Below are 72,089 nucleotides of genomic sequence, written 5' to 3' on the forward strand. Positions count from 1 at the left end.
ATATATGCATAGAGTCACTGACAAACCATTTAGGACACACAAAAAATTCTACCACCTCAACAATTTTTTTCTGCTGTCTTTTTATAGTCAGCGTGTTTCCCATTTCATCTCTCTAAAAGCCCCTACTTTGTTTTCTATTTCTATAGTTTTGATTTTTAGGCGATATTTTCATGTGGAATTAAACAATGTGTTGTCATTTTCTTTAAGTCATTTAATAGTTATGTGACATCTCAATTAATTATAATTTGTCTTTTTAAAATAATAAATTATGCTAAATACCTTTTCATACGGTTCCTTGTCATTCATGTGCATTATTTGGTATTGTTTTTGTTTAGATATTTTGACAAAATTATTTCATGTACTCTTATTTGAGTATTTTTATACAATCCTATATTGGAATCTTTCCTCAAAAACATAATCTTTAAATGTTATATTTTTGTTTTTTGATTTTGGTTTCATTCTGTTTAAAATTTCATGTGCAAATCAAAATGATTTCATGCCTACAAAAGACTATTTTTTTTATTCCTTTTATGAATCAAGCTTTATTGTTATATCTCAAAATTACTTAACCTAGTTTAAGATTACAATTACTTTTAGAAAGAATTGCAGCCTTAAATTTTACATTTAGGCTTAACTAAGTTCACTAACTGTTAATAGCATAGAATAACATAAAAATACAGATCACATTGTGAATAAAATTGAAAGAACCTGTGGGCAGAATAGTCTGTTTTGTCCTAAATTCCAAGCCTCAGAGAAGACAGACAGTGAAAGTGTGGCTTAAAAACAAAGCTAGAATCAGGATGAAAATAATGATGGAGATCAAAATGTGTTCACAATAGGAATAATCAAAAAGCTTTTCCCTTCACTCACAAAATGAAAAAGAATGCTTGCCTGGCATGGAGTGTATCAGCCAGGAGGTTGGCAAAGCTATACAGAAAAGGCTTGCATAATGTGATGAGTTCTCTCAGGACAATTTTTGATTTCTCAAAAACGGCCTTATTCAACCTATAGATGACACAGTCAAAACAGAGTCCTACTGAATTGGGATGATATTTGACTTATCATGTCACATTTTGATGCAACAGAATACAGAGAAATCTGAAAATAGTATAATTTTATTTTGTGGATTCCTAACATGCTAGTCAAGAAGGGTTATATCACAAATTCTACTTCTTTCAGTCAAAGTCTCTCCCCACAATTTCTGCAGTCTACTTTAGACATTCAGATTTCATTAGGACAATACCTTCCATTGATTTGTCTCATTCCTGGTTAGCAGCCCCTTGACCCATACATATCCATAGCCTAATAGTAAACTTTCAAATTAAAATGATGATGCTTGTTTACAACGTGAGAACTGCAAACTTCCCTGTAGATAATGGAGGTAGGGTAGGTTTTCTACAGTGAATTGCATATTTCCTGCCAACTGATTGTCTCAATCATTTCCTTGCCCCAGCGGAATCTTCTCCTTACTGAGGTTACAGTTACATCCCTGCTTCTGCAATGAATAAAATGCAACATCAAAATCATTCTAGACCCTGATCAGTGTCCCTTTACCTTGAAGCTAAGTGTTTTCTGAGTTCTAACAGTTTTCCTTGAGCATAGGAGCAGAAGTAGAGCAAAGGTGTACTTCCCCACCCTTGAGTCACCCCTCACTGTTTTAATGCATACACAGTTTGCTCTAGATTCCCAGTTCCTCTTCTTGTTCTAAGTGTTTCAGGTAGAGTACTTCCATTCAGTGGTTGGTTCAGGTGTGGCATGCTAAGACAATCCAAGTCATACTGAAAGAGTTTGTCCCTCTCAGGGAAGCATGTTCTGTCATTTCTACTGGATACATATATTTGCAGCCATGTGAACATCATTCATGGAATGATATCAGAGAAGGGAGTCAGCATAGCAGACGACAGACACAAAAGAGAACATCTATGTGTTCTAGGATACTGTTCACATTTTCATCAAGTTCTACCTGAACTAGCTTATGCCTGAGTCTTTCATTAAGAGCAAACAATGGATTAGTATAAAGTAATTTTAGACTTCTGTCATTTGCTCTAGAACATAGAAAAACTAGAGTTAGTGGTATAAAATATTAGCTATCCTGAAGCTATCCTGTCCACATACACTGGAATTTCTTAGGAATTGCCATTTGAGAGAAGATTACAGAATGTATACACTTTATGCATAATAATATGTATTTTTTCTGTTTCATATTCTGATCCAACTGAATATCATATAGTAAACATTTATGACAAATTATTGTGATAATCATTTTGAAGTATTATACTTTGATATTCTTTTTTACTCAATGTCAGATAATTAAATTTCAAATAATGAAGAGTATGCTCTATTTCATGGGTAACAATGTACTTAAAATGGCAAAATATGTTGTACTCAATTGGTTAATTAGGTGATTATTTTTTGTTAAGCATTATTTTGTACATTATCTTCTGATCTTTCCACATGTGCAGATAAATCTTTGTTGGTTCTTTTATTTTTCTACCTTCTTTATGCAGTTTTGTGAGAAGTAAAAAGGTGAGATCAGTGAGAAGTTTATAATATATTCAACCTTATCTCCTGTAATACTTGGAAAAACAGTGGAATATATTAAAGTAACAGTCAAACAAACAACAAAGATTGTCAATTTCTTGAACTGTCAATGAACCCATTCTGTATTTGAATGCACTAGCAGGATAAGTAGTTAGCAAAATTACTATATTCCATAAATAAACTTGGAATCTGGTCTTCACAATGGTCTCCTACTGTACTCAAATTATGCCAGCAGCTATGCATTTGTCAAATATCTTCTGATCTAACATCCCTCCCTAGTCTCCTACTCAGAAACGATATTTGGCATTTCAATCTGGTCATACTTATGTATCTCAAGACAAACTTTTGGCAAATTCCGTAGTTACTGGAATTCATTTAAGAATGCTACTCTTTGCTTACATGTGTGTGTTCACTGTGTTTCTCAATGAATTTAGAATATATAGCTCATTTCTTTGTAATGAATCCCCTTAATTTATTTGTACTTCTTTAAGGTTTCCTCAGGCATTTCATATTATGTTTGGGTTCAGATTAAATTATGAAAAATGTGAAGAATGATACATATTTTTGAAAATTGAAGTATTAGATCCATAAAATTGAAATTAAATGAATTCTTTGAAAGTGTGCTTTCTAATATGGTAAGAATGAAAAAATATGTACATGTAGAAATGTTGGTAAGATGATATATATATATATATATATATATACATACATACATACATGATATTTATATATAATACATTTAATAAGGAATAAACTCAATAGAAATAAAATAGCATAAGCTTGTCAAGCTTATAATAAACTTTAAAAAATCATCTAGGTCAACAATGGGCTTGATATTTCATTTTAAGCTAGTTTGAAATTTTTATGCAGAGTTAACATCTAAATACTGTGATAGCAAAACTGAATATTGCAGTATATATTAATAAATCCATCAACTGTTCATGACTAGCTCTTTTATTGGTAAGGAGATAATGGTATGTCTTAACTGTTACTCACTTTAGCAGCAAGTTTTTGACTATTTATAAAAATACAGTAGTTACCTCAAGAATGAAAATGAGATCCTTAACAGAGTTTCACTGCATTAAGGACTGATAAAATCCTCCCGCAGGCTCTCACACTGGGAAGGCTACTCAGCCAGAAGGTTTTAAATTACTAAAGACAAATCTACTCCTACAAAATATTTCCTGAGAGAAATGGCTTCCAATTCTGAATACAGCCAAGCTGAATATAAGCACATTCTACCGACAGACTTCTGGTTCTGCAGTATGCCAGGCTCTGCTTAATAAATAATTCTGATTCATAGGCATTAAAAATAAAGTTTATTCATGGCTATGTAATGGATGTATTGCAATGACCAGTTTTACACAGGCAATATTTCATTTGCCCCAGTCAGAAGAGCGGGTTCTTCATGGGAAGTGCCTTTCTGCCTTTTGACTTTTGAATCTGAAATATCATTTTTCCTCATTACATGTTGCTGCCTTTATTGAAGAGAAATATGCTGAAATAAAATGGATAGGGCCATATTTATCAGTGACACGAAGCACTCAGAGTGAGAGGAAGATTCAGACTACTCACATGTAAGTATTAATAAACTGTAACTATAAATTCTATTAGACATATAAACGGGTAACATGTATAAAGAGAGAGAAGCATATTGTATCCACACAACTCTGTGTGTTCTACTCTCTCATTCCGCTCTTTAGTATTTTTCTGTTTTATTATTAAATATTTGATGCATATAAAATGATTTATGTAAAATATCTATAGGTATAAAATGTACTGAAATACTTTTCAGTATATCTGCCACCCACTGTAAAAAATGTGTTTCTAAATTCTTTGTTTCTCTGCATAAAAAATATTTTCTTCATTTTCATAGGCATCAATCATGAAATTGTATTATTTCTTTCTGGAAATGATTTATATACAAATGTGCAGGTATTTTAAATTATGTTGTGCAATTTTGTAGTTTTGCTATGTACTTGTTTTTTAATTTTTATGCATACACAAAATGTATTTATATGTAATTATACATGATTTTATTAAAATTAATTTCACAATCAATATAGTCATCCTAGGGCTCAATCAGGATGGATGCAGCAGTGCCCTACATCTTCATACCCATCTTTGTTACATACCACTTGTCAGTGTATCACTCAAAACAAATAATCTTGATTTTACTAGAATACTTTCTATTCACACAATAATGAATTTTAAAGTTATTAATGGTATTACACATGCATCCAAGATGAATTTTTAGGTCTTTAGATAGATTCATATTATCCTTTATGAAATAATGTGAAATGTCTCCAAAATATCCCTACAAGTTATATTTATGCTAGTTCTAAAGGAAGAAAGATCCTTTGATTGTTACTCAATTACTTCATATAGACAGACATTTATATTTCAATATCTTATTGAATCATAATATATTAATTTGAACCATCCAGATTGTGTGATGTTGATCCTCCATTCTTTTGCATCTTTTGTGTCCTATCTTCTGTGAAATTCCTGTTTATCTTTTACAGTTTTGTATTTGTAAATTTGTCTTTTCCTAATTTCTTCATGAGAATTGATCTTTCTTTTATATACTAATACATTATCAGATTTATTTGCGTGACTATATTTTCTTAGTTTATGGTTGTATTTTTCCTTTAGTTTTTAATACATGACTGTAGCTCCAGCTCTCGGAGATTTCTTGGTAAGAACAGGGATTGCAAGGTACACTCACTGCTGCCAAACTATGGAACAGACAGACCGAATAACAAAAATAATAGCCTACTGTGTGAATGGCTTCAATTATTTTTGTAACTTCTAAACATGTTTGTTATCTTCCATGGGTTAAGAAATATCTAACAGGTTAGAGACATATCTGGGCGGGTCTGTATAGGTCATGATTCCATGACCTTGGGGGATGAATCCGGTTCCCAGTTCTTTTGTCTCTGAAACAGTGCCCCTGTTCTTCTTCTTGATCATGATGTAGTGAGCAGACACATTCTATCATTCCCTTCTCACCATGGTATTCTTCCTTAATACTCTGCACATCTCGCTGGTTGCACACAACAGGATAAGAAGGGAGAAGATATTCTGGGTGATGACCTTGAAGCTGAGAAAAAAATAAATGAATCTGGGATAAAATATATGCTGTGCTTCATGAAAGGTGCCTACAAGGCACACATTTGAAAAATGAGACCAGAAGCAACAAAATGAGAATAGGTGTGGACATTTAATGCAAGAAACCAGAGAAAACAATTATATGAACTCTTAAAAGAGAGCTCTTTCATAAAGAAATGCCTACTTGTAACAAAGAATTCAAAATTATGTCAGAATATTTGGACTTGGTCCTGTTAGTCTGTTTGAATCTCTCTTGAGAACTTAGATTTGAAAGTAACCTACAGAAAACTAGCTGACTTCTTGACCCTCTGATAATAGAACACGATTCTTCTGATAGAGGTAAGGGAGAACTCGCAAGATGCATGCCAAGAAGCTCAGTGGCGAATATATGATGTAATCCAGAAGTGATGGCCATCAGTGATGATTATATAGTTCAGAGTGACAGAAGCCAGGTGGAATCTTCTTATCTGAAAGAAGACTGACATATTTCATATAATAGACAGCTGGATGGATCATCATCACCTTAACACAGAGATTGTGGCCTCTATCCGGTCCAATTCAGTCCACTTTGTTGGCCTTTTCAAATGACAGTTAGATAACAGTGAGATCACAATTGACAACAATAAACTAACAAAGTATTTGTACCAATCTCAGATGTTCTGTCATGCCTTTTATTTTTACTAGTACAGGGAGCACACCCTCTGGCCCTTGGTAAGTAGCTATTGATTTGACAAAGCTTTTTCTGCAACCCTCCTTAGGACAGCAGGTTTTAAGGAATTCACCTTTAGTTGGCAAATTTGGAAGTATTCTCGCACTGTCTTTCCTCTAGGCTATGCTAATTCTCCTGCTATCTGTCATAATGTATTCCAAGGCATTTACTCTTTAATGTGGATATAAACCCTCTGGAGATCTTGTTAAAATGAAGATTTTGATTCAGGATTTCTGGAGTAGGATCAGAGACTTAAACTTTCTAGCAGGTTGCCTGATGATAGTGACACTGTTTAACAGAGTTATAGACAGAAATCTTGTTCATCTTGACAAGCATAGGAATATCACAGTGGTTGTATGCATTACTGATATTATGCAAATTGAACTTCTGGAGCAAAACCTAATGTAACCTACATGTATTCATAAGACAACTGAGTTCCAGAAAGTGAAACATAAACTTTGTGAAAATCCTGTCATCATAACGTGTTTCTATTTTAGTGGTTCAAAGACTTTCCCATCTTTTCTAAAACAAAGGTAAAATTGGTACTGCACTTTGCATCATAAGAAGATCTACAGTGTTTGGTGGCTCTCTTGGAGTTTTAGACTCATAATATGACTTTAGAAATACTGCTGTCACTTACTTATCAAGGTTCCTGGAAGCTTGCTAGCTTTAAGTGGGACCTGAAATAAGAAAAGACTGAACAAGCCCTTAGGACAAGTTTTCCTGCATCTTGGTCCATGACTCATCATGATGCAGGATGTGCCTTCATTAAAAATGATTTATGGAGATATCTGCTCTGTTTTCTTAGATGAGCCTCTCAGAAAAGATTCCTACAGTTTTTGGAGTAAGGTCTATGTAAATTCTAATTTCTTTTGAAAATTAATTTCATAAAATATCTTGGCTTTGGGAGCAGATTGCCTATAGGATTGATTTACTCCTTGTGTATAGGATTAATAAAATGCACTGAGTCTGGAAGATACATAAGCAGAGCTATAATTCATTTTATGATGAATACGGTATACTCAAGATTAACCCTGAGCATGTCTATAATGAACTTAAATTTATAGAACAAACCATACATATCTGTAGCTTTGATGTCTGTACCTCAACATATAGCTAGGTGCTTGTCACAATTTTCATTGAAAACTGAGAAAATGATTTGAGCATAGTCCATCTATCAATTGCTCCAGTGGAATTTGTTGATGCGACCAACAATAGCTATCAGATTACAGATCCATCTGTGGATATCTCTGAATGACAGGTGAAAGGAAAGGAAAGTTTCTAATTGTTTTTATTTTTTAATTATTATTATTATTATTATTATTATTATTTTTTTTTTTTTTGTACTGGGGATTGAATTCACAACCTTGCGCTTGCCAGGCAGATGCTTATACCACTGAGCTAAATCTCTAGCTGTTTCCAATTGTTTTGAACACTGTAGTTGTTCTATTTTACACACAGAGAGAAATATACAGATCAAGAATCCATTCTGGTTTTCTTTACAAAGCTGAGCATGTTTTCTAGTTAACAATCACGGGAAAAAGACTTTCATGGCCAAGAAGAGACCAAAACCCAGGAAGAATAATCCATCTATTTTCACATACTATATCTTGACAAAGGTTTATCAGTGGTCCAAGTCTGATGACAAACCCTTCCAATGAGCTATATGAAATGAAACAGGACAGAATAAGTTTTAGATCTCTTATGAGCTGGTATACTTGGCCAATGTTTTGCAAAAGCAGAATTGCTAACTGATTTCTCATCCATAATAGAAGTACACTGTGAACACTTGAAGGATTGAAGTATATAGGCATAAGAACCCAAGGAGTGTCTTGTGCATGGGATACACAACCAACAGCCAGAATATAATTGTTTAGAAACCATATAGTCAAGCAAAATTCATCCCATTTACTATCACTTCTAGTGATCTTTGTGTAAAATTTGTGTTTTGTTTCCTTTTCATGCTAGATTCTACATGATTCAGTTACTTGAGTACCACAGAAGTAATACTTCAGCCTATAATATGCTTTTGTGACTTCAAGCAATTGTATATAAAATTGAAAACTTTCTATGCTAATTGCTATACTTTATCATTTTTCTGTTTATATTTTATGATTATACCTTGATGTCAATATCATGTCAATCATTAATGTATTCATTGAGTTTAGAGTATATGCTTTTATTATAACAGTAACTAAATAAATTCATAACAGCATGAGTAACTTCTGTAGAAAAAAAATACAAAAATATGTATTAAATGTAGGCATTTAATCCCCTAGAAAAACAAGCATTTGATTGAGGTTAGAATGCACATGAAAGGAGTACAGTTGAAGAGAAATTCAGACTACTCTGAAAGAACAAGAATAAAAATTAAAGAATTTAGAAAGTTAGAAAAAATAAAGGACAGTTTAGGTAAAGGACAAAGAATAGAAAATACTTTTTTGATTACTTGTACTCAAGTCAATGATATGTAAGTGGTGATTTCTTTAATAAATTTTAAGTTTCAATGTGCTAATTAAATTTTCTATACACACACTTACATTATTCCACATTGATATAAAATTAGTATCAAAAATAGGAGCAGCAATGGTTAGGACACATTTTTTTCCCTCTTCTCTAAATAGACTGAGAGCTTAAATAGCTCTATTGTAATGCAAATAAGTTTATTATTATAATTTTAAATGGATATTTTCAAAAGCTGTTATTGCCTGTCAGTAATGTTTATGATTATCCCAAATGCTTTAATGGGTCTCCTGGGATACAGAAATGTGAGGGCAAATAAACAGCTTTCAGAACAGACCTTAAAGGAGGCAAATAAAATACTTTAGTAGCTCATTTTAGATAGTTTGTATAGTTTTCTTCCATCCTCTTCTCTAATCTTTGCATATTTGGGTAAGAGAATTATTAAATCTAATTTAAGACCCTATTTTGAGTCAGAATTATGGAATATGTTAATACTTACTATTAGTGTGTTAGTTGATAGTTATTAATCTCATAAATGAGGAAATTCACCTCATACATGCAGAATGTATGTGGATTTCCAAAATAGCTTTTAAAATTAGAGATGAAATTTCTTGGCTAGCAGTAGCTCATATAAAATATAAGGAAATTTAATAATTGAGTTAAATATAATAGAGGCATAAAAGTCATTTGTGTTCTTTTAAAAAGTATTTTAAAGATTCTTTAATATAATGTACTTTTGTTCACAATCACGCTGACAAAGAACCTGTGTATATGAATGAACTACTTTAAAAATGTGTTATTAGGCCCAAGGGACAAAATATGAAATAGGTAGAATAGTAATTATTTATACTTATACTGTAATTTATATACCAGGAATCACTCTACTCTTGCAGTAAACTTGGGACATCATTTTATTTTACATTCATATAAGAAATATATTTTAATATGATAGTTCCAATTATCATAATTTATTTCAATAATAAACATCTGATCTTATTTCCAGTATTTTGTTTTATCACTTGTAAATATTTAGGTGTCACTTTTTTATTTATTAATTTGAATTCTGAATTTTATGTACTAATAAACTATCTACTAGTAATCTTATTAGTACGACTAGTACTTTTATGGGTTAAATTTATTACATAAAACAATAAGCACGTATCCACTAATTTATACATAAAAATAGAACATTAAAAGAGTCAAAATGCAAAAAAAGGGTCACAATGTAAATTCTTATACTAAAGTGAATAATATTATACATCAAGCTGAATTATCTTTCTCTATGATGATTTTCAAAATGCATACCTACCAGAAAGAGATAGTGACTAAATGTAAATATTGAAACTCAGAGTCAGGCATTAAAGTAGACATTTTTGTGGTGACAAAAGATGAATTTACATGATATGGTTATAGACAAGTCAATTTTTCTTGAGATGTCTTTTCAGCCATGTGATATAAGACACATGCTGTTTTTATCTCCAATTATACTTTTATTATTAATTTCTAATATGACTTCTTTGTTTCATGGAATGATCCTTTGTTTAACGGAAGAATAATTCCTATTCTTTTAGGTTTTTAAGATTGTTTGTAGCCTAAAATGTGGTCTGTCCTACTGACTGTTCCATGTGAATTTGAGAAGAACATGTAATCTGTTGTTGAAAAGGTCTATAAATGTTACTTATACACTGTTGACTAATGGTATTGTTGATTTTTAACTAGCTTTATTCTAACTAGCTTTATTCCTGTACAATCACTCATTTTAATAGGGTTGTGTTAAAAGTTTCCCATTTTAATAGTGGATTCATCTATTTCTGCTAACAGTTTGCCCGTTTTTGCCTCCCATATTTTGACATTCTACTGACTGAACAAACGATCATTTTTATCTTCCTAATGAACTAAATCTTTTATGACAATGTATCACTTCCATAAGTTACTTTGCTCTAAAGTAATTAATGTAACCATTTGTACTTGCTTATTATTAATGTTGCATGATAAAACTTTCTCTGTTCATCTGCTTTATTTAAAGCAGATTTCATGGAGTTCACATACAGCAATACCTTGGTTTACAAAAAATTTTGTTTGTGCACAATTTGGTTCACAAACATAAATAATTGGCAAAATTCTGCTTCCATTTGCAAGTTAGATGCATGACCATGATAGTCTTCTCCACATAAACACACATGCAGACATCTTTCTCAAAATCACAAAGCAAATTAAATTCACAAACCAAGATACTACTGTAGTTTTTTTTTGTTTGTTTGTTCATTGATCCATTTGGACAATCTCCATTTTTATTGATTTATATTAGATTATCTATTTTAATACTTTGTTGATACAGTTTGAATAATATCAAGAGCAATGAAGAATCTGGATTTGTTGCTTTCATTTTTTGTTCATGTTTTTGTCTTCCATAAATGTTCTGCCTTTTATGGTTTCCAGCTTTATATTTTATTCCACTTTTTCTTTACTTAGTCTTATCATTCTTAAAATATGCTTCTTTGTTATATTTTATTAAGTTGCTGAAAAATATACAATATATATTTACAACTAAGCCAAGTCCATGATTAAGCAATATAATGACACTTTATAGACAATGAACACACCCTCTTCCACCCCTTGTATTATTATTCCTACCCATTGAACTTTTACAGAAGCATACTTAACTAGCTTATGTGCACATTTGTCTGGCTGGAGATATATCTATATCTATATCTATATCTATATCTATATCTATATCTATATCTATATCTATATCTGTATCTATATATCTATATCTATATCTATTTATCTATCTATCTATATCTATCTATATATATATATATATATATATATATCTCACAAATATGGTTAAGTTTGCTTGCCTGTTGGGCCTAGAGGATGTCCCAATAGCTGATAAAACATTACTGGATAGATGTTTGAGAGTGTTCCCAGAAGAGCTTTTCATTTTGATGTGTAACCTGAGTGAAGATCACTTTCTTCATTCCTTCTAGATATCATTCAATTTGTTTAGGGTTCTAATTTTTAAAAATAGACAGATGAAGGACAAATTTATTCTGTCTTCTTAACCCAAAATATTCACCTTTTCCTGAATATTCTGGCCTCTTTTGTTTCTTGCTCCTTGGATTGTATGACTTGTAGCACTACCTGCTTCCCCTCAGCTGATTCTCAGGTCTTGGCCAAGCTCTGAGAATTTTACATAGCTTCCATGGTTCTCAGATCCTAGATATGTATTAAATTGTATCACTGGCTTTCCTGGTTCTTTGGGTTTCAGAAAGCATATTGTTGAAGTCCTTGGCCTTCCTAATCTCAGAAGTCAGTTTCCATAAAAATGTCCTTTTATGTTTCATTCTATATATCCAATTGGTTCCATTTTTCTAACAGAACTCTGATTAATATATTAGATTTGCAGAAGCACATGTGAGTGAGTATATTGTTGCTATAATTATTTTGAATAAACTATTTCTTCAGGTCAATTAAGAAAAATATTATTTTCCTTTCATTTATTCTTTTCTTTTGCTTTTCCTGTTTTGTTTCTTCATCCCTGTAGATCCAAGTTTCTGACATGCCATTTTTTTCATCTAGAAAATTTTTAACATTTTTTTCATGACAATACTACTAGTGAAAATTTACTTCTATTTTTTAATAAAGTTTTTATTTTTTCTTCACATTTGAAGAAAAATTCTACAAGTTACAGAATTTTGTCTTCATGATAATTTTCCCGCAGTTTCAAACATTTGATTCCTCTCTGTTCTTTTTTCTAAATTTTATTTAAAAGAGAAAAAAACAAAACAAAACAAAGCGGTGTAAGGGTACAAGTATTACAGAACTACAAAAAAAAAGTAAGAAATCACCAGTAAATAGATTGCACGTTATCATCTTAGAGATAGTTGCTCAAGTCACAGTATCAAAGCATACAAAGTGGACATTCAAACAGTGAGACTGGAAACAGTTGTGTTCAATGATCCAACCAAAAACATTAATATGGTCAGCTATTTAACACCCCTAAACACACCTGCAGCTGTACCCTTTAGAGCACTTTTTTTCCCTCTTATTTTTACAACAAAATTTATACATTTTGGGTTTTATTATTCCTTAGTTCTTGTTACTTGTGTTTTTTTGGAAGAGAATAAAGTCAAATATGGCAAAACAAAGCTGTCAGCCAAAACCAAGAATAGACATAGCACATGATGTAAAAACAAAGTCTACTCTGTTCTTGATTGGATGGTTACTGATAATTCAAAAGTAATTCTTGTTTTTTTTTTTCCTATAGTTAATGTATTCTTCTCCCATAGTTCTTTTGAAAAATTATTTTATCTTTTATTTTTTTGAAATGTGGAGTAATACGACTGGGCATAATTTGTTTTTGTTTTGTTTTTTAGCATTTACCCCACATGTTCTCTGACATTCCTAAATCTGTTGTGGTTTGATGCTTCTCATTCAAAGAAAATACTTACTCACTATTGCTTTAAACATTGTTTTTATTTTTCTTCTCGCTTGATACTTCCCTTAAATATGTGTTATAACTTTTCTAGTTATCATATAGCTTTTGAATATTCTGTGTGATCAATTTATTTGTTTTATTTTCTGTTGGCTTTTCAATTTTCGAAGTTTTTTTAAAAGACATAATTTTTTCCCTTAGCTGTGTCCAGTCAGATCATGAGCCCATCATAAGCTTTCCTGATTCCTTTAATGGTTTTCATCTTTTTTAAGTGCCTCCTTAGAACTTTCCTTACTTCGCTTAACATTGTCCCTTTGTTCTTCAATGTGTACTACATTATTCCATTATATTTGCATCTAACTCTACCTGTAGCATTTGTTGAGTTTTTCAGCGTGTTCTTTTGCTTTGTATTATGTATTTGTAAATTTCATTTAAAAAGCAAACATAATATACAGGGTAAACTGAAGTTTTATAAACAGACCTTGTGCAACGTAATAAAATGTAGAGGATAGAGATGCATTCTTAGGTCTTCTGATTAAGTCTCAGTTTTGGTGAGACTGTGACCCTGCACTATAAAACGATCTATCTCCTTAGGTAAAATATCACGGCTGCAAAGGGCTGCAGTTTTTAATGCTTTCTTCCTTCTCCTACATGGAAGGCTAGAGGGGCTCAACCTCAGTACTTTCTCTCTATGGGATGAATTTGACTCTGAATAAAGCCAGGATGGCTGTGGTAAAATGTTTTCTATCTGACAAAGTATTTTCTTTAACTTTCTTAAAGTTTTACATTTTCTTATAGTCTTACTGGAGTTAATACTGTTTTTTTTTTTATTTTGAACAATCTAATATTTTATAAATTAAATTCAGTAAGTCCTTACTGCTGAAGTCAAGAAAATATTTTTATATTTATCTTATATTTAGGCACCCACATAATATACTCTTTGACTCATTTTACATAAGCAGAGCTTATCTGATCTGTCCCGCAGATCGGTGGATTGGTCAGTGGGCCTCGCCTGGAGAAGGGACCAGGATGAAGGACAAGGCAAGAGAAAAGAGAGATGGAGACAGGACGAGATTCTAATGGAGTCTCATTTATTCTTAAAATGGCTACAACTTATATAGGGTGGAGGCGGGCCCATGGGTCAGGAAGAGGGCATGGAGTGTTATCTGATAGGTCATTGTCATATCTGGATATACAACTTAAGCAGGAGAGGATTATGGGTAAATTAGGCAGACATGAGGATCATGGGAAACATAGGCTGAAGCGGAAGTTACTTACCTCATGCTTACCTCATTGTAGGCAAGGGGAGGATCATGGGAAATGTAGGCTGACACACAACATGCCCTCAGGTGGGAGGGGCAGGGCAGCAGTTGCCATTCTGAGCCGCTCACTACACTTATCTTCATTGAACTTTATAGTAAACAAATGTGAAATTATTTTATTTTGTATATTTCCAGTATAATATATTTGAATGTCTTACATAAAATAAAATAATGTATTTTCACATTTTATGCTACAGATTTTTAAAGTATTTTGGGTAGTTTGTTATCCAAAAATATATAAGTATATTTATAGTCTAATATTTTAGTCTTCAGGAAATTAATAATTATTACTAACATCATGATATGTGATGATTCACACTCATTTGCTAATATTGTGCATTTTTTATTTAATGAAGGTAAATCAAACAGACCAGAAAATTCTCAAAAACCATACTTAGGAAGTAACAGAATTAAAGTTATAACACAATTCTGAAATCAAAATTGTAGCTTTTAACTTCTAGAAAATATACTTAACCATAATTTTACAATAATTCTTTTTTATTATATTTCTTAAGTAAGGAAATATGTTAAGACTGGTATCATACAACAGGACTTTACATATTCATTTATGACATGTTAAAACCTAAGTTTCCTTTAATGTTAATAAATCTAAGAACCATATAACTGAATGAATCCTAACCCATCTGAATTTCTCAGGATTGTATATTTTTTTCATTTTCTTCATCTTGACAAGGGATATGAGAAACTGAACAAATGTCGAATTTCTTCTCAACATTGCACCCTTTTGAAGCCACCCTGTTTAAAGTAGTAATTTCTAAAGGACATCCACATATAGTAGTTTCTTTTCAGTTAATATTTAATTACTTTAAGAAACTTCTAGAGTACTACTTCCTTGTAAAAAGATTAGAAAAATCACATATATCAAGAAGACAATATAGAATAGCATAATAGAGTCAAGATGGGTTTTTTTGGGCTGTAGATTTAGCTCAGCAGCATAAGCACCTGCCTTGCAAGGGTGTGGTTGTGAGTTTGATCCCCAGTACCCATAAAAAAATGGGTTTTTTATTGTATGCTCACGAGAAAAAAACAAATTTTTTTTAGCAAATGGGAAAGGAAATATTTTCTAATGTGTGATATACTACACATATGCATTTATGTAAATTTTAATGAAAATATCAAATCACACTATATCAGTCCATCAATTTGTAGGTAATTCTGGATATATTTTTGTTTATATGTATACCTAAGTATATTTAAACCTACACAAGCTCAAAACCTCTTAGGAAATTCTCTTGAAATAGATGAAATATTAAAGTAAATAACAGTTTCAAATAATTGTCGAACATTTTAGCAAGATATATATTTTAAGTGCCAAAAATTAGAGAAATATTAAAAAAACTAAGAGAAATTTTAACATATGGTTACAAATGTTATTCTTTCTTACAACTTTATTTTACTTTGGAGGAGAAAAAAGAAAAATAGTTAGAAGCTAGTCATACCACTCAGGAACCATGGACTTAGGGAAATTCTCAAAAGTATCTATTTATCCAGAGGAAAAACTTAGCAAAGGCTGAGGCTTAGCAGGAGCATCTTAGTATCTTAAACACTTTAACTTATTATCCTCTAATATTTCAGGATCAGAATTTATATTTATTTTAAATGTAAATTTCCTCGTGTTGTTTGTAATCAAGAAAGATTTGTTTAGAATGTTAACAGAATATCATTAGCTGTCTCAGCAAATACCAGATTTTGAGGTAAGGAAATTTATTTTTTAGACATCTTTCTTGTTAGCAATTTCAATTCCTTCCACTTCCATTTCTGCTTTCAATATTTCTATTTCAATTTTTAAAAGATAATGATAAGTCAGAAAAATAATTTATAGTAGAATTAAATCAGTATCCATGCATATGCACTTATGTTCAGGGATGCTGAAAACCAAAGATATGCCTTCACATTGAAGCTCAAATGTACAGTGCCTAAATAGTAAGCAATATTGGATTGATCATATGATTTCTGCACACATTTCCAAATACATCATATCCTCTAACATCACTCTCATCTCTATAATGATCCTATACTATAAAATTCCCACCAATTTCTCATAAAAAAGTCTTCCCTTTTCAGTAGTCTACACATGCTTCTCCTAGTGCAGGAAAACTTTTCCCTTGTTTTATTGATGGTGTCTCCTAACTCATCACATTTTCATCGAAATACCACCAGAAGAAGGCCTATCACAACTATCTAAACTTCTTCTTCCTATTCTCAATGTTAGTGTCCTTTGCTTTCTTTAAGGTAATTCAGTATACCTTGACAATTACTACCTATTTGCCTTGATTTCCCTTCATTATAATGCAAGTTCAATGATTGTAAAGATTTTTCTATCTTGCATACAAATATCAAAGGCAGGCTTGCTGCAGATAAAAAAATCAATTTAGAATATCATTAAAATTTCAAGTCATCCCATACCTATCTTTACATATTAAAAATATATTCAAAGTCATGTTCTGACTGTATAAATCACAGGAACAGTCTTTTGAATCTCACTATTGACCAAAATATGTTAATGAACCAATGAGCCTATAAATAAGATAACTGAAGTTAATTACAATATTGAGGAAGGATTAGATTAAGGAATGAGAGCCCTTTAAAAGATAGAAAGGAAGGACCTTTGCATCTTATCAAGCAGCTAAGCTGACAGCTTTTGGTTTGGAGATCTGCTTCTGTACAGTTACACTGAGCTGCCAGTCAGTTGTTTGGGCTCCCTTCCCACATAAGCATCTTTTACATAGATTGCTCATCTCTTTAATAATTCCTCTATTGGATCACCAAACTTGATACCCTAGCAACAAAACCTATAACCTAAAACCTATAGACAATCTCTAACCTAGCAACAAAACCTATAACCAGTATGAGAGAATGGGAACGGGACCTAACTGTGTAAGAACTGGATTGTTGGTCTGCACTTAGTGGTGGTTCAGCTCTGAAACCGCACTGTTTCTGGGGTGGCTGTGTAGCAGTTCTTTTTGAAACATCTATAGTAAACTACCTGCCTTTGACTGGTCTTCTCTAACTATTGTTCAGTTTTCTATGTCAGAGAGAGAGGTAAACCCAACGAGGATGAATATAGGGACTTTCAGATCCCAGACTCACAGGTTGTAACAGTCTATAACTTTTCTGTATATTTAAACATTTTCATAAGAAAACATTAGTTGAAGTAGTCACCTTTTTTTTCATCCTAGAAATCATCAATAGACCCCATGTATATATCCAAACTATTTCTCCAGATCATTTTCCCCTTGTGTTATTGTTTAAATATAAAACACCCCCAAAATCTTATGTCTTTGGAAGGTAACTGGATTACAGGACAGTATACTCATCAGTTGATTCATCCATTAATGAGTTCAGTAACTGAGTGTCCTGTTATGAAGTGGGGTCTGGTGAGTGATAGGTCACTGGGGACGTGTCCTGGGACATTATATTCTTGTCCCAGATTTTCATCTCTCTCCCTGATTCCTACTGCCATAGGTTGAACACTTTTCCCACACCATGCCCTCTACCATGCCATTTGGGTTCAGATAAAACACCATGCACTGTATCCTCTGAAACATGAGCCAAAATAAACTTCTGTTTTAGTTGTGGGCATTGACTATTTTATTCTAGAAATAGAAAAGTAACTAATAAAATTCACAATTGAAAATGAGAGGACATAATAACATAGAATGAAATAAACCACAATAGTGAATTTTGTTAATTGTATTATAACATACTTATTACAAATACTAAATCAGCAGTTTTCTCCAAGAAATATCTTCCCTTGAGAGGTAGGATTTCAAACAAGGTAAATATATTAATTATCAAAATTGAAGCCTGATAAGAATAATTTAAAGGCGTTTGGGTTTAGTTGACTACTAGTTGAATGCTATTGTCATCATAAACTCTTCAATTTTAATCAGTTTGGCCCTCTACGATCTGCCCTAATCTAATTTACATTTTAAAATTCTATAAATTCTTCCTCTACTTTCTCCATTGGGACATTATGTAAAACATTGTTAGGTGGGTTTCTCCACAGTGCAATAAATCTAATAAATTCATAGTAGCATGATGAGTAGTTATTTCTTTCTTAGTTGTCTTTTGAAGTGTCAGGAATGAACAAAAAGTAGTAATATGCTTAAGAAGAGGATTATGCTATAAACTCATTCTGTTTTGATCACCTACTTATCACTATACCTGACATTCTATAAGTCCAAAAAGGTGATATAAACTATAAAATATGTCAGATTTTGATTTGGAGTTAGGATTGTACTTAGTATTTTGAAATTCACCATGTATGTGTGTTTGTCATCCTGAATTTAATACATTTTAATAATAATGTTGGGCAATTCATAATCTATGTAGGGCTTGGACATATTAAAACCTATTTCATTAAGGCTGGTATGAGTTTTATTTTATATAGATACTTTGTCTAAATCTATTATACATATCGGATCTTACATACACACAAATGTAAACATAAATGTTTGTGATATTTTCATACTGTGTGTATGTACAATAAAATTCTCAATAATTAGTAACTTTCATGATGAAAATTCATTGTGTCGATATTAAAATGGCTCCTCTTAGCTATCATGGTTTCTCAAACATTCCTTGTTTTTGATGAAATTCTGAGGCAAAGTGGCTACATGGATTTTGAGGGTGCTTCTCTACTGGTATTCCTTATGATTTATACTATTTATATTATTCTGAATTCTCAGAAAGAAGACCACAGAGTTAAGATTTGTTTTCATTACTACATATCAACTATGTGTGATAAACTGACTTATTTTTCTTGACATTGATTTTGGTGACCTAAATAATCTAGATTTCTTACCCTGTTATACTTTAAATTTACTTTTTTCTATCCTTTCTATAATCTTATGGAAGAAAATTACTATGTATAACTCATGTTACAAGTCTTGTTGCTTCTTATTGAAGGTGAATTATCTAATTAAATTATCTTATTTGTTCCTTAATAAAAATTGATGTCTTTTATTCTGTTAATCCTTTATATGGTTACTTATTTGTACAAGTATGGACATCTAAATACTGATTTAGATGATACTATTGGTTGTTATGCAATACTATTTTATTTATTTTCCTGATTAAATTTTTCTAGTGTTAAATTGGAAATACTTTCAATTAATTTCTGAATCTCTCAAACACTAACCTATCAATTCAATTATAGCATTTCTTCTATTGAGGACTATCTCATATTGTTTATTTCCTGTGCAATTTTTGAATCAGCCATTTGTCTAACAATATTTGTTTTCTTTTACTAGATAATGGTATTAGAAATCAAGATATGGATGCTAGATTGGCTTGCTGATATTGAATGTTGTTCAATCTAAGCCATATCATTGAAAAATCACACACACACACACATATATATATATATATATGTATATATATAAATATATATACATACTAACATGGAGAGACACACCTATATTTCTGTGTGTAACTATCTGCATCTGTATTAAGTAAAACATGAGCTCGTATGCTTGTCTCCTTCTCTAATACATTGCCACATGTATTAAGCAGGTTTCCTTTCTCATGTTTATCTGAAAAGTCCTCTATCAACAGTGAGAAAATTGGTGTCCATCACCCACCATCTATAAATCTAATGGCATAATTCCAGGGTACAACAAATATTGTAGTATAATTTGGTCCTTCATAAAAAGCACTTAATAATTTGTAATTGTATAGGATAACTTTCTCAGCAAGAAAAGCTATATGCAATCTCTTCTCATTTAAACTTTATAGAATGTAAAATCCGATTATAATTTCTAATTCTAAATTATTTCAATAATCTTTCTATGTGTTTATTTAAAATATACACAACATTTGTGAGATTTTTTGGAGAGCTTTCATTAATTTTTTATGTGTAAATTCCAGGCTTTACACAACTGGGAAATATAAAAGCCATATATATATTTTAAAAATAATTTTTGGATGTTTCCATTCTCCTAATAGGTCTACCATTGAATAGAACAATTTCATGTTAGCTAAACAATTTACTAATTACTTTCTTTCATTATACATTTGGTGATATGTCTAAAATCTTGGTACCAAAACGAAGTTCATCTACATTTTCTCCTGAGCTTTACATGTTACATTTAGATCTAAAAATTATTTTGAATTTCTTTTATTTTCTTTCCTTTTATCTTTTTTGAGGTATATGGTATATAATCTGTGTCTATATTCCATTGTTATTGTTTTGTTTTTTTTTTTTTTTTTTTTTTTTTTTTTTTTTTTTTTGCAATACTGGGTATTAAGTTCAGGGCATTTTCACTGAAGTTGTTTTTTTTTTTTTTTTTTTTGTTGTTTTTGTTTTTTTTGTTTTTTTTGCCAGATATGTTTATTTCATGATTGCAGCACTATTTCTGAAAACACTATACTTTCACTATCAATTCTTGAGATTTTTTGTGTAGACGTATGACAACACAGTTTTCCTTCTGTCTTCCCACTTTTTATATCTTTTCATTTGCTTTCTTATAGTATAAATTTTTTGTTATAATGTTAAGTAGAAATGATCACAGGGGATATCTGTAATTTTTTCATTCTTAAGCAGAAAGATTCCAGCTCTTCACCATTAAGTATGTTAGTGGCTACAGGTTTTACTGCCAAATGACCTTTTCTAAGTTGAGTAAGTTATTCACCCTTCCTACATGTTTTTATCAAGGAAAGATACTGAATTTTGTTGAAAGGATTTCTATAATAGTTATATATTTTTAAGCTTGTGATAAATTAGTTTATATTAATTAATTGTCAAATGTTGTGTCAGCCTTACACACTTGGAACAAATTCCAAATAACTATAACATTTATTTCTTTTTCATACTTTGTTGTGCTTAATTTTTAATATTTCTATATTGCCCTACAGTTTTCTTTTACATAACAGTAACCTTATCTAGGTAATACAGTAGGGGTGACTTCATAGAAAAAGTTATGAAGTTTTTCTACTGTTTCTATTTTTGTACACGAAGATGTAGAAAGTCATAAATTTCTTCCTGGTCTGATGATTTTAATTGGAATGTTATTAAGACCTGTTTCCATTTTTTTGATAGATAAGGCCTAAAGGATTATATATTTCTTCTTGAGTAAGCTTTTATAGATGTTGTTTTTTAAGAAATTTGTCTATTTCATGTAAATTATTAAATTTGTGGGCATGGACTTCTTCATGATATTCTTCTACACTCACTTTAATGTTCATGGAGCCAGTAGTGATGACTTCCTTTCATTTTTGAAATCAATAATTTGTGTCTTTTATTTCAGTTAGCTTATAGAGAATTGTGTTTAATGTTTTGTTTCCTTCCCGCCAAAGAATCAGGTTTGGGGGCATAGGTTTTCACCATTTTCCTGATTATAATTTTGTTGATTCATTTCCAAAAATTTCTCCTTCTCTTCCTTCTCCTTCTCCATCTTCCTCTCCCTCTCCTTCTCTCTCTCTTCCCTCCTCCATTCATTCTCATTCTTATGCTTAATTCTTTTTCTTCCTCTTCTGCTATATTTGGCTAAAATTTCTATTATTGCATTGAATTTTTCCAGTAAAGTTTTATTAGTTTTAAAATGTTTTCTTCAAATTTTATGAAAATTCTAATAAAATACAGATCTATAAGACACAGTATTTGTATTTTTGCATGTTTATTTTATGTTCTTTTTACTTCTTCCTTGTTCATCCTGGCTCTCCCCTTTCTCAGAAAAGCTGGTACTGCCATAATCTCTCTCTGGAGTCTCAAGTTGGTTACAGTCCTGGTCAAGTGACCACTTTGTGCAGTACAGTCTCACAGGTCACAGCTGATCACTTAGCCATCAACTTCTGCCTCCTGGAAAAATAACGTTACAGGTGGACAGCTCATTATCTGGATGTGTTTATGTTCTTTCTGAAAGAATCAACTTGTAAAGCATAGATCTAAAATTGCCTTAAGAATGTAATTTAAATTTGATCATCAAACAATTTTTGTATTTCAAAGGTATTTGTATAGACTAACTTTATTAAAGTGTCCAAGTGGTTTATTTCATTTTTGATATACTAAATGTTAATTTTATAGATCACTAATGATAATTGCTTCCCCAGAGATTTTGTAACCTTCACTTATTCTCCAGTTCTTTTTATCTGCTCTCCTGTTCCTTTCATTGTAACCAAAGGAAGGACTTTTAGGATGAGAAAGTCATGTTTTCAGATAAATTTTATATGCATAAATTTGATTTCATTTATAGAATTTCATCCACAACCATGCTCATGCATTTCTTAAATGATAAAACATAAAAAAACTCTGATGACTATTGAGGCAATTTTCTAAAATGGTATCTGAATAGCATACTCTTAAATGATCATTTCATCAGAATATAAGAAGAAATCGCAATATAATTTTTAAATTTTAAAGTCATATTTTGCAGGATTTAGGCTTGTGTATATTTTTAATGCGTATACCTAAGAATTCCGACCTAGTGATTTGATGTATAGCTCTATCAATTTATATCTATCTCATCTATATTTGTATATTATCATCATTCAAGCTAATTCACCTATTCATCTTCTCAATTTACTCCTTTTTGTTGTAGGAGTATCTATATCTTTTTGTAAACAATTTTCATTATATAATATAGTACTATGTACTTTTTACTTAGTGCTATATCTATATACAATTACCCTGCATAACTTCAATTGTTATGAATTAAGATAGGTACCAGATGAAAAGGACCTTAATGTATCTTTTGCATGTAAAATAGATGATTTAAAATGTCTGTAAGTGTTATCTTGTTTGGAATATAAATAGAGCTAGTGACCTTCTAGGAAATGCAATACTTGATTATTTAATTATTTAAAGGTTTAGTACTAATGAAATGATAAAGTCCTTGATCAAAGTGTCACAATTACTAACCAGTTTTGCATGCTAAAAAAAGAAAAAGGCCTCACAGGCATAAAATGTGCTCTTAACTTTTCCCAAACGCTGTATTACAACTGAGAGACAGAAAATACATCTACTAGAGTGTGGAGGTGGCACAAATCAATTATTAGCACACAAGAATTGTTAGGATGATTTTATATGATGAAAATGGCAAAGATGATTACAACCATGCATATGTACAATCCAAATTATTTTTTCCTTTGTAGAAAAAGATACAAATGATTAAATATTATCAGCATACAGGCATCTGATGGGAAATACAGTTTTTCCTGTTCCATTTCATTTTCAACACATAGGCATTTCTTTGTATTGTTTTATTGTTTATACTTTTTCACTGCCAAATAAAGAATTGTATGAATTTATGATATGTAACATGATGTTGTGAATTACAAATAAACCAGTACAACTCAACTAACATAGGCATTACCACATTTATTTATTAGTGAAGAAAACTTTTCAAATCTATTTTCTTGGTAACTTCCAAATATATAATACACTGATAATAGCTATTGGCATTATTTATTAATTTGCACAAAAAAAAACAGTTGGAAGAGTAATTAAAAAGTAATAGTATTGCTTCAAAAGTTGTATTCTATAGTTTTAGGGAATGATAGTAAGATGATTATTTGAAAAATGAAAGGATATTTAAGACTTCTTTACCTGCAAAATTTGGCTAACAGAATGAGTGCTCAAGGAAGAAAACAGAAGAGTAAAGATCAATTGAATAGTGCTGCCTTAGCCAGATGTGGTGATGCACAGGTGTAATCCCAGCTTGCCACAGGAAGATCGCTGTGAGTTCAAGGCCAGCTCGGGCTACATATTGAGCTCACAGTCAACCTGAACTGTGTAGTAAAAACCTGTTTAAATAATAATAATTATGTTGCCATAAATTTGGAAAAGAAATGTATGCGAACGGAGCTGATTTAGGAGATTAGTTCACATTTGGCTATGATGAGATTTGATATTTTTATGGGTCTTCCAGCCAAATCTAAAATTCAGTAGTATTTTAAAAACACAATGAAGAACAAAAGAACTCAGTGCTATATATAACAACAAACACTATGCTTGAAATGAAAATTGCATTTTTTAGATGGCACAGTTTCTGGTGATCTGATTCTGTAATATGGAAATTCTAATCTTTGATCTTTCATTGTCTATTTGTCCGTGTGGGCTGCAATACAAAATGTCATAGACTGGGAGAATTAATCAAGCAAAGTTTATTTCCTTAAAGTTCTATGAGCTATAAATCCAAGACAAAGGTTACATCTAACTTAATGCTAGTGAGCATTCTCTTTGCTAACAGATGCCCACCTTCCATGTCCTCGCATGACCTTTCCTCAATGTGTGCATGAACAAGAACAAGGGAAAAAGCAGGAGCAGGGGGGAAAGGGAAAGAGAGAGAGAGAAAAGAAACAATCTAGTCTAATTAACAGTCTAATATTTCTCTTTTGATAAGTAAATTAACCTATTGAATCTTGTCCCCAAATTTATGAAAAATTTGTTACTTCCTTATAGAAGGCCCATCTCTTAAAACAGCTATTTGGTGATTAAGTCTCAATGTTTTAATTTCAGAATAACACAAACATTAAATCCATAACTTTTGCTTTGAACTATTTTAAAAATCTGTAATCTATTAAAATAGTATCAATGCATTATACTTTTATCTAAAGCATATCTATTACTTTCCTGTTGCAGCTGTAATAAAGCACCACAAATTGAGTTTTTATAAAACAATATGGGTTTGACATCAGATGGCACTGGAGGTCAGAGGACCTAAAATCAAAGTACTGCCGGGCAGTGCTCCTTCCAGAGGGAATACTTAGGGGAAAATGCTGCCTTGCCATTTCTAGCTTCCTATTGCAATTGCAACCAAATTGCTTGGCTTATGACTTTTCTCTCAGACCTCAAAGAACATTACTCCAATTTCTGTTTCCATTGTCATCTGTCTCTCTCCATTTACGCTCTTGCATTTCTCTTATAAGAACCCTTGCAATTATATTGGACCAACCCATAATTTATGTTAATTTCTCATCTCCGTAATCTAGGTTAATTTCCTATCTCCATGTAGCTAAGAAATTATATCTACAAAGTTTATTTTCCTATCTAAGGTAAGATGTTCTCAGGTTCTAGGAATTATAAAATAAACATTTTCACAGGGCCATTATTCTTATCACATGTATCAGGCCTTTGGAATTATAACAGTGCTATGTCCTTATATATCCATCTTCAGTTGAAACTATTACAAGTAAAAAAATGCACTTAATATACTTCACCTACCCTGTATCATAGTTTAGCCTCACATACCTTAAACCTATTTGGACACTTCCATTAACCTATTGTTGGGCAAAATCATCTAACAAAATGTATTCTATAATGAAGAACTGAACATTTCATGTGCACATACAAGTAGATATTCTGTTGGCACAAGAGGATGTATAAACACAAAACACAGTCAACCAAAAACACTGATAACACTGCATTGGAGAGCACCCATGTTTTCTGTAGTGGTTATGTGGTTGACCGGGAGCTGTGACCTGCTATCTCTGCCCATTATAGTGCTGAAAACTATTACGTTGAGAAAAGATCGAAATTCAAAACAAGAATGATAGTACATTCAATACATATTATTTTCCCAGCATCATGAAGTTGAACAATTGTAAGTGAAACTGGCATAAAACATGAATGATCCGTGTAGTCTATGGCCACCACATTGGAGATTTCACTGACTGCCCTCTCCTACTGTGGAAGTAAATAATTTTATTTCCATGCACACATTTATGGCAGAATTCCTGCTCTATAACAATGTTGTTTTGAATTTTTCTTTGATCTGCTTGTAAAAAGTTTTTGATTACTTAATTAAAAATCAATTAAGTGTGTGTGTGTGTTCATTTTATATTTTGTCAAAGACACGGTTCTTTTTGGAGTTTTCTCCAGAAGTTAGATATGAAGACAGGGTTCATAAATAACATAGAGGGATTTAAATTAGAAGAAAGAGCTTTTCATGTACATTCACATAGTTATTAAAGGAGTGGCATTAAAAAACAGTTTCAGTTTCAAAATTTTGAAGACCTTATAAGTACTGGTATCAACTTATAAGTAATGGTATAAGTCTGTACAATGTCTAAACTCTGAAATGTTCTAAAGAGACATTTAAGTGCGTGATGAGACTGTCAAGATTATATTAAGAACAAATTAGTCAAAATGATAATTATTATAAATATATAAACTATTTTTTAAAAATGTTAACAGATTAAACTTAAGCTATAAATTTCATGGTTGGCTATAATAGGCATATGTATTTATTTTCATCTAATCACATAAATAAATGATGTTTTTGATTTTTTTTAACTTTAATTAAAACTTTAAATATGCATTCACAAAATAAGGCAGATTAAGTATCTGATTTTTTTAACTTGAAACTAGGGATTGACACTGAAAAGTTCCAACCTGAGTTGTTTAGTAATACTAAGTGAGTGAAATTTGTCTGCATGGAGAACAGTAGCTTATTAAGGCATATTAAATAGCCTCAGGGTGCATGCATACGAAGCTAAACACAAGGCATTGTTCATCCCTCATGTTTTAGCAGCTGTTTAATGAAAAGTGCCAGCTCATTGTGTAGTTAATCTATCTAATAATTAATACAACAGCAGTCTGGGACCTGTGTGGATATAACTCCAAAGTCCTTGTTCATTTCAAATTAACACAGAGACTTGCTTTTATAGCCAATTGATTACTTAGGAAAGAGATTCAGATATTTAAAATTCTTAATTTCAGCACTTCTATTTGAACATATTTCATTTAAATATAGCACATAAAATAGAATTTGAAATCATAATATAGACTTTTAATCTCCTCATAATTATTAAGACACACATGTAACCCTCAAGGCTGAAAGGATGCCAGTATGTTTGCTAATGGCCTTATTAATATAAGAATTTTTTTTACATTTATCATCTAGTCAAAAGTTGTCTATGTATGATAAAATCACCAAATTGGCTGGTAAGTTTTATTTGATTTTTGTTGCTTGCTTGTATTTTTCATTTTGTTTTGTTTTGGAACTGGAAGTTGAACTCAGCATCTCTCACTTGCCAGGCAGATGTGCCACTGAGCTAAATCCCTAGTCCTGTTTTGTAAATTTTTAAATCCTAATTTAAATATTTTAACCTATTGGATTTTTGGTGGTAAATAGCATACAGTTAAGACGTACTTTATATATTTAAATATATATATTCATATATTTAATCTATAACCCCTAAGATGTACTTTACAGAAATGAGTAATTGGAAGAAAATTTTCTTCCACCAAAAACAAAAAAAAAATAACAAAAATTGAGAATACGTTAGCACAAGCAAAGAAATAATTTACAGTCACAATTGTACCTGTGATTAATATACTAGTCGCTGTGGGATAAGAATTTGAAGCCTTCAAGGACATCTATATACCTACCCATCCATCAGCATTTACATGATTACTCTTATGAAAACGTATTGAAACCATTTATCAGTTTTTCAAAATGCCAAGGTTGCCATGTCACTAGAAATTCCATTCCAAGAGAATCGAAAATTTATGTTGACATAAAAACTTGCACACAAATGTGGATGGTGTAATTATTTGTGTAGCCTCAGAGTAGAAACAACTCAAATCTCCACCAACTGGTGAAAGAATGATGTACAAGCTAAAACATGACTCCACTGTTATGTGGTACTCTACTAGTGGTAGCCTAGGATGGTGGAAAGAGATTGAAAATGAAAGAAAAGAAATAGAGAAATGAGGCTGATTTTGTGAAAACTCATTTTAGTGTGATGACAATAGGATATCACAATGCTAAGGGAAATATTTTAAACACAGAAAGTTAAACATTTCAAAGTTTCTCTTACATACCTTATATGGTTAACACAAAATACAAATAATTTGAAGAAAAATATAAAAGATAAATGACAGGAAACAGAGATGGGAATGGTTTCTCGGAATAGGGTCAGATGGAAAGGAAGAAGAAGAGAAATTAAAAAGATAAAGATGATTATGGACCACAAAACATACACTAATAAAATAAGATTAGATTGTTATGATGGTTGTATAATTCTAGCCTACTAAAACCACTAAATTTAACTCTTTAAATTAATGATATGTTTGCTATATGAATTTATCCCAGTTTATATGTTAAAACTGATCAATAAAGTAAAGCTGAATATCTTCATTTATACAATGTTAACATATGCAGATATTGTAATGGTTGAGTGCTTGTATCCACCTACAATTCATATATTTAATCTATAACCCCTAATGTGATGGTTTCGGATATATATATATATATATATATATATATATATATTAATAACATACATGGTACTAAGGTACAGAGACAAAATCCTAAGTACCCACTAAAGTATACATTCTAGGACATAAGGACATTTTTATTGGTAGTAATAATTTCCAAGCATAAGATTTAAGCTTTAAAAAAAAAACTCCAAATGGACTGAAGCAATTTTCAAAACATTATGTTTATAGAAGCAATCAGAATTTTTCATCAAAGCATTCTTTGTATTTAAAATAATTTTAGTAATAATAAAAACTAAATGCATCATATAGAGCCATAAATGAAGCTATGTATGCACAGAGACACATATGCACATGCAAGCACATATATAAATTTAGGAAGTAGATTAAATAAAGAAATTTAAAATGTGTATGTATGAAAATATTTAAAATTAAAATTCATAATTATATATTCTTTATTTTTAAAATTTGATTGTTATAATTTCTAAATTTATATGTGAATTATGAAAATAATACAATGAATGTCTAGTTGTTTTACTGACATTTTATTACACTGATTAAAATCTTTTCATCTTTCTTCTCCTTTCTTTCCTCCCTTTTTCCTTCCTTTTTTCCTCCTCCTTCTCTCTCCTCCCTTTTTCCCTTCTTTTGTTTTTTTCTGAATTCATTCAGTTCTCCTAAGAAAAAGACGTTCTTCCATAACTACAATAAATTATAGCATGCCAGAAGATTTAATATTGCAAACACCTACTCTTATCTGAACTTTTGGGTACTACATATTATTTGTTGGCTTTTACTTAATATCTCTATTTAAAAAAAAAAACTTTTCAACCAAACAATATTTAAAAGAATGCAAAAATACATCAAACAGTGTAATATGCAGATATGATGAGTTTCATTCTTATATTTGCCATATTTTCATGAGCTGTGCTTTTTTGTTGTTGATACTTTCGCGTGTGTTGAGCCACCAAAAGGCCATTTGTCCTGCCCTTCCTTCATTTTTAAATTTGAATCTCAACACATCTTCTTGAAGGAAAACTTTGTTTTCATTATGCTAATATTTAAAAATCATTTTAAATGTGGAACCAATATAAAGAAGTTAGCTCTCATGGCAGGTGGGTGGGTTGTGGGCGTGCTGTTATCTAGGAGAGCGCTAGTTCGCTCTCCAACATCCTCATTTCTAGTTTTCCATCTTGCAACTACATCTGCGTGGTTAAAACCTCTAGCTGCAGGTTGTGTCAAAGCTTTCTCTTCTGAGTTGCTCCTTATTTCTTGCCCCTGTAGATTTTTCTCTCACTGTTATAGTTTCCCTGAAATTTAAAGTTGTTAAAAGTTATGATATTAAGCATTTTTGTTTTAAAAATGAAGTGTAGAGAATTACATCTGTCACCAAGTCTATAATGTGCCCACTATCAGAGAACTCTTTTGCTTAGTTTTTTTGTTTATTTTAACAGTCTGCATTATACCAAAGGTATTGTTTCCTAAATGTAGCCAAGATGAATTACCTTGGAAACATAGATCGGGTACTTTGATAAATGAATTAATTTGACAGCAGTAAAACCATTATTGGTGATATTAAGTTGAATTATATAAAAATACCATTTTTGTAAGTCAAAGCCAATAAAATGATGCCAGTTTTATGTAGATTACTAAATATTATCAACATATGATTTTTTAAAGAAATCTTATCTTATGCATATAGTTATTTTTCTTTAAATAAAGTAAATTTATATCATTATTATTTTTATTTACACTTCATAATCACTAGTCATAAGCATAATTAAAAATAACTCAATTATATAACTAATTAGATCTCTGAGTAATACAAAAATATTTGTATTTTTATATTTATAATTTATTAATTTTAATTTATATACAAAACCAAAATTGTTCATACTTATAAGACATCATTTGATATTTCAATGTTTATGTTGTATAATTTTAAAGCATTTAATCATATTTATTTCCTTAAACATGTATCATTGCTTTTAGTTAAAATATTCAAAATCTTTTGTTTCTAAAATAGACCATGAGTTACTGATATTTATAGTCACCAAACCTTGCAATATCACTGTAAAACTTTTTACTCTCATTCAACTATAACTTAGTAAATATTGAAAAGTTTATTCTTATCAAACCATAACTTTGTAAGTATTGATCAATTTCTCCTTATCTCATATTCTCTCTATATTACCTAATCTTTGCAGTCCACTATTTGACTCTCAACTTGTGTATCAACTTTGTTAGATGTCACATATGGCTGTGATCAGGTGCTACATACCTTTCTGTGCCTCGTTTCTATCAGCTAACATGATTTTTAGTTCATGCATGTTGTTTCAAGTAACAATATTTCATCAATTCTGATGACTGAATGGTGTGTTAGTCATTTTCTTCAAATTTGAAAAATAATACTTGACTCCCACAACTTAAAGGAAAGATTTATTTTGGCTCACATTTTAATCCATAATCAGCTATTTCCAGTGCAAGATGACAGGGCACAAGAGCATGGCAGAGGAATATTGCTAGCTAACCTCGTGGAAGACAGAAAGTACAAAGACAGTGAGAGGGAGAGAGAGAGACAGAGAGAGAGAGAGAGAGAGAGAGAGAGAGAGAGAGACAGAGAGAGAGACAGAGAGAGAGAGACAGAGAGAGAGAGAGAGAGACAGACAGAGACAGAGACAGAGACAGAGACAGAGAGAGACAGAGAGAGACAGAGAGACAGAGAGAGGGAGAGGGAGAGGGAGAGGGAGAGGGAGAGGGAGAGAGAAACCTTTTCAATCCTTGTCTCTAAGTGACGTACCTCTTCTGACCAGATCCCACAGCAAATCAGCTGTATAATAAAATCATCTTCCACAAGACCCAAATATGAGTGCATGAGGCTTTTGGAAGATATCTGGAAACAAACTATAATAAATAGTATCCCGATATATATATATATATATATATCGGGATACTATTTATATACATATTTTTGTCCATTTGTCAGTTGAAAAACAATGTATTTCCATTTCTTGCCAATTATAAATAGTGGGACAGTAATTTGGAATACAGATGGATTTTCAAAATATTGACTTCATCTCCTTTGAATATATACTCAGCAGTGGAGTTGCTGGTTCTAGTATAGTTCTACTATTAATCCAAACATATCACTTTGATTGAATTAAGGAATACCTAGAAGATTCACGAGGCACACTACTGTGTCTGCATGAGTGGGGGAGGCATTACTGAATGCACGCAAAACCCCTTTAAATAAAAAGCTAAACTAACTTGAACTCAAACTAGTGTGAGGTGTCCTGTACGTGGTACCTGACTTCTTTTCTGGCATTGTCCTACTGCTCTGCTTCTCAAAAGCTGTAAACAAGCTCCACTTCCTCATTCAGCCATGGTGTTTCTGCTTTGGGGTCACAGACTGAAACCCCTGAAACCCAGAAAAATTTAAACTTTCTCATCCTGTAAGTCCTGGGTGTCAGGTATTGTGTCTCACTGGTGAGAAAACTGATTACTACAGTAAACTGATACCAGAGAAGTACCTGACTATGTGGTTCAGAAGCCTTTGAAAACAGTTTACAAAGGAATTGGCAAAGCTTTGAATAAAAGCTAGAGAAGGTCTAGAACGTTGTGAATAAAGCTTCGTGAGAGATTCAGGTCAGGGCTTACAAAAACAAAATGCTGACAGAAATGTGGGCAATCAGATCAGGGTCACAAGGTTTCAGTTGAGACTGAGGATTCTTTTTGGAGTTGGACTAGAGGTCATCCGCATTACACTCTGGCAAAAAATATTACTTACTGTAATGGTTGATACATTGGGCCAACTTGAGACCATTAGAAGTTCAAGTGAATCAGTGAGCCAGGGTTCTTTGTAAACACTCCCTGCCTGTGCAAAAGGAGGGCACAGAGGTGGTGTGAATGATACATTTGCCCTTATAGGGGAGGAAAAGAGGCTTGTTCTCCCCACTTCTTGCTCTTGCTGCTTTTGTTGTAATCTGTCTCCTTGAAGCATTGCCCTCTGCCACTGTGCTTTGGAAACAGCTGATTATTGATTGAAATCTCTACATACTCTGAACCACTTAAACATTTCCTCCCTTAATTTTAAGTATTGGATGTTTTGTCTGAGCAACAAGAGATATGTAACTAAGATAGTCCATTTTGTGCATAGCTGAGCCTTTATGTTAGACAGAGTTTAGGGCAACGGACGAATTAGCCTGGCAGAGGAATTTTGGGGTAGTATAATATTTAGGCTGTTACTGGCTGCTTTCAGCCATATTAAAGTGAGTATCAGAAAATTTTGAAAACCATAAATTCTGGCCTAGAACAAACAATTTGTGAAGTTGCAACCAAAAAGGTTACTCCTGAAGAGATTATCCACACCATTAAAAAAAAAGAAGAAAAACGAAAAAAAATGTGTAGTTTACATAGGGACAAAATGGCAGCTGCCTGAGAGCACCTCAAGAATTGGCAAGACCTCACCCTTGGCAGGTTCTAAGGTGCCAAAGTGCAAACTTTTTCATTTGAAAAGAGAACTCTGAGTTCCCTGTTCCTACTAGGACTTTGTTTCCCTAGGGTTCAACACACTGTTGAGGCAAAATGCAGGCTGTGAATAAAGCCAGTCTAAAAGACAGTCCATATGGGCTGCAACCAGCAAAGCCATGGATGTTGGGCTACCCAAGTCCATTGGAACTCACGTCTTATTATGTATGCTTGCAACATTGGGTGAGGAATTGCAGGAGTTAGTTTGCCCCACTAGGTTTTGGTCTCACTTTCCTGTGATTAAGAAGTGCCTATCAACTTACTTTAAGTATATTTAGGCCTGGTCTTGGGTAATACATAAGGTCTCTGCTTACACAGAACCGTCTTACACAGTGCTGCTGGTCTGCTTCCTGGTTTCCAAGAGGTGAAAGGTTCTGTTCCACAATGCCTTTCTTCCAAGAATTTGTGATCTGAGTTCTCTGAAATATGAATCAGATTCAACTGATGCTTTAAATTGTGGGTGCCAGTTGTTATGTCTCAGCAATAAGAAATTTGGCTAATATATATATATATATATATATATATATATATATATATAATATCTATTTGTTGAGAGAACTCTATACTGTTTTCCATAATGACTGTACTAATTGCCTTTCCCAACAACAAGGTCAAATTTTTCTTTTTCCTCCTCATATTTGCCAGTAACTAGACTTTTGGAAATATCCATGCTTAACGGAGCAATATGGCTTCTCATGATTTTTTGTTTGTTTCTTTGTTTTTACTGGGTTTCTCTATGTTGCTCAGGCTGGCCTTGAGTTCAGACAATCATGTCCTAGCCTTCCAGGTAGCTGGCACCAGAAGCGTTCACCATTGCTCCCAAATCTCTTTTCTGGTTTTGATATTCAAGTCCCTGATGATTAGTGATGCTGAAAATCTTTTTTCGTGAACATGTTGGTCATTTGTATATTGTCTTTAAGTCAGGTATATATATTTTCAATCTGCTTATTTGATTCTTTCTATTGTATTTTAGAGTTTCTTATGTATTCTGTTACTCCTTGCCAAATATGTACTTTGCAATGTTTTTGGCTCTTTCTTGTAGGTATCTCTTCACTCCTGTAGTTGTTTCCTTTGCTTTATAGAATCTTTTAAACTTGCCATAATCCCATATCCTACTTTTTTTTTTTTGAGTTCTCATTCTAAAACTGCTTTCCCATTCCCAAGGCCTATGGAATTTCCACTGTTTCATTACAGGCTCTGTTATATGTATTAACAGTATCACATCTCTCATTTAAGCCTTAGAATCACTTAAATTTAATTTTTGTTAATGGTGATACAGAAGAAGACCTACTTTTATTCTTCCACATAACAGATTTTTGATATTTCCAGCACCTATTATTGAAAACTGTCCTTTTTTCATTGTGTGTTCTTAGTATCTTTTTCAAATACTATTTGACGTAGATACATAGCTATGTTTCTGTGCTGATTATTCTGATTTTGTTCATGTTTTACAGCATTACCATGCTGTTTTATGGTATTGCGGAGTAGTATGGTTTAATATGATGCTTCTAACTTTGCTCTTTTTGACTAACATTCCTTTATTTTTTTTTCTTGCTTTGTTGTTTTGTTGGTTCCATACAAAAGATTCTTTTATCAAGTACTCTAAGAAATGTCATAGTGTTTACAGTGTTTTTATAGGGAGAGACTAATAGAAAAATTGGAACATCCTTTCCTTTACTTCTGCTCGTTCAATAATTTTTACCTCATAACTGCAGTGTTGGATAGTTTTGGTTGAGTTAAATGACTGGTGACCTTTAACCTTCCAGAATCTCTTTATGTCCTTTTCTAGGCAGGTGAAGCTTTCTGTTATGATCTCTTTGAATAAATTTTCTATCTCTTTACATTCTAAAGTATCTTTTGAGTTGCAATATCCTGAATATTTTCTATTGTAAAGCTTCTCTATGTTTTCATAAACTATCTTTGTTTCTTCAAATTTTAATCTGTGACTAAATTTTCAGATGATCCATGTTTGATTACAGTAATTCTTTCTTTCATTTGATGTAGTCTGCTATTAACGGTTTTATCACATTTTAATTACATTTACTGTATTTTTCAATCGATTTCATTGTGCAGTTTTTTTCCCTTTCATTGTATGTATTGTAATTTTTGTATCTTATTTTGTTTCTTACACTAGCAAGGCAATACTGTATTTACACATGTAAATCTAATTTATTTCAGTTATGAGTGGGTCTCTAGTTGCTTCCCTTTTACCTGTAAAAGCCTCGAGTTTATCCTTTTTTTATAGCAAAATAGTACTGAGAATCTATTCTGAGGATAACAATATGCAATATAGCAACCATTGTTTTGTTTTGTTTTCCTTTGTTTTTGGTACAGGGGATCAAACTTATAACAACCACTGTTAAATTTCTATCACCTTAGTTTGAAATCCTGTATCACTCTTTGTTGTTGTCATTTGTCTTTTGTTTCTATGTCTCTTTTGAGGGCTTCTTTATTGGGGCAATGCTCTCCTCTATGTTCTTTTAAGGCTCTTTATAATTCCTTAAAATAGTTGTTTTAATTTCTCCATCTGCAAGATATTCCCTACAGGCTAATATTTTGTCAGTTTTTGGTGCCTTATTTTGATTTCTAGGCAAGGTCGAGTTTTCTTTTTCTTGATGCTCGTTGGCATCTGGTATTATATAGGCCTTGAAGAATGAGGTATTTATGCCACTGTTTATGATCTGACTTTGTGATATTTTTCCCAGAAATTTTAAATTGACTGGTTATTTTCTGAAGACACAGTCCCTTCTGATATTTTAGAGTAAAATTGAGTCCTAAGTCCACTTTTTTTCTCAAATTTGGTGTGCTGTTCTGCAATAACTGGGGATATCTAAAAATGGTAGGACATACAAGCCACTCTTATGGATGCTAATGGATTTGATATACATCTGCATAAAATCATCATGGGGTAACCAGCTCCAGTCTGCTAAGCCATGCCTGTGGCCACTATTACCAGAAAGCAGTGTCACACTCAAAGCTTACTCAGACCAGGATGGCACTGAATAGAGAAAAAACCTAGATTTCTATGGCCTTCCTAGAAGTGTGGTGGACACAAAGTTTGAGACAAATACAGCCATCCCCAGATGATGCTGGTTTGACAGAAGTTCAATGGATGAGTGCCTGGCACTGTAAACATCACAGACTCCAACTTTATGCACTGTCTGGTGAGGAAGAGTACTAGGATATTTCCAATGTTAGATTTCACCTGCCTGGCACCAAATCCAAAGCAAAAATCTTTTGTTTACTGTCCTGTATTCAGAAAATGCCATCTTGTACCTCACTAAGTTGTCCACACTAAGAAAATGTTGGCAAAGATATTCCCTTTGCCATGAAGGCTGATGCTAAACTGAGTTGCACAGCTTTAGGCACATTCATAATCCAAAGGCGCTGTTAAACCTACATTTCAGCTTGCTGTGACTTATGACAAAACTCTCCAGTTGGTACTGGAACAGGGGTAGATACTCCATCTGTGGGCACTGACTAGGAGATTGTTGTGCTATCCACGTTGGTGAACAAGTGCTGAGGACATCCTTTGGTTATAAAGAATGATGCTAAGCTGATTTATACCTCAGTTGCATAGTTTCAGCACATGAAAGTACGTTCAAATTCTGCATAAAGGTAGACAAAATATAGACTAAACTTTGAGTCTATCCCACTCATACTCAGGTTTCTGCTTGATTCTAGCATATGCGATGTCATGTATCCAAAGCCCTTTGATTTTCATCAAAGGAATGTCCTCCTAGCTGTTTTTCTCTACTACTTAGCAAATAGAGTTGTATTCTACCCTCTATTGCCTGAGGTGGAGGAAGAAGGGATAGAATCAGTTAGGTTCCAGGTTAATGCAATTTTAGGAGCTATGTCCGTGGTATTTGCCTGGAGGCAGAGACTGTAAAATTCTCTTAGGTACATTTTCACTACTGAGGACCTGGTATTGCATTTCAAATGTAATGGCCTTAATCCTTTTTCCTACCCATAAATGGCAATCTTCTTTCTCTAGATCACACTGGTTCATGTTGGAGAAGGGTTAACATGGGCATCTTTTCTCACTCTCATACTGAAACCAGGCACTATGGTCTCTTACCTGGCTTCCTTAGCTGTAGCAAAATTAATTTGGTGTGTGAATAGTCGTTAAAAATGTTGTGCCTGTGCAATCTCTTATTCCATCATTATCTTGCTCTTTTTATATTAGATCTCTCCAAATACTTATTTTTATCTCTAAAATCAATTTAATAGGTATAGCTTAGATGTCATTTATACTATTTCAAGAATTAATTTATTATTGCACTTGTGTAATAATGATAATTTATATAAATTTGTTTGCCTTTTCCTACAACTCAACTCAAGGTTTTGCTGAGTAATCCATACTCTACATTACATTTATGTAATTTTCCTGAAGAAAAAATTGGACCAACCAAATGAATAACCAAGGATTTCTAAAGTTTCTCTACTATTAAGACTTCTATCAGTCTTTATTCTTGAAAACTCATTATTTTACAAACACATTCTAAGCTTCACAAAATGCATATGAACTTGAATATCAAAACCAATTACTTTCCTTCAAAAGTTTTGGAATTATTTTCCACAGTTTACTTTTCCTCTATGTTCTCCTAGGCCTCTGTAAAAGTGCTCTGGAAACTATTGGGATTAAACTTAAAGGCTATTTCTTTAAAAAAATAAAAGATTGCCTTATTTCTTTAGACATCAATGACGATTTTCTCTGTGATCCCTGAGTTCATTGTTCACATATTTATCACATGCTGCCTAAGACATGAATAAGCTATAAAGACTAGCTTATAAAAGGGTTATTTTTCCCCTCATGTGTTTGTATACAGTAAGTGCTTAAATGTTGCAGGAAAACGTAACAGCAAAGCAGAATTTAAAAATGCATACCATCTCTTTAGGAATATGACGTTTTTCAAATTTAATATTGAAAACAGTCAAAATGTTTAAATTTTTTTGAAATTCTGTATTGTTTCTAGCATTTTTGTTTTGCTTTTTATTTTTTATTAAAAATAAAAGACAGAATGAAACCAAAAACAAATAGAAGAAAATTATAAAGATCAGAAAACACAATCCCTTAACAAACAAACAAAATCCCATTTTGATTCTTACATTTCTGTAAAATCAAAAAGACTCAGAATCACTGCCCCTGTGTCATCATTGGTGGGACTTTGTGATAGGTTGCAGGATAAGTTGGAGCTCTAATTTTGTTCCTTATCAAAGTTGTTTAGACTACTGTGAGTCTGTTTTGATTTTTAAAATAAAATAAGTAAAATGTTTATATATAATCCAGATTATTTTCTTGCAAACTAAACCCATGTTGTATTTGATTCAAACAATATTTTATTTCTTTCTTTTATTGTGTCTTCTCCACTTTGCTTATTTAAAAAATGGATGCAGTTTTAAAATTGCTTTTTCCCCAAGAGATTTACATGAAAGTACTTAGTACTTAGAGAAGTTATATATTATTTTTGATTACCTATTTAATTATATATTTTATAAATCATTACTTATACTGCCTAGTATTAAATTCCATATAGTAGCATATTTTTTTTAAAAAAACTATTCATTTTAATTAAATACTCACAAAGGATCAAAACCACTAGGTATTCACAAACCTCACCATTTTTTGTACTTGTTTGAATTTTTATCACACTTTTAGAAACCACATTGCGGTTACTTGACATTTCCTACCTAGTCTGTAATTATAGCACTACAAGAACATTAAAATCCCACGTGAAATGCATTTTTCCTTTATAACAATAGAAATCAGATTGCATTTCCTTTCTTGCCTCTGTACGCCAGCCAAAGCTGTGGTTACCTACTCTTACCTTTAAATACCCATCTTATTGTCATAAACCTTTTCACCGCATATTTATACCTCTGATTTTAGAAACCAGCTTCATGTTTGGCCTTTTTTTGTGATGAAATTCTGAATGTGTTCACAGTAGATTAATATGGTAGTTTTTTTATACTCATGTGAAAATGCAAATGTCAGTCTGTTAGTTCTCCATGTGATTGAAAAACTGTATCAGGAAGCCACACTGTACTCTATTGGTTCCAAGTTTTTTGCTAATATTTCTTTTGTGAATTACACTGCTCAGGCTATGAACTCTTGGATTAGTTTTAGCTTCTAGCTCTGTTTCCCTTATTTCTATAAAGTGAATGCTGTCTATGAATAAAAAAGTAACCTACGTGTTTCTTTATAAAACACTTCTCTGAATTTATTAAAGTAGGATATTTTTCAACTTATAATAAGATTTTTTCTATTAGTGTTTTTCTTTTTGATACTGACAATACTTCAATGCCATTCATTCAATGTTGACACTATCAGTTATTTTCATAATCTACAGAACAACATAGGCCAATAGATGATAAAGGATAAATCCCATAACCTTGTTTCTAATGCTGACATAAACATCATGAAACATTAAAAAAATCCTGTGTCTGTGAGCTTGTTTAGAATATTTTTTCCTCTTACATCTTCTGTCTCTTGTATACCCATTCTGAATCATCCTACCTTGTGACATTTACTGAAACTGTTCTATGACTTTCACTTTCAGACTAGATTGTTTTCTTTTTCTGTATTCTCAGAATGCTTTATTCATACATCGCCAGTTATAGCATAGTTGTTTTCTGAAACTTTAAAGTTCTTTAAAACTTTGATTTCATCTTAATTACCTTAATTTTCCCTAAGGTGGAATCCAGTATTGGATGACAGCAGAATAATGAATTTCTACAAAGTTTTGCATTTTGAAAAATCATGTACTAAAACTGACAAATCTAGTGAGAGAATAAGGATAATTCTGTTTTCCAAACAATAGCAGAAATAATTCTGTTATTTTATAAGAGCTTGGTGATTTCTACTTAAAATATTTTAAAAGCTACAATTCAAAACACATGGAGTGGACTATAGGAATCAATGAACTTTTTTGTAAAATAAAACTAAAAGTAGCTTGAAGGAAGAATGTGAACTGAACGGGAAGCTGATGAACTATGAATACAAAAGAAAAATTTTGTAATTTCATGGAGAAGTGATTGAAACAGTGAGTACTGCCAAAATTGACCACGTGAATATTACAAAGAAAAATCTGGAATAAATTGTCATTGACTACAAGATTGATTCTCTATCCAATACTCAAATGTAATAACACTCTTAGTGTTCATTTGCATCCTTGGAGGTATCAAAGGTGAACAATGGTGATATCTGCACATGAACATCATCTTCCTATCTATCATCAGTTTTAAATTAACCTGAGCTACAGAAAAAAAGCTTCATAGTCTACTAGACAAAAATATGAGCTTTAATAAATGTAATATTGTCTTAAATATCAAATTTCTTCATTGTGAAGTTTTGTATAATTTAATAAGACTCATTTCTCAAGATGATAAATTTACTCACTGTGCTTTAAAGTACTGTATGTTTTACTTGCACAAACTTCCTGAAATTGACAAAAGTTTTAAAACATTTTTTGGAAAAAAATATATCCACTATAGGAAAACTGGCACGAAAGATATTTAAGAGGTAGTTCCTGAATTATTTAGTTTAATAATATATAGTCCACTTCTCTACTTGAAAATCAAATTGATAATTTGGAAATCCTTTATTTGGAATTTTTTCTTAAACAAAAATAAGAATTTTTAGTATATAGCATATGACATTTTGAGTTTGGTGGAAATCTTTTCCTGTAGTATCTTTGAGCCATTTCAACTTTCATTAGCTGAGAAATTAAGTTCAGCAGATATGATAAATATTTCCACAATGGTGAGAAAAACTGCATAGCTTTTATAGAATGTGGTGAAATTCTAAATCTGATAGATCTTAAGCATCCTGAAAACTTAAACTAGGCCATTCATTCAGAAAGCATTTTTTGCATGCTTATCAAACTCCAGACACTATTAAATACTTGGAAAGACAGGTGATAATGTACTAAAGACTCTTCTAGGATTTCATAATGACTTCACTGAGGTTTCAGCTCAGGATTTTTAATGATTATGTGTGGACTTGATAATTATCATCTGACAAAGTACTTTTCATTTTTTTACCATGCTGAATGAAATAATTAGGATTTCTTTGTAGAAATATAGCTTTGCACATTTTATTTTTATATTTCTCCGTTGCTTGCACAAGAGGACCCATGCCATAGTCCCTGTATGTAGTGTCTCCGTGTGTGATCTCCAGTAATTTGCTTCCCTTTCAGTTCAATAATTCCCTCAATTGTGAAATCAGACTTGAACTAGGTTACCATTATTTTTTTTTCAATAACATAACCTAGGTCTCTTTTAATCTCATTAAAGACAGAAGTAGAAGTACTGTATGGAAAATAAGTGGCAATTTATCTTAGCTTTTTAATCTGGTAGCACTTTCATTTTGGATACGAGAACCAAACTCAGGACCTTGGGCTTGCCAGGCAGGCACTGTGCCGAGGAGCTAGACTCGCAGTCCTCTTGAAGCATTTTAAATGGTAGTAGCTTTAAATCTGGTAGCAGTTTAATCAAATGCTTAAGATGGCAGAAATTATAATGCCGGGAAGGAGTCAGTCATTATAATAAAAATTTAATAATGCAATTTGCTTGAGGATGTGTGCATGGCTATTGCTCAGCTGGGTTTCATACTGACTGGCTATTTGTTATAATGCATTTTATAGGTACACAATTTTAGTATTTAAATTCATACCCTGAGGTTTTTTAGTTTCTAAACCTGCATCATATGTATTCAAGGGCTTTAATTGTATTCTTTGAAATAATAACAACTATTTATACTTTATTCATGAAACTCAGAAAAAAGCACAATAAAGTAATGACTCTCCAAGGTGAATGAAATCCTTTACATATTGCTAATACTCGGATAACATGTTCAGTCATTTATAAAAAATGTCAACTAGTACTAACTAAACAGATATCATAGAAGTCATACCAGCTCACTTATCACTTCCATTTACCAAAAAAGAGTAACATTTAGGCTGTTGTAACTTTGAATTAAATAGGCATACATTTGTATACTTGCAATTATGTATGTATACATAATACTATATTATATATCATATATATTATATATGTTTGCCATTGTAGTCATATATAAGCTAGAATTCCAAAATTCCAGTCTGTGACACATGTATATAAGAAAATAAGTTTCTCCTGAGGGTTTACATTTGACTACAGGTGGAGTTACATGATACATACCTAAACTGAAAAGCACACTTTGTTTCACACATTGAATGAAGTTATCTCACAGTCATGAGTTCATTTTGTATTCACAACCAACCTATGATAGCTGTTAAGATCTTTACCATTATACTACTTTGTAAGACACTGAAAATCAAAATGTACTGTACCATGCCCAAGTTCAGACAGACTGAATTTAGTTCTAGTCTACACTCTTGGTGTATGCACTATCCTGTATGTAAGTTGTACAACAAAGTACATAATCAGAAGGAGGCTATAAATAGGATTCATCTATTCCTTCATAAAAAATTACTAGTATTGGATCAATGTATGATAACCTGTGCATTATATGCCTATGATACCTTGAGGTGGAATACTTGTACAAATAATTCAAATATGTATTATGAGTCAGCTGGGACAACTATATAATGTTGTTGGTATACAGAAAACACTGAATACAGTGATACCATTGCTAATGTGTATGGATAAAAGCATGAAAGAAGTCAGGAAACTCCAAATTCAGTTTTTATCAATAATGGAATTTCTCAAGAACACATAACCATTTTTTATATATGAAACACATTAATTTGAGAATCGCTAAAAACCAAAAAAAGCAAAATCTTTGGCCTCAACTTAAAGAAAAAATAGATGCGACTGTAGAAAAGGATTTTTTTTTTTTTGGTACCAGGTATTGAACTCACGACCTTGCAAAGAACATTATCTTGAAAAAATACATACAACATATAAATTGTTTTAATACATTTTAAGATAGTGAAGCATGGTGGCACACACCTTTAATTCCAGTGCTCCAGGAGGCTGAAGGAGGAAGACAGCAAGTTCAAGCTCAGATTGGGTAATTCAGCAACTCAGCAAGAAACTGTCTCAGTGTAAGCAATTTAAAGGGCCTGAGAATACAATTTACGTATGCTAAGTCCCTGGGTTCAGTCTCCACTACTGAGAAAAAAAGATGAGATAATAAATAAGAAGTGTCACAAGAGTGGTTCACGTATTGTTTACATATGTACAATAATAGAATCTTAAATCAAGAGGATATTTTCTTAGCAAGGAGACCAATGCAAATATATTCATTCAACTGGTGGAAATTATGTTTTGGTAGGCTTTTTAAAGGAAAGAAAAAATATTACAGGAAAAAAGAACATATAAAATTCATTGAAAAGATAAAGATTTCTAAAAGAACTTTACTAATTTTAGTATTAGTTCCAGGGAAATGAGTCAAAATTATATTTGTATTTTTAACATATATTAATTAGAACATTTATTTATTCACTTAATAAATACTATCTGATCTCATACTGTTAGGTAAAATATTAAGTACTATGGATAGCAACCAAAACAAAACAAACAAAATTATGTTGATTTTTCTTAACATGGTTTGTTTATTAGAAAACAGTCACATTTAGTAAGGATTCATTAAAAAAGTTATATTATTTAGAAACTAAATCTATTTTGATTTAAACATAAAACCAAAATACTAATAACATACACCTGTTTTGACTTTTGCTTCTTAATGGTTGCCTCTCATGAAATAATTACTCTCACACTCTGTATGTGAAGACAGTTAGAAAATGTCCCTGCCTAAGGAATCATTGATTTCTTCACTACCATAATTTCAATGGTCACAATAATTTGAGTGCTGATAATGCCCTTCTCCTTCCACGTGAAGATTCAACATGAAAAAATTCAAAACATTCCATTTTTTCACTGATAAGAAGGAACATATATCATGCTTAAAATACTAACAAAACAGTAGTAAATTCAAAGAAGCTAGCACAAGAATGAAAGAATAGAATATTTTAAGACTTTTGAGAACTTAATTACTGTCAATATACACACAATTGTTGGTCTGTGCACACTGACAAACACATACACTGACTGGATGCTTCTGTGATTATTGTAGTAATCTGTATTGTGATAACCTCATTACAAATTCAATAATTTATAGTAAACATAAACTAGAGTCCATGTAACCTCACTGCTTGGCTACGCTTATCCATACCCTGTACTCTGCACGTCCTTTTTGTCTCTGTCTTGAACACTCCACTTCACTCCCTTTACCTAAAATGTTTAAACAAAATTATTCACAACTCATTTGACCTTCTGTCTTTTTTGTGTGTTTTCTGTATCTACTAAGTTAAATGGAGAAATTTCTTCTGTTTTAATTAAAATCACTTATTTTTCAAATTATGATTATGGCATAATGACATTTAATTTAACATTTTAAAATGTTGCTCCTTTTCTACTCTATTGAAGTTATACAGGAAGAGATAATTTCTTAGTTCTGTTTACATATTCAGAGTATGAGAACATGATAAATGGTGTCCTATCACATGTGAGTATTCTGAAAGACACTGAATACCATTTGGGCTGAGGATCACACTTCTTATAAAAATTTTTAAACTAATAAGTTCCATTCAGGAATCAATATTCTGTGATGTCTCCTAAAAATTGTCATCTTAGTATGTCAAATCTAACATAAAATTACAACAAATCTTTATCCTAACCATCTCTCCTGAAGGTAGGCTTCCATGGTGTTATTTTTGTCACGTTGTTGTCAAAATCCTGTTTATATAAACAAAGGAGTTTTCATTAGCTTCTTGCCCCTTATGCAAATTAAATTTGCATAAGTATTAATGCATTTCTCAGTTTTACATATTTTTGTGCTTCTAGCTATGGGCTAAATATATTTCTATCCTTTTCCCTCACTTTGGAGACAAATTCTGGATGATGTTCCTGTATCCATTCAATACTTCTTCAACATTCCCCAGTATGATAACATAGTTTTTATGTTAAAAAAAAGAATGCTATCATTCATTTGCGTGATATCTATCATTTAATCTCAAGTGCTTATAAAGAAAAGATGATGCTTACTGTGTGACTTTTACTTCCAACAATCCTACCAGTATCGAACATCACGCATAATTTTACCTCCTTTCTGATGTTTTTCTGTAGTTCAAATTTCCTGAAAAATGAAGCACATGTATATGCATACACACTCTGCATACCTACCTATCTATCTGCATTCTAATATAATTAGTATTGCTCATTGACTAAATGAACATGTTTTGGTGTATTTACATTTAATTTTTTAAAGTAAAGCAATTTTTTCTCAAAATGTTTAAATTTTCAAGTGTAGTCTACTAGAACATTATCAATAGCATTTTTATTATAATAGCTGAGTTATACATTATAATGTCATTTTTCTGACATTTTATCTGACCCTTGTGGATGAAAACTGTACTGCAAAGGTGTCAGTATCATAACACCATGTTTTCATTTTTCTACTTCCGACACTTTGTGAGTTTTCTAATTCCTAATAAAACTTTCAGTCGGAGACTGCATTTAGTGCCACACATTTGCATACTGATTAGAAATGACATTATCAAATATACTAAGACCTTTATATGATGCAGTATTTGAATAACTATCAACAATAAGGAGGCCATCAAAATGTAACCTTATTAAGGTGCATTTGATTTCCTTAATAACTGATTAGAGATTAAATTTCAATTTTACACACAAGCCCATTTAGTAGCAATAGAGTAAATTATCCCCACATATTTTGCTTTATTAGGGAAGAATAAAATTATACAGTGTATAGGCATGCTAATAAATGTCATTTTTTCTTTGTTTAATTATATTACAATCATGTCTTAAAAATAAGAAAAGTCTTGCACTTAACATCAACTTTTCTAGTAAAATATTTATCTTATGTACTGCTTTTGTATTTTTAAATTTAAGGTTTTGAAGTGATTTTTCACAAACCACAAATTAATTGATTTTTATATGAATATAATAAACCATAAATATCATTGAGCTTAGTGAAATTAGATAAAAATTCAGAATATATACATACTTGACTTGAAAGATTCAAAATATTTTAAAAACTCAGCAGAATCATTTGAAGTTTGAAAACCACTCATTTATAGTAATAAATATGCTTTTGATAAGTTTCTTGAATATATGAAGTTTCCCTTTTTATTCTTATAGAACCCCAATGTTTTTGTTCCATTTTTAATATTTCTATTCCTTGGGGTTTTGGTGATATAAGAAATTGAACCCAGGTACTTTGCACTTAGCTATGTCCCCAGCCATGTTATGTTTTATTTTAAGATAGTCCTGTTAAATCCTCACATTTACAAGTTGGCACTGAAAGTTCAAGATCGGTGTGAACATATTGGTCTTGAAATTTAGTCTTCTTGACTCAGGTTCCCAAAGTTCTGAGATTACAAACATTTACGAGCAGGCTTAACTACAAATGAAGTTTCATAGAATTTTTCATGCAATGCAATTATTCAGTTGTTTTATAGAATTTTGGGAATATTAATGGAAGTTTATTTTTATGTATTGTCTAGTGAAAAGGAATCATACAAAGAAATTTGGTAATGAAAATGAGCAGGAGGTTGTAGAGGAAGAGAAAACCAAAAAATTTTACCAAAAAGAAGCCTCCTTGAAATTAGACTGCTAAGCTACTGTGTTAAAATTAAGATGGTACTGGCAAAAATAAACAAAACAAAACAAAAATACAGCACCAGACTTGAGGTTCTGTTTTCTTTGATTTTGTTATGCCTGATGGGATGGATGGTTATTTTGAAGGTAACAAGATGCATTATGGCTGCCATTACTGACTTCCTTTTATCTTGTTTTGAAGTTCTATACCACATTCATTGTTTAGTTATTCTGTTTTACTTCATTTGGTTTTGTTCTTCTCAAAAAACAAACAAAAACAAAAAAACAACAAAAAAAGCAGACTTGAGACTGTATAAAAATGAGTAGAAGACACAGAAGAATCCCCAAATACACTCAAACCACCTTATCTTTGACAAAGGGGCCAAACATATATAACTGGAAGAAGGCCTCTTCAATAAATGGTGCTGGTAAAGTTGAATTACCAAATGCCAAAGAGTAAAACTAGACTATGCATTAAAGTCTAAATGGATCAAAGATCAAGATATTAAAACAGAAACACTAAATCTACTAGAAGAGAAAGTAAGTAGAAATCTTGAAGACATTCATGAACATAATCCAGACTGCACGGGAGAAACTACAAAGAATACCCAAATGGGATCTTACCTTATTACACAGCTTTTGCATAGCAAAAGATATCACCAACAGAATGAAAAGACAACGCACAGAGGGGGAAAAATTATAGTAGCTGTCCCTCAGAAAAGCACTTATATCTAAAACATATAAAGAATCAGAAAATATCAGCCCCCCCCAAATTAAAAATCACAATCCAAAAATGGGTATTTGAGTTGAATATACACTTAACAGAGGAAGGAGTACAAATGGCAAATAAATATATGAAAAAATGTTCAGTGTCATTGGTTGTTCAATCGTTACAGTTTACAACAGCTCAGAAATTCCATGTCACCACAGAAACGACAGCTATCGTTAACCAGTAACAATACATGGAAAGGCTGTGAGGAAAAAGAACCTTTCTCCACTGTTCATGGGAGTGTAGACTGGTGCAACCAGTGTGGAAATCAGTCAGGATATTCCTCAAAACCTAGGATTACAAGTCCCATTTAACCTAGTTTTTCCCCTTCTGGCTATTGTCCCAGAAGAATTAAAAACAACAGACCACGGTATTCTATGTGCATCCATGCTTATTGTGACACAATTTTCAGTAGCTAAATCTTACAAACAGTGCAAATGCCCATCAACAGAGGGATAGATAAAGAAAAGATGTGTTTCCTTAAAAATACAGTGAAGTACTAATAAGCAATAAAGAAGGATAAACTTGGGACTTTTATAGGTAAATGGATGTAACTTGAGATCACACTCAAATAAATCAGACATACATGTGTAAACATTTTATTGTCTCCCTAGTATGAGAAACTGAAAGAGTAAATACGATCCAAAATTTACAATAAATATTGTGAAATGGGAAGAAACTGTTCAAAAGAAAAGAAAAACTGGAATGCAGAAAAGAAAGAAGCGAGAGAAAATAAAACAAAAGTTTATATGTATATACATGCATATATAAGAATATATAGCTTATACATATGTTACATACATATGCATATGTATATATATACATATAACACATACATATGTTACATATATACATATTCACATTTATGTATATGTATATACATATGTAACATATGTAATATGCATATGTATGTATTTTGCATATACATATAACACATGCATATATTACATATACATATATATATATATATATATATATATATATATATATATAACATGTTTTTTATATATGGAATAGTTAAGTTAGCTATACTACTAATTTTTCCTTCTTCATTAAAAAGAGATGTTTATGCTAATATTGTTTTGTTCATTTTTCATGCCTATATGTTGTACTCTGAGCAAGAACTTTGTTGATAAAAATACTCAACGTATTAACTACTGTCCAATAATTACTCTTCTATTCACTTACTTTGAAATTCTGTTTCATTGTTCTTTATTTTTTTTTTGGTCTAAAATAAAATAAAGATAAAAAGCAGCTGCTATTAGCTAGGCATTGTTCTAAGTAACTACATAGGCCATTTAAATGATTCCCAACCACTAGAGCATTGACTGGTACCAATCTGTGGCTTCTTAAGATGTGAGCTGCAGGCACGTTAGCAAAGTTTCATCTGTATTTACAGCTGCTCCTCATCATTTGCATTATCTCTCTTGCCAGATCAGCAAGGTCCAATCCAACTATGAATGGCACATGTGAGGGATCTAGATTGAATGTTTCTTATGAGAATCGAATGCCTGACGTTCTCATATGGAGTTGATGTAGTGATCCAAACACTTAGAAGTGACTGCAAAAAACAGATTAACATTAGCTGAGAGGTTGACTGCCCCGAGACCATGATAAATCAATCCCTTGTGCAAGCCCATGTCAAACTCTACCAGTGAGTGTCAAATGACACTAAGATGAATTTGATGACATGTTTTCTAGTGGCAAATGAGTACTAGCTAGCAATAAAGAAGAATAAACTTGAGACTTTAATTAATTTTAAACTGCATCTGGCAAAGGCTTTAAGTCAAAACACGACACTGCTGGTCTACCAATTACTTTATTTGCCACTTTTGTCTGTGCCGCTCTTCTTAACTATACACTTCTCCCAGTCAGTTTGGGCAAAGTCCATAAGCTAAGCCTAGTCAAGTGAGTAAACATCAAATGTTACTGGAAAGTTCATTTGAAAACAAGTAAAACCTCGGTGATGAGACAGCAGAATATCCCGGACTGCCAACGAAAAGAAAGCTGCATTTAAAATACTAAGATTTCTGTTTAAACGTTGGTTGATTATGACAAGAGATTCATATTCTCCAAGTCTGGAGACTTGCATATATTGCACAATATATGGATGCCAGCTGTCCAACAAAGCTATGAAATTTTCAAAACTACTTTGACACATGGAGGCCAGCCACACTGCATTAAAAGACAAGCCTTTGGTGTTATTCAAAAGGAAAAAATACTCACATGAATGCAAAGAGTACAAGCAATTACTTAAGTTCACAATATAACTAACTGATTAAAATAGCAGAAGAATTAAGGCATAATTGTTAGAAAAGATCACTGAGTCATAGTGTTATGTAATTCATGTTGATGAATCTACTTGTGTTGGAAACAAAGGGAAAATAATCTTGTTTTTGTAATAAATTTTTTAGAACTATGTGCATGGATATGCTTATTTTTTGTTGCCATCCAATACTACAGCCCAGAAATATTCACATCTTTGAACAATTTAATTTCAGGAAAGCTGAATTGGTCATATTTTTTCAATGTATACATGGACAGAGTGGCTGTCATGACTGGAAGACTTTCTAGATTCATACTCAGGTTGAAGAGGTTACTTTTGAATTTGAGTCTGCACATTGTGTCATACATGGAGAAATGTTGGCTAGCAAAATAAGTTACCTGAACATAACACCATTTGGCAGAATGTTATTAAAATTATCAAGCAGCATAACTCCATGCCCTTAACACATTTCTATATGCAGCAATATATGAAGATGGATGCCTAGGACAAACAGATCTCACACATGGAATTTACATGACTTTCTAAAGATAGATAACTTGACACAGGTTTGGGCTTACAAAAGTTTTCTCTTGGAGAAACAATCACCACTGAATACACAATTTGGTGACATAGAATGGATAATGAAGCCTGCTTACTGATGTGACATAGTCTTCTCAATGAACAATCTCAGTTCATGGAAAAAAAAAAAAAAAACTAGTTCAAGATGGTAGTTAAAGTTTCTAGATTCAAAACCAAACTATAATTATTGGTCAAAGAATGAATATTTGTATTTTTGACGGATTTCAACATTAGCAGAGTCTGAAAAAGACAGAAACCAGGTCTTTCTTTCAGTTGGTGCATGATCATCTATCTCAGCTAGGAAAGCCATCCAACCACAGAAGACTTCAGAGCTGGTGCAAAATGGATCTGCAAACCATTGTGAGGAAGCCACGTGAATAAATTTTGACTGTAGTAAAAAAGGGTCAACTACTTGAGACAGTAAATGATGGTAGTATTCAGATATTCTTGAGTCAACTTAAAATCTCTTATGTTCTTCTTTAAAGTCAAAGCAGAACATCTTAAAAAGTCTGCTTCTGTTGAGAACAAACCATCTTTGTAAAGCAGTGCTTTCTACAGTGACAACAACCAAAATGAAATTACTCAGTAGATGAGACATAAGTAACACACTTTAGGTGTCACTGTTTATCATCCCCAGATAGGGCTCTCTGCTTGCAGTTAACCAGCCTAGGATGCTCACCGATTCTGCTCTAATGTGAATTATATAATTATTAGCATCATTCATTTCAAGACTAACTCCCTATATCAAAGAATAAATTGCTTATGAAAGTTGCTATGAAAAGTTAGGTCTAAAACACACACACACACACACACACACACACACACACACACGAACATGCACACGCACACGCACACGCACACACGCACAGAATCATACACACCCGTATGACAAAAAATAAGAAGTTAAGCACCCAAGTGTCCATCACCTTCAAGACAAAGTTTTATTTCCACGTTAGAACCTCATTTTATTCCTCGCCCTTACATTATCTCTGTCCTTCCGCATCACTCAAGTCAATCACAACAATGATTTCATATTGTCTGTCTGTCTGTATAAAATGAATTGTTGGTTTATGGACTTTTATATCTGCTGTTCTATATTGTTTTTCTAATTTAATGCAAATCGTATAGTTAATTATAGATCATTTGTCTTCATCGATACATAGATTTATTCTGTAAGTATGACACAAAATATTTATTCATTATATTATTCATGTATATTTGTAGTGTTTTAAATTATGTTTATTACACATTTTGGTAAATAATTAGTTTTCTTGATACACATGTGCAAACATATATCTAAAGCCCTCAGCTATGGCATAATTTCTAGATTCTAGGAAACACAAAATACTCAATTTAAGTAAGTAAATGAAAAATATATATAAAGAATTGATATTCTAGGGGCTGGGGATTTAGCTCAGTGGCATAAGCGCCTGCCTTGTAAGTGTGTGGTCTTGAGTTCGATCCTTGGTACTTATAAAATTAAAACGCAAAAAAAAAAAAAAAAAAAAGAATTGATATACTGACCACCAAATAATAAGAATTTCCAGCTCTGTATTTTATACTATTCAACATTACTATTTATTTGAAGTTGGACAGATAGTATAGTTATGTTTCAGTATGTTTTTAACTTGCATTCACATAATTAGTTATGAAAATTATTTTTATATAAACATATTATTTTGTGAAACACCTGCCTATGTCTTTTGCTCTTTTTTCTCTAATCAAATATTGATATTTTTCAAACTAAATTTATTTACTTATTTGTAAGTTGTCTTGTTAGTACATATTTGTCATACAGAGTGAGCCTATTCAACATGGGCAGTTGATACCTGGATGTAATACAAATTAATTCTTCTTTTTTGCCCATTCCCTCTCCCTTCCTCCAAGCATTCTTACCCTCCACTTTGTAAGAGCTTTTAATTTCAATTGTTTTCCTTTCATTCTCTTTATTTTCCTTTCCTTTCCTTTCCTTTCCTCTCCTTCCTTTCCTTTCCCTTTGAACATGTTTTTCCTTACTTTCCATTATCTAACCTCTTTCATAATCCTTATTTATCCTCTAGGTTTCTTACACAAGAGAAACAATGACATATTCAAACCCGTGTGTTTGATTTATTTCACTTAAGATTATTGTTTTCAGGTGTATTCATTTACATAAAAATAACTCAAGTTTATCCTTGTTTATGGCAAGAAGTTCACACTTCGTAAAAAACATATTTTCATTATCCATTCATCTTTTGATGGGTCTATGGGCTGTTTCCAAGTGTTAGCTGTTACAAATTGTACTACTATAAATAAGGGTATGCATATATCACTGTGGTGTGATGCTTTTAACTCTTTCAAGAAGATGCCTAGAAGGGAAATACCTGGGTCCAAAGGAACCACTAGATTTTTAATTTCTTGAGGAATCAACTTACTGATTTTTATAGTTTTTAAAACAAATTTGCATAACTCTCAGTAGTGGGAAAGTGTTTTGCTTTTCATACAACCTTGGAACAATTTGTCATTGGTTGATTTCTTGATCCTTGCCATTTCTTTTTCCTGGAGTAAGAGAGAATCTTGGTATTATTTAATTTGTATTTCATGAATGACCAGCGTTGCTAAACATTTTTCCAAATATTTATTTGCTGTTTGCAGTCCTTTAAAGGAGAAGTGTCTGTTCATTTCACATGTCCATTTTTGGACTGGGTCTTTAAATTTGGGGGTGGTCTGATTTTTTTTTTATTTCTTTATATATACTACACTTTAGTCCTTTGAGGGAGAGCTGGTAAATATTTTTCTCTTTTCTGTGAGTTATCTTTTCATTCTATTGATAGATTCTTTTTCTGTGCAAAAGCTTTTTAATTGGATGAGTTCTCGTTGCTGGTTCTTTGCAATACTGTATAAGCCATTGCAATTTTGTTCATTCTGTCTTTTCATGCATGTCTTTGAGAGTTTTATCTATTTTAACTTCCAATAAATGGAGTTTCTCTCTCTCTCTTCCTCTTGCCCTCTTTTTCACTCACTCTCTCCTATTCTTTGATCCATTTCAATTTTAGTTTAGAGCATGGTGAGAAAAATGTGTCTAAATTCATTTTCCAGCATCTAGAAAGTCAGTTTTTCCAGTATCACTTATTAAACACGCTGCTTTCTTTCCAGTGAAGGTGTCTGGTCATTTATCAAAGATAAGGTAGTTGAATATGTTCAGATTTCTTTGATCCTCTGTTCTTGGGTCTGTGCTTTGGCCTGTACCATGTTGCTTTTATTACAGTGGCTTCTAGTATTAACTTCACATTGGTAATTGTGATGCTTCTGTCTTGCCTTTGTTGCCCAAATTTGCTTTTATTATGCTAAGTCTATTCTCTTCATATGACTTTTATAATATTATTTTCTAGATCTATGAGGCATTTTAATGGAATGCCATTAAATCTCTGAGTGTGTGTTTTTGCTTTTGCTTTTTTTTTTTTTATTAGTACTGGGAATTGAACTCAGGACCTTGTGCTTGCCAGGCAGGTGCTTATGCAGCTGAGCTATATCCCTGGCTAAATAACAGTATTATAACTTTGGCCATTTACACTATATTGATTCTGACTATCCAAGAAGGATTATCTTTCCATTTTCTGATATTCTCTTCAATCTCCTTTCTCAGATTACTGTACTTTTCAAGTGCAGTATGTCTTTAATTTTCATCAGATTAATTTCTAAGTATTTCATATTCCTCTCAGTGTGTACAGGAATGTTATTGATTTTTGAGAGTTGACTTTGCAATTTGCTATCCTCCTAAATTTCACTTTTAAATGTAGAAATCTTTTGGTGGTATTTTGGGGGTCTCCCAAGTAGAGTATCATGTTATCAACACAAAATAACGATTTAAATTGTTTCTTACCTATATGTATTGCTTTTTTATTTCTCTTGTCTAATTGCTCTGACTGGCTAATGTTTCCTGTACTGTACTGACCAGGTGTGCTGACAGTGGGCATCCTTGCCCTTTTTTTACAATGAAAGATTTCAGTTTTTTACCATTTAGTATGATTTTGCATGCTCACTAGTCATACATGACTTTGATCAGATTAAGATAAGGCTGCTTTATTTCAATTTTCATTAGGATGTTTATTTTGAATGAGAATTGGACTTTGTCAAGTGCTTTTTGCCTCTGTTAAGATAATCATGTGGTTTTTATTATTTCCTTTGGTTCTGTTAATGTGGTGTATTACATTTATTGATTTGTGTATTTTGAACCATTTCTGCATCACTAGAGTGAATCTTACTTAGTCATGATATATGATCTTCTTGATGATTTGCTGCATTCTGTTTGACAGTGTATTATTGAAGATTTGTGCATCTATGCTCATTACAGAGTCTGGCCTATAGTTTTCCTTTTTGGTCATGTCCTTTTCTAGTTTGGCTAGTTTAATGCTTGCTTCCAGGAATGGCTTTGGAAATATTGCTTTTTTTATTTCATTAAAGATTTTGAGGAGTAACGAGATTATATTTTATCTAGTTTTCATATAAATCAGCAGTGTATGACAGAGCCTAGCCCCTTTTTTGGTAGTATTTTTTATTACTTCTTCAATTTGTTTGACTGATATTGAGTTATTTAAAATTTTGATATTTTCTTGACTTGGCGTTGGTAATTCAAGCATATCTTAGAATATATCCATTTCTTCTGAGATTTTTATCTTATTAGAGTATAGCATCTCAAAGTAATTACCGGTGATCTTCTGTATTTCTGAAAAATTTGTTGTGACTTTGCTCTTTGATTATCAATTGCATGAATTTCTTTTTTAAGGATTTGTGCCCTAGTTTATTTAAATTTTCAAATGATCAACTCAGATTCATTGATTCTTTGTTTTCTTAGTTTCAGTTGCATCCTTTTCTACACTAAACTTTATCCTTTCCTCTCTCGTGTGCCTTTTGAGTTTAACTTGCTCTTCTTTTCTAAAACCTTGAGATTCAACATTAGAATATTCATTTGAACTTGCTCTACTTTTCTGATGTGGGAATACACAACTTCAAATTTTCATCATGAGACTACTTGCACTGCATCCTGCAAGGTCTTGTATGATGTATTTATAATATCACTTAATTTTAGAAACTGTGTAATCTCTTCCTTAATTTCATGTGTGGCCCATCGTTTTGTTCAGGATGACATTATTTAATTTTCAAATGTATATGAAGCTTTTTGGTTTCTTTTGTCATTTATTTCCAATTTCATTGCAGTGTGATCTGATGATATGCATGAGGTAATTTCAATTCCCTTGCATTTACTCTAGAATTTTCTATGAGGCAGTATGCAGTCTATTTTAGAGAGAGGTGTGTGTCTTTGTCATAGAATATGTATTCTGTTGTTGGGTGGAACATTTGTACAATGCTAGATACATTTATTCAAAGGTTTGTTTCAGCTCCTATACTTCTTGATTTTTTATCTAGTTATTCTATCTACTTGAGAAAGTGGAGTATTGAGGTCCCCATTCCAATTGCATTAGTGCTTATTTGTTTTTTCCATATCCATTAGTGCATTTCCTATAGTTGGGAACCCTGGAACTTGGAATTAAATATATATTGCAATTTCTCTTCTTGGATTGTCCCTTAACAACTATGTAGTGATTTTGTTGTCTCCTCTGATAGATTTTGGCTTAAAATCCACTTTGTCTGCAAATACAATAGCTACCTTGCTTTTTTCTGAGTTTTTGTCACATGAAAAATTATTTTCCATTCTTTGATTTTCAGTCTATGAATTTTTTAGTTAAATGTGTTTCTTTTATGCAACATATTTTTTATCATTTCTTGATCTATTCCAATAACCTGTTTCTTTTGATAAGTGAATTGAGACCATTCACATTGATGGCTGTAACATAATTGATATTATTGTGTTATCAATATTGTGATATTATTTTCCTATTGTGGATTCCTTTTCTTTGTCTGTTACTTAATTGTTTCCTAGTGGGGGAGAAAAAAGATGGTGGATAGATAACAGCAACTACAGAGGCTCTCTGAGATAGCCAATGTAGATTCCAAAAATAATATGTGGGTAATCACAAACAGAGGGAGATACACCCTGCTGACCCAACTAAGCTGAGAGAAACCAATTAAAAATATAGTCCTGGTGCTATGATTGGAACAGCTAAAGTCTCAGTGCTGTCACTTGAACTTGCGGTTTGAATACCCTACTGATGCCATGCCTGAATTGGCGCAGCTGGAATAGCCCGCTGGTTTCAGCTCATTGGAGATGTGAATGCACTGAAGAAGGGAATTGGCAAGCCAAATTGAGAGCAGAGCTGGTGGGGAACCCTGCATCGACCTGCAGTGAGTGGGGGAATAAACAAAGAGGCTCAAACAGATGACATTCTGGGACCGGGCCAGAAAAAGGCACTGCAGTGACTTCAGTCAGATATCCCCTTCTCAAGCAAGATTGGTGGGAAGTGCTTGACCTGGGTGACACCATGGACTGAGGCCTAATAGGCTAGCCCTAACAAAGTACCTATGCCTCACAGTGCACCCTAATGCAGTGAAGCCTTCAGTTGGTTGACGTGGAGGGGCTGGCCCAACATAGGATGCCCGGGTCTGTACTTCCTAGTACACTGCAGTGGGTGGGATCATCTAGTCACTGTGCTTCAGACAAACTGAAACCAACAAAGAAAGAAGCTGGGCCTCCTATATACTCCTGTATGGAAGGAACAAAAACTATGAAAAGATGAGGCAACAAGAAAGGGTCCTCAGTCTCCAATCCTGAGAACACTGATCCAGGAAAGGTAAATGTAAAAGAGAATGAGGACAGAAAACATGCACTATCAGGTATGATACCAATAGACATAAAGCGATCTCTTTGGGACCTCATAGTTGAGTTCAAAAGTGAAGTATTTAACCAAGTAAAGCAAGATATAAATAAAATAATTAAATAAATGCTAAGCACATCCAAAGGAAAAAAAAACATATGGTAGAATGGAAGAACAAAAAAAAAAGTGGGGAGAGATTGTTTGATGGAGAAAATAAGAGAAAACATAGAATACATGAAGCAAGTTCAAAGAGATTACCAGGAAATTAAAAACTCTATTGAAAACTAGCATAATAGCTTATCTGAACTGGAGGACAGGTTTGTAATGTGGGAACATAAAAGTAAAAAACTTTCTTAAAAATAACAAGGAAACAAGCAGTAACAATACAAAGGCTAGAAGATGACAAGAGGATCTATAACTTAAGAATAAACAATGTGAATCAAGAAGTATGGGTACAAACAAAGGAAATGCAAAGGCTATTCACAGAAATAATTAAGGAAAACTTCCCAAACATAGGAAAAGGAAAAGATGCTCAGATGTATGGGGCATATGGTACTGCAGCCACCTATAATCAAAACAGAACTACACCCAGGCATATAATAATCAAGATCCCAGAAATCCAATATAAGAACAAAATACTAAAAGCTGTCAGAGACTAGAATCAGATCAGTTACAAAGGTAAACCCATCAAAATTACAGCAGACTTCTCAGCACACACCATCAAATCTAGAAGAGCATGGGGTGAAATAATCCAAGCCTTGAAAGACAATAACCTCCAGCCAAGATTGATATATCCTGCATAATTGTCACTAGAAATTGATGGAGAACAAGATGCTTCCAAGACAAAGAGGAAATGGGGAATTCGCAACCACCAATCCAACTCTACAGAGAATACTACAGGACATTCTAAAGAGAAAGACAAGCACTAGGATTTCAAGAACAGTGGCAGAGAGGCCCCAATGAATGGAACAAAAAGTGAAATGAAGAAGACAAACAGACAACTAATGACCGAAAAAGAGCACAACAGAAATAAGGCAAAGAAGGTTAGTTATAATTTCTAATATAGATGGTCTAGATACACTAACTTAAGGGAAAAAAGAGAGAATCACAGACAGAATGGATCAAGAGGTAGGATCCACCAAGAAGCTCTTTATAGGAAATATAATTAACCTGAAGAAGGGTATATGGACCAAAATCAAATATGAGAAAACAGAACTCAATGTGATAGGGAACAGAGAGGAAAAGGGGTAACTGGACCAGTATTTATGAATAGATTGAACAGACAGGCTTTGATAAGTAAAGAAATATGACTAGAAATCCAGTCTAGGAGTGAGAAAGTTTGGAAACACTTAGGTAAATAACAGCCCCCCCCCCAATATAAAACTGTGAGTGTTGAGAGGACCTGAAAATACACAGTTCATCCTGGGGGAGTGAAAGGAGAGGAATAGTCTTTAAAAAGACAGCAGAAGATATAGCTAATAGTGTATCAGTAATTAAAACCCTTATTACTCGCACCACTCTGCTTGAATGGAACTTGTTCAGTCCTAGTTTGTATACAAGCACTTGATCTGAGGGCACAGACAGCTGTCCCAAAGATATCAGGACACAACACAGTGGTCATCTTTAATTTCCTATTAACTCAATCAGGATCCCTGTATGACTTATACTGTTGTATCATGACTGCTCTTAGTTAAATCTGACTTGCTTGATTGCTGCTTATTATTGACAGATTTTATTCAAAACTGTTAGGTTGCGGTATCAAGTTGATGGGTATAGACAACTATACTGAAAATGACAATGATTCACTATGATATCCATTCTAATTTGATTATTACCTGTTTTTGTAGCTCTACACTATCTACAAAGTTGTATTTCTATTAATTCTGTCATGTTCTGATATATTCAATTATATTTTATCTGATGATATAGCCAATTCTGTTGATGATAACAAGAAACAGCACAGTGACCATGGTAGAACTCCTTATACAGCAGTTTTATATGTCTTTTTAGTTTTATATGTTTATAGGAATATATTTAGTTCTGTCCTGCTTTGTTCTGCTTCTCCCTCTTATATAGAAAGGATAGAAATACATGTTAAGACTCATGCTTATGCAAAACCTATAAACAGTTTATGAGAATTGATCTTATGATACATGATGAAATGAAAAAATACTTTGAAGGAAAGAAAGGGGCACTGCAGTACCCAGTGCTGATTCTGGAGTGTTATGATGTGAAATGTAGAAATATTATTAATCTTTGTTCAAAATGATTTTAATCTAATAAGTTTTGTTAGGTCTCAATACAAATGAAGATATGGATACATGTGTACATGTCTAAGTGCATAGGATTGATAGCCATATTACTTAGCTTTTGTTGGATAGTTGAACAGAACTGTTTGCAGTCTCCCTAGTTGAATTCCCATTTATATGTTCCACTTTTGTATCTTGAACAACTATTTGTGGGGGGACTATATATATATATATATATATATATATATACACACACACACACACACACACATCAACTAGTGGTTTATTACTGTTTATTTCTTTTCTTTGAAAGTATGTACTATTTCTGCCAATTTTCTGTTTTGTTTTGTCTTTTTTTAAATAAAAATTTGCTTGCTAGTGGATTCACTGTATTGGAATTCTTGAAATTTTTGTTTTCATTGTCTTTTTCTGGAATATTTATCAGAAATTTTTTGAGCGCTAGTTTGGTGGTCATTAAATACTTCAGGCATTCTTTTCCATGGAAATATTCTATTTACCATCAATTTTGAAAGATAATCAACCAGAGTAAAACAATCTTGATTGGAGCTGTTTTTCCTTAGGGCTAGAAATACTTCAAACTCTCTTTCATTTAAGTCACTAAATTGAGAAATCTGTTGTGATTCTGACAGGTTTTTTTTTTTTCCTTACAAGTGATTTGTTTATTTTCATTAACAGCTTTTAATATTTTGTATTTGTGTTGAGTTTCTGGAAGTTTGATATTATATGTCTTGGTGTAGTTTTTTTCTGATAATGACTATTTTGAGTTGTTAAAGGCTCAATTACCTTTTATCTCAATTTATTTTTCATGCTTTAGAAAACTAGTGCTGCTGAGATTAAATTTTGTAAGCTCTTTTTTCTGTTGTAATTCTTCATTGATTCCAGTTAATCTTATATTAGTCTGATATGCATCATCTATCACCAGTTGGATTGACTATTTGATAGTTCCTTGCTATTTTTAAGATGCTTTCATTTTATGGCTGCAAAAATACTATCTTCTAGATCTGATATTTGTGTTCACAACGGTTGACTCTGGTGCATATACTTTCAGTAAAATTTCTAATCTCCTGAATTTCTTTTTGAGCCTGTTTTATGGAATCCAGTTCTTTTCTATAATGAGCATTCATGGCTTGTACTGAATGCTTTTCCTAAACTCCTATGTTGATTTTTTTTTTTGTAATCTTTATGTACTCTAGCTTTATCAGCTATTTCCTTCATTATATTCACTCTTTAATTATCTCATTTGATTTTGTCAGGAGATCTATTCATATGTGTGGTTACCTCTGCTGCTCCTGTCTCATAAAATTCAGCTTGGTGACATTGGATTTTTTTCAGTGATGCTTTGATTTGCCTTGTATGAGTTGGATTTTGGGTTGTATCTTGCTTCTATGTTTTCTGATTTTCTGTTTTATAGATTTTTTTACATGTAGGTTTATAAGTTCATTATGGTAGTTATCTTTCCTACTAGTACTGAGACTACTTTGGGAAATGACTACTTTTCAGAGTTTAGTCGAGCTGAAGATGCCTTTCAGCTTTTGAGCCTATAATAGAATTTATTTCAATTCATTAGGGATTAAATTTTGTATCCCGTTTGGCCCAGTACCCAATACTTTGGTAGAGGGACATGTAATTGTTTACTGCCCCAAAACAATCTAGGTACTGGCCCTACAAGCAATATCAGTTGATCAGAACAGCTATGTCTATTTGGCCAACATAACACAATCAGTTAATAACGGTAGCATCAAGCACCAACTGTAAAATGACAAAATGTGATAGCTATTAATTTGCCATCTTTAACCATCAGTACAAGATTTATAGATATATAGCAAAATCTAAGATAAATCAGAAAATTATATACAGTAAATATCTACTCAATAGAGTGATTTTACCCTAAGGAGATACAATTTAAAAGGAATAAGAAGGGGGAAATAGAGAAATAAGAGGAGAGAAAGAGATTTGAAACAAATCTGAAGGAATACTCAAGCCTCAGGAAAATGGCACAGACAGGACAGATACAAATAAACAAACAAAAATGCATGCAAAACAAATAAATAAAACATAAAAACAAAGATTATTGCAAAATCCAAACATAGAGAAAAAAAGCAAAGAGAATAAAAAAAGAAATTTATTTGATTTCAAGTGTGTGATCATCATCTGAGATCTAAAATTTTGTAGCACTGTCCAGTTCAAGGAATAGTCACACCCTAACTGATAGAGTTGGAGGCAGTGGAAATCCGAATCCTTGTTGGATAATCCAAGCAAAACTGCAATAGGATTAGGGTGGGATTTCAATTTTTGGTAATTTCAAATCCACAGAAGTTGAGTGAATTTGGCTTCTGCCTGTGGGGATGGGGCCTGAGTTGTTTAATATATAATACTCTGCCTATCTCTTGTTGTCTTGACTATGGCTTCCTAATGCTGAATGTTTCCCAGTTTGGTCTTTCACCTAGTCACTGTGGGATTTTAACAAAGGAGTCCTAAACTGAAGCTAACACACAGTTGCTTTGAGTCCCACATTCTGTTGACTGTTCCTAAAAATGTATTTGACAAAGCACCTCTTCAGGGGACATGGAAGTCACTTGGATTGCAGTCATTCACCAACTGTTTGTAACACACATTTTATGCACTGATCTTCTCCACTGATGCATTTCTCATGGGAGGCCTCTTGAGTCACCCTGCTTTCACCATGTCTTCGCAGATTTGATTGTTTTTCAGACTATCAGCTAAAGAGAAAGCTCAGATTTCTTCTTCCTTTTTCTATGTTGTGGTCTGCCTCTCTAGTTTCTCTGTGGGTTCCAATTTTCCCTTCAGTGTTTTCCTGTATCCCAGAAATCCACCTCCCTCTCTCTTTTCCCCCCCAAATTGTTATTTTCCAGTGTCTGAATTCTGTATTTTAGAAAGGTTGATTTATTGTGGCTTACTGCTCTGCTATCTTCCCAGAAGACTTTCTAAATAAGTTTGAAGAGCTCTCTTGCATATTCAGCTCTGCTTTGGATTAATATCTTGCAAAATGAGTTTTCTGCTTATCTTATTTTTTATTAACAGAACACTAATTTTAATATTAGTAACTTTACTAATTTTTCTGTAATGGTTTACACAAATTTGCATATTTTATTTAGGAAATATCTCTCATTCCCCAAATTTGAAGCCATTTTTACATTTTTTGCCCTTTAAACTTAAATGTGAAGTCATAATTAGTTGATATTTTATGACTAAAATAAATATTTGTATAAAATTCATACAATTACTTATTTCAGTACAAAGTATTGAATGGCCTGTCCTTTTCTTGTTAGTTTATATACCTTAAATAAATACAAATATTACTTAAAGTGTAAATACAATTTCTATACTGTATGTCAGTGTATATATACTCTATACTGTTCCACTGCCATTTTTATTTCTTAGACACTTGATAAACATTTTTAGCAGTCTTCTCAAATGGTCATCCTGAATTTATTGACCATTTTTGGATTTTATGTTCACAAATGAGTTTTAAAGTCAGTTTATCAAAACAGAATTTTTTGCCTTAAACCTAGCAAATAATTCTGTATTTATTTTGGTCAGAATTGGCTCATTTTACCTCCCAGTCCATTAACTGTTTTTTTTTTTTTTTCATAAAATTCTATATATCAGACCAGGGATTTAGCTCAGTGGCATAAGTGCTTGCATGGCAAGTGCAAAGTTGTGAGTTCGATCCCTGGTACCAAAAACAGCAGCAACAATAACAAAAATTCTATATATGCTTTATTTACTTTATGAAATTTATATGAGAATTTAAAAATATATGTGACAAGTCAGTGTTTGTATCATATAAAAAAGTGAACACTATTCTTTTTTAAAAATTGTATTTAAAGAAAAAAAACAAAACAGTAAAAGGGTACAAGTAACACAGAATTTCAAAAAAATAAACAGTAAGAAATCATTGGATAATAGATTACATATTGTCATCTTAGAAATAGTTGTTCAAGTTACAAAATTAAAGCATACAAAGTGGACATTCAAACAGTGAGAATGCAAACAGTTATTTTCAGTGATCCAGCAAAAAGTAATATGGTCATCTATGTTACACACCTAAACACACTTGCAGTTGTGTCCTTTAGAGCACATTTTTTCCTCTCTTTTTTACAAGAAAATTTACACATTTTCGGTTTTATTACCCCCACAGTCCTTATTACTTTTTTTTTGGAGGAGTTTAAAACCAAATGTGACAAAACAAAGCAGTCAGTCAAAACAAAGGATGGACATACTACACAATGTAAGAACAGAATATAAAGTAATCAACAATGGTTACCATAATGCCTCTTGCTACCTTAAAAAGAACTGACTATATCATCAGGTATAATAAAATTGAACAAAACAGTACAGAACAAAACGAATAAAATCTAAATATTGGAGACATTACTGAACTGCAAAGAAGGTAATAGTCAAACCAGAATGGGCATCATAGTGAATCTTATTGGTTTCAAAGTAGTTGCCTATAACCTCAAACTTGATACCATCAAACAGAACAGAATAGAATAAAATCAGTCAAAACAAGATGGTAAGAGCAATACAGGGCTTCAAATAGAGTTAATAGGAATCAAAAAATTACTATAATATATCCTGCTAATTTTTAAAAAAAATTTCCCCTTAATTAAAAAAATAATAATAAAAAATAAAGTTTTTAAAAAGGGGGGAGGAGATTGAGATAAAAGAGTATATAACAACATAACAATACAGGTCAGAACAGCACAATTTAAGCAGCATAGTGTTTCACCACAAGATAACCCGACTTAATAGTAATTACCATAGTGTCTCTTTTCTTGAAATATTTGAGTATAACTTCATATACTATGGCATCAGACATATCAAGACAGTGTGAAACTATTCAAGAGGATGAGAGTATTACAGGGTATTTAGAACCAGCTAACAGAAAATAAACAATGGTTTCTATATTATCTCTTTGCCTGTAAAACTTTTGTTTATATTATCACATAGAGTAAAATCCAGTAAGATATAACATGATAAAAGCAATAGAGACAGAAGAACAACAATTTGACACAGCTATTTTTAAGAAAACAAGACATCATAATAGCTAGTGCTGATTTAATATCATCTTGTTTTGAAGTCCATGAACACTATTCTTGAAAGAATGCTATATTTGTTTTCAAATTTTTACTTATCAGTAAGGAAAACTGTTGCTTTCCCAGTTTTACCCCACACCACCAAATTTGTGTGTACAACATCACTGTTTAAATATCAGTTGAAGATAGCTAAAAGTTCATTTGTGCTTGCAAAAATTTCTCGTATTTTTTCTATTTGTTTAAAAAGAAGCTCGTTTTAGTTCATTGAATTTAACTAATCTTCAAGTTTAAAAATAAAAAAAAAAGGAAGAATTCTGAAAGTTATTCAGTGGTCAACAGAGAATGAGTTATTTTATGCAATGAAAATTTTAATTAAGATAGCAGTATGGAATGAGAGATTGAGATTCAGGTTTTAATTTGATAAGTTAACTGTATATTATTGGCTAACTTGTTTATTCTTGTTGAGTGTCACTATCGTCATATATAAAATGACATATAAATACTGCACTCAGATTGTCATTGTGAGATAGGAGATATTGTGATATGTGAATGATAAAGTCTTTGATTACTTTAGTATATTATTAATATTTGATATTATTAAATTAGAGAGGTAAAATACCACATTATACATGTCAAAACAAACTTTAAGGGTTCTATAAAATTTGCATTTGAAACAAATCTGGTAAGTACTTTTAAAAAGCAAATTATTTTTAATCCATAGAAATAAATAAAAGTTGAATATGTAAACTGAAATACTTGAATAACCATCATTTTATGATGATTTATTATTTACTCACTCTAATTTTGTTGTAGTTCATATATGGCTCCCATAAATGATATTGATGATACTCCACCCTTTTCAATGTATTTGAACAACTCAAGGAGTATAGGTGATATAGGATCCTTAAAGGTTTTATAGAAAGCATCTGTGAATCCATCAAGTTCTGGACTTCTTTTAGTTGGTAGATTATTACTGAGTCAATTTCACTGTTTATGATTGGATTGTTAAGCATATTTATGTCTTCTTGTGTTAGGTTTGTCAGTTTCTGTGTGTTTAGGAATCTGTCCATTTCTTCCATATTTACTATTTTTTCAAAGTAGTTATTGACTATATTGACTATTTTCTAGCTTTTTGACATTGTTGTGATTTCATCTTTGTTATTTATAATTGCATTTATATGACTCTTTCTTTTGGTAAGCCTCCCTAAGGGTTTATCTATCTTATTTATTCCTTTGAAGAACAAATTCTTTGCTGATTTGATTTATAGTGTTTTTTAGTCTCAATTTTATTAATTTTTGCTCTCTTTATAATTTCTCTCTTTAGATTCAGTTTGCAGCTGGTTTGTTATTGCTTTTCAAGTATTTTAAAATTTCTTATAAGATTATTTATTTCAGTTTGCTCTAATATAAGCATTAATTGCAGTGAATTTTCCTATTTGAACTGCTTCCAAAGTATCCCAAAAGTTTCATTGCTTTCATTTTTATGCTTATTGTACTTTAATTTTTTTTTAATTTCCATCCTTCTGTACATTACGTCTCACGCTTTTATGCCATTATTTTACACTATTCTCTTGTAAAAGTATCTGAGTGTCCATGCTTTGCCTATGCTCACTGGTCTATTTTATTTTGATTTTGTTTTGTTCTTGTGCTCTGTTTTTTGACCTCCCAATGTAGCTTTTAGAGGTTAAGGAAACTTGTTCCTGTTCATTTATAGACTCTTCTACTTTTATTCATATATTTTCTCATTTTCAACTTTACTCGGTTTTATGCAGTCAAATAAACAATAGTAAAAAGGAAAAAAAAAAAAAAACCTTTTGAATTCTTTTGGATTTATGGATCCTTTCTCGAACTCCAGGGAGTGCTTCTCTGTCTTGAAACTGGAAGAAAACTCAGTCTATGCCCAGAACAGTGCTGGACCAATCTATTAATGGTGAGGACAAATCGCCGACAAGCTACTGCCAGCAGAGTGGAGTCTGGGTGTTCCTAGCCCCACCTCTCAGCAGAATTTCTCCCTGCCAAGTCTGCTGGCCTGCTGTCCATCTGCCCGCAGTCTTTCTTGCCTGGACTGCCCTGCCCTCAGTCCACTCTAGGAAATTGGCAGTGGCGTGACAGTTGGACTATTCCAGACTGAAGTTTGAATGCCAAGTCCTTTCCTAAATAAAATGCAACACCGGTCAAGCCTCCTTCAGCTCTGCAGGACCCTTTGCCAGGTCGCTCCTCCACTGTCACTCACCAACTACTGACTTCGGGATATCGCTGGGAATACAGTAGCTCACTGCTGATCTCACTGCTGCCTCTGCACAGATTCTCTCCATCCAGGTCCGGTCTCTTTTCTCCCTGATCAGGAAAGCTGTTAACTTCACTGTCTCCTCTTGGACAGCTACACAGCTGCTCTCTGGGATGGTGAGAGCTCTGTGGTTCACTGCCGTAAAAATTTTTTTCTCAGTTAATTGTAATGTCTTCTCTGCCAGGTCCTTCGTGGTTTTCAGTACCCTCGGCTGACTGCGTTTCCTATCCAAAGTGTTATTTCCCAGACTTTAGGTACTTTGTCCTCGAGAAGCTGAGTTGCTTGTGCTCACCACGCTTACATTTTTCTTCTTCCTCTCGTTTACATTTTCTCAGTTCTGAACACATACATTCAGCATCATTAGATTCTTTTAATGGACAAAAACAGGAAAGGGCTAAACTAAGCCCTTTAGAGAACTTACTCCATGTATTCTTAAAATGCATATGCAATAAAATAGAAATCTGCTCATAAGCAAATAAATTATTATGAAAAATAATTTTAAAGTCACTTTTATGTTCATCAGACATTTAAGTCAAAAATTGGGAGCAACTTAATCTTTTTATTAAATGATTTCTTTTGATTTTGCTTGTAGATTTACCCCAATTCAGTACAATGTTACATGAAAATTCACTTTTACAACTTTGAGAGGAGGCTGAAAGTGATCCATCATGTGACTTGACTATCAATGATGACTTGAATCATGTAGCCAAACAAGTTCACAATATCTGACAGACACAGCAGACATATGATGACTAGAGCAGTACAGGATGAAAATTTGATTCAGATGAGGAAGAAAACAATAATGCAAATAAATATTCGATTGGTCAAAATGCTACAAAATTATGATATATATAACACCTCAATAATCCTGCAGCAGAAAATGTGCCGCCTCCCCAGCCAGTATACTTCAGTTGCCTGGGTAACAGTTCCTGCTGCTTCTGTTTTCTTATAAATGGCAGGTCACTATGATTCATATTGTAAGAACCAACCAAAGACAGCAAAGTACTCTGCTTGCAACCTGATAAAATCCAAAATCCTCCCTCCCTGAGCTTTTGAGGCCAGACCCGTTTTTTGTTTGTTTGTTTGTTTGTTTGTTTGATTTTGTTTTTTTTTTGATTCTTTATCAGGATCCGTCAACAGAAAATACATCTGCCTCCAAATCCTGGGTGCTGTTCTCAGTGTTTCTGTTTGCCACTGCAACCCAGTAATAGAATTAGGGTGGAGAAGTTCTTCCCAGGTGTGAAATCTGTTGGACAGAATGCCAACACTGTAATTCAATGTTGGAAATTATTTGCAGTGAACGATATACTATACTCAATGGTTTGAAATACACTAGTAATAAAATACAAGAAAACATCCTGTATGCACCAATAATCATATTAAAAATACATTTGTCAAGACACTTTGCTATCTGAACTAAAAGCCATCATAACAGGACTTTATCATTCTAATCATCAAAATCTAAAGGACTTATGGAAAAGTGACAGATGTGGCATTGAAAATTTACAACAATGATGACACTCAAGAGATTAGGTTGCCTTCAAAATTGCCGACATTTTGTTGACAAAAAGACCAACCAGAAAGAAAGTATTATTCACTTAATGTTGAAAGCTTTGCTTCAAACTGTCAAGCAATGTATATACTGTTCGTATACCTGACAATTGATGAACAACTTGCGTTATTTCATAGCTGTTGAAGTTTTGGTAATATATGCCATATAAATCTTCCAAATATGGTGTTATAATATATACCCTGGTAGGTGCAAATCTTGTTGCACTTATTTCAAAAGGTAACCCAAAGATTACATTCAACAGTCAGTTCACTAGTTACCCATTCGTGCCACATTTGGTGAAAGAATGCCTATGAATAGCACAGGAACTATTCTCAAAAACAAAACTGAGATTCCTGACGAAATGCTGCATGTTTACCATAGAGAAATGTGTAATACAATATTTGGATTTCAGATAGACTTAACATTGGCTTCCTATGTGGCAAACCAAAACAAAGCAATATCGATACTGCAATACTATATCGTGATGATAAGATTGATAGTGAGGCCAAGTACGGTAGTGAATAGCTGTAATCACAGCACTCAAGAGGCTGAAGCAAAAGGACCCTATAAATTTAAGGTCAATCTATGCTACATAGTGACTTCTAGGCTGACCTAGACTACATTATGGTGAAAAAAAATAAAGTAATATTGAGACTGTCAATACTACACCATGGCGATAAGATTATAGTGAGGCCAGGTGTGGTGGCACATGCCTGTGAACCCACTATTGGGAGACCAAGTCACGAGGACCCTGTGACTTAAAGATCAGCCTATGTTGCATAGTGAATTTAAGGATATCCTGGAATACATAGTACAACTTCACCTAAAACATACCAACAAACAAACAAAAACTTATAGTGAATTGTCCATACAAATGAAGCCAGAAATGATCACATTTTATAAGAAAGTGAAAGGCAGAATGGATGTTGTTGATGAGTTATGCAGTAACTATGTCACTCAAAACACAAAGCACGGGACAATGATTCTATTTTATTTGACCTTAAACATATGAAGCACAAATAATGTCATAGTTTAGAAAGAAAATAACAATCACAAAATAATATTGAAATTTTTTTTCTTAAAAGATTGAGACTGGAATTGATAACTTTTCAAAAGAATTCTTTTGTAGAACAGTGAACAGACAGGTGAAATATCCTGTGAAAACAGGAAGACCAGCAAAATATCAAGAAAGTCCTACCATAAAAGACAGGGAAGGAAAAACATGTGCTATCAGCATAAGTGATACCTGTGTATGGAACATGATGTTGCCATGTATGAAAACTGCCTCGGGTTTGACAATTGAAGTAAAGGATATTTTTTTGGAAAGTTTTAGTTATGTTTTTATTGTAGTTCACATAGGAATTTATTTCTGCTGTGTTGTTTAGATTTACTAAGCAAATAAACTGTAGTATAGAAAATGTTGGTATTTATTTAACCAGCATATATTTGATATTTTATTGACACTTAATTTTCTTGCTAAATTAAATGTGTAAAGACTGCCTCAGATGTGACAATTGAAGCAAAGATTATTTCTGTGCTAGTGTTTGGTTTGTATTCTCATTGTACTGCATGTAGAATTTTATTTTTGCTCTTATTTTTTAGGTCTTATAGGCAGGCAAACAGTTGATGTTTAAAATGTTGATAGTTATTCTGCACACTCATCACATGTTTCTGAATTTCTTTCTTGACTTGTTTAGTTGGTTTATCTAATTATGTCAGTGGGACAATGGGGTTCCTTTTTATAACTGTGTTGGTGTTTAAGTTTCATGTCTATTAGTGTTTGTTGTAATAAGTTGGATGCACTAGTGTTTCATGGATATGTTTATGATCATTGTACATTCCTCTTGAATTATTCCTTTAACCAATATGTAATGAACATCTTCGTCTTTTCTGATCAGTTTGTCTTGAAATTAGTATAGCTACTTCCGCTTTTTAACATTTTCCTGTGACATGAAAATTAACTTCATTTAATTCTTAATATTTGAATGCTTTTTTATTGTTTTTGTATACTACATGTTGTTGGCAGTTTTTTGATCCATTCTACCAATCTGTGTCTTATAATTTGAAGAATTCAGACTCTCCACCTTAAGAGTTATTGTTAAAAGTTAGGGACTTATTCTTGTCATTGCAATGTTTCACTGTGATCTACATTGAATCAATTCTGAGAAATCTTTGATCACTATCATCTTTTCAGAAAATTTGTTTCCTGCATTTGGTTCTATTAATTGTCCCAAATCTTTTTTAGTGATTTTTTCTATTTAGGTACATATTACTAATATTCTTTGAATTCATCATGCTTCAGATTTAACTTCCTGGATTTGGGTTTTATAGTTTTTATTAGGTTTGGAATTTTGTTGCCTATCAATTTAATGCAACTCCCTTGCTGGCTTCCTTCCTTTTTTCTTCTCCTGTTGCTTATATGTTGCTGTCTTGTATAGTGATAAACCACTGTATATTTCTGCCTTTTCAAGATTTATATACAGTTGTACCTAATTTCACAAGCTTAATTTGTTCCAAAAATCTGAGGAAGTTGGTCTCTTTCATGTTCATGTGTCAAAGATGGCCAGTTGTGTTTATCACTTGATGTGGATTTGCAAATGGAAGCAAAACTTTGTGAAATGCATCTGTTCATGAGCGGAATTGTTCATAAACAGAAGTTTTCATGAACCAAGGTATCACATACTATATTTCAATTATTTTTATTTTACTTTTATATTGTCAGTTTCAGTGATGATTTCAACATTCCAATATATCATTAATATAATTCAGTGAAGCATCAAACTCGAGTTGCCACTGATTTTCTCTCTTTCTTTTATGTTCTTAACATGTTAATATTTACTTTCAGCAATATGAGTGTTGATCATGTTTATGAAATCTATATTTGTTTGCTAATTTTATAATCACATTTTCTTTCTTTTATTGTACTAAGAATGAACCAAACACAAGGCCTTTGCACTGAGCTACATAGCTATTCATTTATTCTTTGGATACAGGGTCTTGGTATACTATCTAGGTGTGAATCAAACTTACAATAATCGTTTAATGGCCTCCAAAGGTCCTAGGATTACAAACATACAATATCATGCTTATCTTATCACTTCTTTCTGTTTGCATCTGTTTATTTTTGCTGATCATATTGGCTTTTTTGTTTGTTTGCTTTTTTTGTACCAGGCATTGAACTCACAACCACACGCTTGCAAGGCAGGTGCTTATGCCACTGAGCTACATCCCCAATCATGTTGCTCTATAACTTCAGATAAGTATTAATTTTATTCAGGTATGACCACTTAAATTATTACAATTTCCTAGAACTTGTTCTTTTTCTCTGACACAGATATTCACTTTTGAATCAGTTTTATTATATGAAACTTGATTTTCAGATGGTTTTTGGAAAGTTCTAGAGTATTCATTCTAGAGCACCTCATGCTCACACATAAAAGATCACATTTATGGAATACCAACAAAAATATCTTTGAATTTATCTTGACTTTTTCATTCTATATGGTGAGAATTTGAGTTATCCCCTGCTATTTTTATATTTTGAAAAAAAAATTTAGATAGTAACCCCAAGCAACTTTTATTTCCTGATATTATTCTTTGCTAGAACTTCAAGGGTTTTCACACAA

This window comes from Cavia porcellus, unplaced genomic scaffold (genome assembly GCF_034190915.1).
Source record: "Cavia porcellus strain 051 isolate PalLab524CR breed Dunkin Hartley unplaced genomic scaffold, mCavPor4.1 scaffold_28, whole genome shotgun sequence".
Classification (NCBI taxonomy): Eukaryota; Metazoa; Chordata; class Mammalia; order Rodentia; family Caviidae; genus Cavia; species Cavia porcellus.